The sequence below is a fragment of the Lampris incognitus genome, chromosome 5 (assembly GCF_029633865.1).
Source record: "Lampris incognitus isolate fLamInc1 chromosome 5, fLamInc1.hap2, whole genome shotgun sequence".
Lineage (NCBI taxonomy): Eukaryota > Metazoa > Chordata > Actinopteri > Lampriformes > Lampridae > Lampris > Lampris incognitus.
Genome location: NC_079215.1, coordinates 21016668 through 21087730, shown reverse-complemented (window position 1 = coordinate 21087730; position 71063 = coordinate 21016668). Strand labels below are relative to the sequence as shown.

Genomic DNA, 71063 nt, shown 5'->3' with positions numbered 1-71063 from the left:
GATCCTTCTAGGACGGACAGACATGCAGGAGGTGACAAGTGGGCAAGGTAGAAATGCAGTAGCAGATTTTACAATAACTACTCCATATGGCACTTAATGAATGCACATAATGATAGCAAAACGATGCAAAATACATATGTTGAAACGTCAGGAGTTCTCCCAGCAGCGTTGGAAGGATGCTTGACACACAAAACAATACGGGTAATGCAACACAGCAGCACAAAGGGGAATGTGTATCGTGGTGGACTTCATTTCAGATGGCTCCAAAACTGATCTGACTCATTTGTTGAGCTTGAGGCTCAAACAAGTCCCCATTTTGAAAGGGGCTTTGTGAGATATTCTAGCTTTCTTTCCATCCATCCATCCATTATCTGAACCGCTTATCCTGCTCTCAGGCTCGTGGGGATGCTGGATATTCCAGCAGTCATTGGGCAGCAGGCAGGGAGACACCCTGGACAGGCCGCCAGGCCATCACAGGGTCCACACACACACACACACGCACACGCACACGCACACACACACACACACATACCTAGGGACAATTTAGTATGACCAATTCACGTGACTTACATGTCTTTGGACTGTGGGAGGAAACTGGAGCCCCCAGAGGAAACCCATGCAGACATGGGGAGAACATGCAAACTCCACACAGAGAACAACCTGTGACGACCCACCAAGGTTGGACTACCCCAGGGCTCGAACCCAGGACCGTCTTGCTGTGAGGCGACCGCGCTAACTACTGTGCCACCGTGCCGCATATTCTAGCTTTCCTGAAGCATAATTTGACTAGTAAATATCGGTAGGGTTATTGTTTGGCACATGATCCCCAAACTCCCCAGATTTCTGCATGCAAACACATAGGCGTCAGATAAGGCGTTCAAAAATGGGAGGTGTTGGGGGAAATGCTGGGTATTAGGTATTTGTTTGTCTTATCTATTTTGGCTACGTCCATCCCTGTCACTGTACACAAGAGGTCAGCACTTGGGTACAGGACGGTCCGAGTAGTATAGACTGTCAGGATCCTTGCATAAAACTCATAGTAAGTCTGTTTGTCCTCAACTTCAGTGCAGTGAGAGCTCACAGTGATTAATGTTGCAGATAGCATTCATCTCATTTTCCTGACATGGACCGGAGGTGTAGATAGGATTACGTATAGTACCCGAATATCAATGTTGGCTAGATTTCAGCTAAATATTGGTTGTAGTTATTGCTGAGGGCGGTATGTTGATTTGTAATATGCCCAAGTTTCCTGATCACTGGTGGGAATCTCCTCATACATGAGGCTAACCTGCAACCTATAATTTATGTTACATTAAGATATGAACACATGAAGTGAAGATACCGTTACTCGAGTTGACAACTATGCTCGTAGGAGCAGTAAATGCTTCGCACCACCCCCCAAGCAAATTCTCTGGTGTAACGTTAATGCATGAGCTCAGCAGCAACAACGCACAAAATATAAAATGTTATGCTTCATAACGTACCGTATTCATAACATGAGGCATAGACTGGGTCTGGACTGACTTGCCGTTCGGCCAGGATGTGGACCGAGGTCCGGACTTTTAGAAGCCCTGGTCTAAGGTCTCATTCCTACCTCTCATTGTATGGCCTCTGTTTTTTGGCCTCTTCCTCCTCCTCCTCCTCCTCCTCTGTCTGCAGAATAAAACCAATGGCAGAGTCAGCAGCAGCAGCGGCCCCAGTCACATTTGGGTAGTGCTGCTTACCTGGCAGTAGTTTAAAAATGACCACACGTTAACTGTTTGAGTCAATGGTGTTCAATAACGTACCCACCTGTCTGTTTAACATGTTCAAACTGTATCATTAAAACACTTCACACAGCAAACAGAAAATACAAAGTTATACGAATTTTAACATTAATGACATAGTTGTCCATTCCACAACCTGGTGTCAAGAGACTTTTTTTTTTCTTACCATAGGCACACTTCTGATTAGTGGCAACTACAGAAATGTGTCGTGGCTCCAACTCTCACTGAGTATAAAAAAATACAGTGGCCATCATGATACATTCATTTACCCCCAAATGAATGCCAGCCAGATTAGACGCAGACTGTCCCACATCGAAATGTTAAGATAATGATAATTGTTGATGCTGGTATTCAGCTCAACTCAACTCAAAATTTTATTGCAGACTCAAGGTCCATAACAGACAAAGACATGGTACCAAAAAAAAAAATGAAGACATAAAAGATAAGAACTTTTGGTAAAAGATAAACCCAAGACAATACACAGAGTAAACACAATAAAATGGAATAAATCAGTGTCTTATAAGAAGGCAGCTATATCAGTGGTCCCACTGCCGGGATTGGTGGCGTGTGGCACTGAATCTTATATTAGTTAAACTCATGATGATTACATTATCAGAGTCACTGAGCCCTTGATGATTACATTATCAGAGTCATTGAGCCGGCAAATAAATTTATACATGAGATTTCTTAGAAGAGCCTGAAAGGTATTGACTCCTGCAGCCACACACATTTCACTTGCACTACACCATCTAGGTATTTTTAGTAGTATTCTCACGGTATCATTATAAGCTACTTGAAGCCTCTGTAAGCTTGCTTTTTTTTTGTGTGACCACAGGTGTGCAGTATGAAGTGGTGTACAATATGCTCTGAACAGAGACATCTTCACACAACCAAACTTGCATGAGAGTGTTTGCTCATGCAGACATCATGTGGCATTGCCTATAAATATCATCATCATCTGTCATTTGCTCAGTAATAGAATTGTAACACCTGACCCATGTAGCTATATAAAAATCTACTATGTTTAGTTGTACTGTGGGCGGGCCTGGGTGCGGTTTCAAAATAAATGGTGCTATTACCTGTATGCTCTTAAACTATTTTAATGGTACTCTCTTTTAAACTGAAATAACTGCCGGTGCCTCCAAATAAATTTATGATATATAATAAAGACACTCTTGTCCTAGTTTTTATATATCCTTTTAACAGTTATTAAACCATGAATTACCTATGAGCTATGACACAACAAGGTTTCTTTAAATGTAATACCAAATTATGTTAGGCTATTTATAGCAAACAGAAATTCTTAAAATCACATCATGAATAAACACAAAATAATATCAAATAACATCAATCATAGGCCCACACACACACACACACACACATACACACACTCAACAGCCTATGGTAACCTGTAAACCAAACCCCCATTGCAGGCCTGAGTCGTGGCTTGGGAGTGTAGAGGCCTAGAAACTGTAGTGGCCGCTTCACTTGGTCACACAAGCAAAATAAAAAGTGTGTGCTCAGATCCAGGGAACATTTGGAGGGGGGGAAAATGAAGGGAAACTGGGTGATGGGTGCTCGGCAGAGTGCAGAAAAGCAGCAAAGAAACGGAAGCGACAGTCAAATAGCACTCCAATGGAAAACAGTTCTCCAAAGTGGTCCAACGGAGCTGTCCTCCTTACAGTCACAAATCATCCGTCTCCTCTTGCGGATGACAAAAATCCGAACGCTTTGGATAACTGTTTGTCAACCACTAAGTTAGCAACACATTTTGCTCTCGAACAAGCTGCACTGTTCACTTGACGATGAGACCATTCACTTTCTGCCGTTCTCCTATGTACAAGACCTAACGGCTTACAACCAAGCAGCCCCACCCCTCTACCAGAGAAGGGAATTTGGACTGGCTATCATTTCAGAACATACCAATTAAAACAAAGGAAAACATAGATTGACATAATGCCGCTAATCATGTTAAGCTGTTAGATTGACTACACGTGCTTGGTCCTGTACATATTAAGCAAACTATGCTCATTTGCATAAACTCTAACCCTTGACTTGACTTGACTTGACTTGACTGGGCTTAAAGATTATGACTTCTCTATTTTATCCTTCCATATATATTTTTCACATATTTAAACATTATGAACTTAATTTTTAAAACTATTTATATCCTAAATGAATTTTAACCAAATGCATATGAATTTTAGGTGTCTAACTAAATTTTAGCCAGATGTCTACATTACATTACAGCTATTTAGCCGATGCTTTTATCCAAAGCGACTTACAATAAGTGCATTTAACATAGGAAATCAGGAGAACTACTAGTCATCAGAGGTCATAAGTGCATCTAAACAAGCATCTACGAGCAAAACCAGTGCTAAAGTAAAAGCACAAGAAAGAGTTTTTTTTAAATGAGTGAATACAATAAGTGCTAAGAACAAGTAGCAGGGTAGTAGTTCTTGAAGAGGTGAGTTTTCAACCTGCGCCGAAAGATGGGCAGCGACTCCGCTGTCCTGACATCAGTGGGGAGTTCATTTCACCACTGTGGGACCAGGACAGAAAAGAGCCGTGATCGGGTCGATCGGCAGCAGGGGCCTCTGAGCGACGGGGCAACCAGGCGTCCCGAGGCAGCAGAGCGAAGTGGTCAGGCGGGGGTGTAGGGCTTGACCATGGCCTGGAGATAGGAAGGAGCTGTTCCTTCCACTGCCCTGTAGGCTAGCACCAGAGTCTTAAACCAGATGTGAGCAGCTACTGGGAGCCAGTGTAGGGACATGAGAAGGGGAGTTGTGTGGGAGAACTTAGGGCGGTTGAACACCAGATGAGCTGCAGCTTTCTGAACAAGCTCCAGAGGTCTGATGGTCGATGCCGGGGTGCCAGCAAGGAGGGAGTTGCTGTAGTCCAGCCGGGAGATGACCAGAGCCTGGATGAGCACCTGTGCTGTCTCGTCGGTGAGGAATGGGCAAATCCTTCTGATGTTATAGAGGAGAAATCTGCAGGAGCGAGCAACCCATTCAACGTTTGCAGCAAATGACAGTTGGTCATCCAGGATCACACCCAGATTCCTTGCAGTCCAAGTTGGTGTCTAAATGCATTTTAGCCAAGGCTACATAATGCCCAAGATATTTCACCTTATTACATACCCCAAGATTATTATCAGATAATTTAAAATCAGGAATTATTAGATGATTGACCTCTTCGGTTCTGCAGATCATGACAACACTCTTACTAGTGTTGTATTTGATATCATGCTCCAAACTGTACACAGAACATATATTGAGGAGCTGCATGGTGACCAGAGCTACAGGGACTAAGGATGACAAGGTCTTCCGCATACATAATATGGTTCATCAAGGTATTAACAATCATGCACCCAGTGTTACAGGCTTTCAGCTGCTTGGACAAATCATCAATGTGTTGATTGTAGAGAACTGGAGACCGTTTTTTTCTCTTGTCTGACACCATTGCTAACCCTAAATGGGGCTGAAAGGCGATTACCCCACTTCATTTGCATAGTCTGGTGGGCATAACAATAAGCCAGAATTCTCACAATGTATTTAGGCACCCCTCTTTGACTCAAGTTAACAAACAACTTTCTATGATTAACACGATCAAAGCTTTGGAAGCATCAATAAAAAACATAAGACCGATGAGTTTTGGCCTCTATATTTGTTAATTTCCTTTAAGGCATATGTACATACGTCAGTGCCATGTTTAGCATTAAAACCAATCTGGTTATCCGTGGAGTTGATAAACTCATGCACTCTATCCAGCAGGATTATTTATTTATTTATTCTTTGTTATTTATTAGCTAAAAAAAAAAGAATGTTAGCAGCAGGTAATGCTTCAGGAAAGAAAAACAAAATAACCCCCGGTAAAGTAGGAGATACTTTCCACATTGGTGACGTTGGTTGACTGTTGCTGATGCTTGGTGAGGGAAAGGGGGGAGGGGGGGTCACTGGCCTGAGTTTAGAGGGTTTATGAGATTAGCTGTGTAAAAGAAAGACAAATGGTGTTTTAGGGCAGCGGTCTTCACCCACCCGGCCACGGACCGGCAAAGCATTTGCTGTCAGGCTGCAAGAAAATTATATGGTTCAGCAAAATAAATAAATAATAAATACAACTGAATAATAAACATAACACATAATATTATAGGCCATTTCCCGCTAATTACATTGAACTTGGCACGGTCTGTCTATGCTGTGCTTTTCCTCACCATGCTGTCACACCCACAACTGGATGGGGATGCTGATGTTGAACTTACTAAAGTTCAACATCCTCAGAGCCGGCCCAAGGATTTATGGGGCCCTAAGCAGAATTTGATTTCCCCTCCCCCCCACGCTAAACCCACCTCCCACCACCGACAGTATTATGTCTATGCTTGATCGTTACCATACCATTGTCACGACTTACTCCTGTGCAGGAAAGCCTTAAAATAAACTAGCAGACAATGTGTTTACTGAACAAGTTAACTATTTTAATTGCTTTTGAACTGTGCAAAAGTGCAGAACAGTAACAAAGAAATACATTATTTTCTTACATAAAATGCAAATGCAAAAACAGACAATATTAAATAAATTAAATAGAAAAGTAAATAATGACACACAATGAACAGAGGAACTTCTAACATCTAACAATATAACAATAAAGATTAAAGAATATATAGATGAATAAAAACTTTTTGGAAAACTATGATGTTCAAAGGTGTGCTAATGGTTCAGAAAATATCTCAAAATAAAGTGCTTTAATTTATCATTCTCCTTAAAATCTTTGTTTTTTCTGGAGGCAAAGTCATTTATGACATCATTGTAGGAGATCTCACGGCCAACTGTATTGTTAATGCTTATAAGTGCCAGTCCACTCAATCTCTCTTGAGCCATGGAAGATCTTAAGTATGTTTTTATCAATTTCAGCTTGGAAAAGCTGCGCTCTGCAGAAGCTGCAGTCACAGGAAACATACCTTCATCCCACTGTTTTTTCTCCTCCTCTTTCGCTTCTCTGCGCCAGATGGATAAACCCTTTTAGGTGACATACTGTCGTGATGTACGTAACCCAGCCACTGAGGATGCACAAGCCAGTGCATCCTTAGTGCCGGTCCCAAGCCCAGACAAATGGGGAGGGTTGCATCAGGAAGGGCATCCGGCGTAAAATCTTTGCCAAATCAAATATGTGGATCATAAATAAGACTTACATACCGGATCGGTCGAGGCCCGGGTTACCAACGACCGCCACCGGTACTGTTAACCAGCAGGGTGTCGGTGGAAACTATGCTACTGTTGGGCGAAGGAGAAGGAGAGGGGGAAAGCATGTCCAGAGGCAGCTAGAGAGGAGGAAGGGTAGGCATGTGGAGGTGAGAGTTGGAACTTTGAATGTTGACACTATGATTGGTAAAGGGAGAGAGCTGGCTGATATGATGGAAAGAAGAAAGGTAGGTATACTGTGTGTGCAAGAGACCAGGTGGAAGTGGAGTAAGGCCAGGAGTATCGGAGGTGGCTTCAAACTCTTCTACCATGGTGTGAATGGGAGGAGTAATGGGGTAGGGGTAATTCTGAAGGAAGAGTATGTCAAGAGCGTGTTGGAGGTGAAGAGAGTGTCAGACAGAGTGATGAGTATGAAGCTGGAAATTGAAGGTTTATTGCTGAATGTTATCAGCGCATATGCCCCGCAAGTTGGGTGTGAGATGGATGAAAAAGAAGAATTCTGGAGTGAGTTGGACGACATGGTGGAGAGGGTACCCAAGGAGGAGAGAGTGGTGATTGGAGCGGACTTCAATGGACATGTTGGTGAAGGGAACAGAGGTGATGAGGAGGTGATGGGAAGGTATGGAGTCAAGAAGAGTAATGTGGAAGGACAGATGGTGGTGGATTTTGCGAAAAGGATGGAAATGGCTGTGGTGAATACAGATTTCAAGAAGAGGGAGGAACACAGGGTGACATACAAGAGTGGAGGAAAGTGCACACAGGTGGACTATATCTTATGTAGAAGGCGCCATCTAAAAGGGATTGGAGACTGCAAGGTGGTGACAGGGGAGAACGTAGCTAGGCAGCATCGGATGGTGGTCTGTAGGATGACTTTGGAGACCAAGAAGAGGAAGCGAGTGAAGACATAGCCAAAGATCAAATGGTGGAAGTTGAAGAAGGAAGACTGTTGTGTGGAGTTCAGGCAGGAGTTAAGACAGGCACTGGGTGGTAGTGAAGAGTTGCCAGATGGCTGGACAACCACTGCAGAAATAGTGAGGGAGACAGCTAGGAAGGTACTTGGTGTGTCATCAGGACAGAGGAAGGAAGACAAGGAGACTTGGTGGTGGAATGAGGAAGTACAGCAAATTATACAGAGGAAAAGGTTGGCAAAGAAGAAGTGGGATAGTAAGAGAGATGAAGAAAGTAGACAGGAGTACAAGGAGATGCAGCGTAAAGCAAAGAGAGAGGTGGCAAAGGCAAAGGAAAAGGCGTATGGTGAGTTGTATGACAGATTAGACACTAAGGAAGGAGAAAAGGACTTGTAGCGATTGGCTAGACAGAGGGACCAAGCTGCAAAAGGATGTGCAGCAAGTTAGGGCGATCAAGGATAGAGATGGAAATGTGCTGACAAGTGAGGAGAGTGTGCTAAGAAGGTGGAAGGAATACTTTGAGGGGTTGATGAATGAAGAAAATGAGAGAGAGAGAAGGTTGGATGATGTAGGGATAGTGAATAAGGAAATTCAGCGGATTAGCAAGGAGGAAGTGAGGGCAGCTATGAAGAGGGTGAAGAGTGGAAAGGCAGTTGGTCCTGATGACATACCTGTGGAGGCATGGAGATGTTTAGGAGAGATGGCAGTGGAGTTTTTAACTAGATTGTTTAACACAATCCTGGAAAGTGAGAGGATGCCTGAGGAGTGGAGAAGAAGCATACTGGTACTGATTTTCAAGAACAAGGGCGATGTGCAGAACTGTAACAACTACAGAGGTATAAAGTTGATCAGCCACAGCATGAAGATTTGGGAAAGAGTAATAGAAGCTAGGTTAAGAGGAGAGGTGATGATCAGCAAGCAGCAGTATGGGTTCATGCCACGAAAGAGCCCACAGATGTGATGTTTGCTTTGGCAATGTTGATTGAGAAGTATAGAGAAGGCCAGAAAGAGTTGCATTGTGTCTTTGTAGATTTAGAGAAAGCTTATGACAGAGTGCCGAGAAAGGAGGTGTGGTATTGTATGAGGAAGTCAGGAGTTGCAGAGAAGTATGTAGGAGTGGTGCAGGATACGTATGAGGGCAGTGTGACAGTGGTGAGGTGTGCGGTTGGAATGACAGATGGGTTCAAGGTGGAGGTGGGATTACATCAAGTATCGGCTCTGAGCCCTTTCTTGTTTGCAATGGTGATGGACAGGTTGACGGACAAGATCAGGCAGGAGTCTCCATGGACGATGATGTTCGCGGATGACATTGTGATCTGTAGTGAGAGTAGGGTGCAGGTTGAGGAGAGCCTGGAGAGGTGGAGGTATGCACTGGAGAGAAGAGGAATGAAAGTCAGTAGGAGCAAGACGGAATACCTATGTGTGAATGAGAGAGAGGACAGTGGAATGGTCAGGATGCAAGGAGTGGAGGTGACAAAGGCATTTGAGTTTAAATACTTGGGGTCAACTGTCCAAAGTAACGGGGAGTGCAGTAGAGAGGTGAAAAAGAGAGTGCAGGCAGGTTGGAGTGGGTGGAGAAGTGTGTCAGGAGTGATTTGCGACAGAAGGGTACCAGCAAGAGTTAAAGGGAAAGTTTACAAGATGGTTGTGAGACCAGCTATGTTATATGGTTTGGAGACAGTGGCACTGACGAAAAGACAGGAGGCGGAGCTGGAGGTGGCAGAGTTGAAGATGCTAAGATTTTCACTGGGAGTAACGAAGAAGGACAGGATTAGGAACGATTATATTAGAGGGACCGCTCAGGTTGGACAGTTTGGAGACAAAGCAAGAGAGGCAAGATTGAGATGGCTTGGACATGTGTGGAGGAGAGATGCTGAGTATATTGGGAGAAGGATGCTGAATATGGAGCTGCCAGGGAAGAGGAGAAGAGGAAGGCCAAAGAGGAGGTTTATGGATGTGGTGAGGGAAGACATGCAGGTGGCTGGTGTGACAGAGGAAGATGCAGAAGACAGGAAGAAATGGAAACGGATGATCCGCTGTGGCGACCCCTAACAGGAGCAGCCGAAAGTAGTAGTAGTAGTAGTAGTAGTACTGTCACGATGTACGTGCTTACAGTTATAATGCGCATGAACCTGACCCCAGCTCTGACATAGGCAGCGGAAACGATTAAACCAGTAGCATTAATTTGTCAGTCTGTTAACAACATGATATCAAAATATTTTGTTTTTGTTTTTTGGCGATTATTACTGATATGATATTTCACACACACACACACACACACACACACACACACACACACACACACACACACACCAAAAAAAAAAAAAGATTTATTTATCAACCTGTCGTGTTTGACATTTCAAGCGCTCTGCGCATATGCCTTGGGCCGGCTCTGAGCATCCTCATCGCACCCAGCGCACGCGAGGTCATCAGTCGGTCACCACCCACTCAATGTGCGTGTTGCTACTAGCTCGCTACAATGAGTAAAGAACAAACAGACGTCGCTTGAGAGTTTCTTCGGAAAGGTAGGGGAGATAAAAGGTCTAACGATGAAGATTTCTCGTTAGACCTTTTATCTCAGCAGAGGCCGCAGTCTTGGCCTGCGGAAGAAAAAAAAATGAAGCTTTCTTCAAAAGGAAATACGACGAATCATACTGAAAATATTGCTTTATCAAAGCAGTCCCACACTATAATCGGGATGTCTTATACCTTGTAACAAAGTAATGTAGATATGCACCTTCCTAAACTTTTGGTGAATGGACATGATCTCATCGGTCTAAACTTGCCCAACCTCACGGAATGGAGGACCCAAATGCACGTCTCAGAGACGGACTGGGCCAGAACAACGCTTTATTTAAACAAAGAACTTAAAGACAGCAGGGAAGCCTCGCGGCGCATCCGGCGACCAAGAGTCCGTGTGTGTGTCTCTTGTGAGACGATCCGACAAGGAGCCAGGGCAACCAGGGGGAATACACGTAGGGGAGCCAGTCAGGGAGATTGGGCGCGCGTGCGCAGGACAGGGCACGAACAGAACAGCCAATCGGAGAAAGGGGAACAGATGAGTGAAGCAGGGGCAATCAGGGTCACACAGGCAAATGGGGCGCATGCAGGTGAACCGAAACACCAATCCGTGGACGGGGAAGAGGCCAGACCCGATGACCCAGATCACACAACCATGACAGTTATATCCATTTTCATCAAGCAGAAACTCGGTCTTACAATATTTCTCCAAAGATTAAGCTGAAAATTTGAGAACAAAATTCTTTTAAGTTTCCAATTGCACCAAAAGTAAAGGAAATGCACTTTAAAATTCTCAATAGAATATCCTTCTGGAGAATTTTTAAAACATCGAGTTGGTGTAGACTATAACCACTGTTCATTTTGCAATGAACACATTGAAACCACAGAACATGTGTTTTATGAATATCAGTTTCCTGGTGCCTTTTGGGAAGATCTGCATTACTGGTTGTTTCCTAAAACCTGACAATTTTTCTGAACTAAAAAAAAGAGGATGTGACTTTTGGTAAGCTTGTGAAAGTTAGAACACATGATTTGGCATTTAACGCAATCATTATTCTTGGAAAGTTATTTTGACATAAGAACAGATTTCTGAAAACGCAGCCAAACTTGTGCATATTTCATAGGGAACTGTCATTGTTTCTCATCACCGAGGTTGATGGAGAAGAAGAAAGCTATGGAACTCTCTGACTTGATAGAAGAACTTGAACTTTCAGAGAACCCCCAGGACTTTACTTTTACCCCCCCTCTTTCTTTTGTGTTATGTGTTTGTTGTAAGTAGAATTTAATTGTTTCAATAAAAAAAGGAAAGAAAAAAAGGAAGGAATACTGGGCGTCCGGGTAGCGTGGCGGTCTATTAATACGGGGATCGCCGGCTCGAATCCCCGTGTTAGCTCCGGCTTGGTCGGGCATCCCTACAGACACGATTGGCGGGTCTGCGGGTGGGAAGCCGGATGTGGGTATATGTTCTGGTCGCTGCACTAGCGCCTCCTCTGGTCGGACGCGTTGGTTTAAAAGGGAGGTCCGTTTTCAAAGGGTTAACTTTATTATAAGATGGCGCTTCAGCCTTAAAGGGTGTCTCGAGCATGTCTCTTCCTTTTTATCACGTCAATCTTGGTTTCCGCCGAAGTGTGTGTGTGTGTGTGTGTTTTCCAACCCTACACATGATCATCATAAAGCCATTCAGCCATGCAAACACAGCTTTTACTGGAGGGAAATACTTAATCTAGCTGTAGCTGTTTTTTTTCACGCAGTGTGCCCTTAAATATTTCTTGTTCCCCAGCTGTTTTTCTAATTTATTGCGGATTTTCCCCTTTTCTCCCAATGTAGTGGCCAATCGATCCCTATAGTTCACACACCCACCTTCGTACTGCATGCGTTCGCCAACTGCATCCCTCCGGCCGGCAGTCTCGAAGGAATCCAGGCCGAACCACTCACTGCTTTTTCGGTAGAGGCTAGTTCCCATCGATGCAGAGAACGGAAATGGAGTAGAGAACGGTCAACTGAGCATGCGCGAAATGCCTCTACCATGCCTCCACACGCCCCGCGTAGCATTCAGGCGCTAGAATTCTAGGAAGACCCACCCCTACTCTGCGTCTGATTAGTTAACTTTAACCCTAACCCGCCCTAACCCTAACCTTAACCTACCCAAACAAAGGAGGCAACGAGTACTTGCGCATGCTCAGTTGACCGTTCTCTGCATCGATGGGAACTAGCTTCTACCACTGCTTTTTCCGACACACATAGAGACGCATTCATGTGACCAGGGACGGATTAAACCAATCTGGGGCACAATAATTCACGAGGCCCCCCTATAACAACACCAGAGAGTCTAAATGCAATTTCACCAAGCAGTTTTGATTAGTCATGTGACTTAAAGTAATCACCGGAAACAACGCAACGCATGTGATATTATTAAAGGACCTACAAAACGTTACATTATTATTGTTGTTGTTGTTGTTGTTGTTATTTTACCCGTCACCAGCACTAACTGCTAAGGCGCGCAAACGCCACCATGATTGAGAATTCTAGTGAAATCATGTCTTATATAAACCCTGGTAATCGACATTACCTCTTGTAATGATTTATAGAAGGGGTAATCATTGGGCGGATTTCAGAGGACGTAATTTAGCTAATCTTGGGGGCCCGTCGGCCCGTGCATTAATCCGTCCATGCATGTGACGAACACAAACCGACTCCGCCCCCCTCCCGAAGACAGCGCTGCCAATTATTGCTGCTTCATCGAATCCGGCCATAGTCGGATCTGACGAGACTGGGGCGCGAACCCCGGTCCCCAGTGGGCAACTGCATCGACACAAAGCCGATGCTTAGACCGCTACACCACCGCAGACCCCTTGGCAAACTATTTAGATGTAGATTTGTGCATGAATTAATCGTGAAAAAATATCTTTCTTGCACTTTTACTTCAGCACTGGTTTTGCTCTTAGATGCTTGTTTAGATGCACTTATGACCTCTGATGACTTGTAGTTCTCCTGATTTCCTACGTTAAACGCACTTATTGTAAGTCGCTTTGGATAAAAGCGTCGGCTAAATGATTGTAATGTAATGTAAAATAGATGTGGTTTTGATTGTTAATGGTGTATTAAGAAAAAATACGTAAGTTTAAAAAATATTCATAAAAGATGTCATTTTATTAGGGCATTGCTTACAATTTAGCAACATAGATTCATCCTTATGACATAAATATCGTTTCATTTCATGGGCAAGTGCATGAAATGAAATGAAATGACATAAATATTCCTGATTCCTGAGAAAGAGAGGAGGGTTGCGCCCTCTATCCAGCAAGATACACATCATAAGACTGATAAAAGTGTTTTCTTATTGATAAAACCTTTATAATAACCATTAAATTCTGTTGTAATCTAGCACACGAAGACACTAGTTCATGGTTCTAGGGTGTTATTCATGCTGTAGAGCTGATAGACATTGATAAAGGGGTGGTAATATCATCAACCAGAAGAATCATCAGTGCTGAGTCCAGGTGTGACTGTGGCGTTATCGTCACTATCTTCGGATTTGATTTTAATTGTAGAGTATGTGGCTCCTTCTGTGTGTGGTGGGGCAGCACTACTGTTCACATCTCCATTGTGATTTACAGTGGCGTACAGGGCCTGGTCTTGCAGTTCATCACAGTCTGGTTGCACTTGTGACTCTTTTGACATGGTGACATTTGAGTGAATGGTATTTGTGCACACCCTACGTTCATTTTGGTGCTGTAATGCGACATAGATGAGTTTTGATCCAAATTCTGTTTCTTGGTTGTCATTGCCCACTGAGGAGCAGGTTGTCGTGTTTACATCTTGTTGCTGATTGAGTGGCACAGCACGCATGCTGTCACGGTCCTCACCTGTAATGGAAACGAGGTGGAGTTAATGTGCAAGCTTCGAGGTCAAATCTGAATTTATCATCCCAAGTTAGACACACAAACATTGTCCATTTGATATGTAGCTTTTAACTATATGCATTGTAAATCGTTTGTTCACGTCCTTGTGTCTCCTTCGTACCAGAGGATGTGCTGGTTTTTCGTCTTCGTTTTCTGATGAATATTAAAACGACAGGTGCTGGGACCAGCACAGCAATCCCAAGACCTGCTGCGATGTATACCAGCTGATCTGGTGACAAGATAAGGCATGGGTCAGTTTTGTATGTAACAGTATTTTATTGCCCCCCCACACAGCACAGAGTTGCTTACCATAAGTTGACGCACCTGTAATCACTGCGCCATCTGCAGAAAGGAAGACCGAAAGAAAGGTATTCTTACCCTTGGTCGGTATGACATGTGTTTACATCTCACCTCTATCTACCCAGGCTCGCCAGCTGTCACGATGTCTGTTTGAGTGACAGGAGCGCGTTGATTGGTCTTCAAGGCTTTGTGGTAAGAGTGGGGGCCATGTTTTGGGGATTTAACAGATGTCAACAGATGTGGTTTGGCTGAACAGGTTTTTTTCCCCCTTTTTCTCCCCAATTGTACTACCCATGGAGCAGCGACCGGGACGGCTGTTCTGAGCCGTCCCGGTCGCTGCGGACTACCACATGCCTCCTCCGATACATGTGGCGTCGCCAGCCGCTTCTTTTCACCTGACAGTGAGGAGTTTCGCCAGGGGGACGTAGCGCGTGGGAGGATCACGTAATTGCCCCCCCAACACGCGCCCCGAATGACCAAAGGAGGCGCTAGTGCAGCGGCCACGACACGTACCCACACCCGGCTTCCCATCCGCAGACACGGCCAATTGTGTCTGTAGGGACGCCCGACCAAGCCGGAGGTAACACAGGGATTCGAACCGGTGATCCCTGTGTTGGTAGGCAACGGAATAGACCGCCAAACTACCCGGATACCCCATGACTGAACAGTTTTGACAAGTCCTGTCTGCCTTTTGTTCTTTCATTTCCCAAAAAGTGTGTCGGCTGCCAAAAAAAGGGGGAAGTTTAACCCAAGGCATACGAACGGTTTTATAACCGTACACATTCTGACAGAGGCAAAATCCTTGTTTTTCTGATCAAGCAATGAAAAATAAAAAAATGTAATGTCACAGAGCTGATTTACAGTACTGTATCCACTCACCATCTACAACTGTAAGCTGTATCGTCATGTACGTGTCAAGGCCAATTCTGTCTACTCCACACCAGTAAACACCCGAATCCGTCTTTCTCAGGGCACTGATTTGCACATAGAATGTGTTTCCCTCGTCTTTAATGTGAAATCTTCCTTTTGAAGACTCACGATGTCCTTCGCTTGCTACTAGGACATCCTCGTCAGTGCACCTTCTGTTGCAGAAGTATTTGAAGTTAGAATCTGCATTTGCATGAGAGCATGTAATTGTAATCTGGTGTCCCACGATGCCCACAACTGTATGGCCCTCCGTGTCAACCCCACACAACCCTGTCGAATAAACAAAGACGAGGGGAACAATCACATCTCCATTTGTCTTATCAGTGTACACACAGGCGGTGACACACACAGAAGTAATCGTACCAAAACCTTACTGTACCTCCAAGAAGAAAAGCTGTGATGAGGAAAATCATTTTCGAGATGTCCATGCCTTTTACTTATTTCCAAATCTCTTTCCTCTGTCTTGCATTGCCCCAACTTTTCCCGTTCTTTATACCCATCGACGAATGGCACTTTAGGATGGCAAATTCTAAGTCCCTTAGCATGCTGCAGTTCCTCTTTATCAGTTCCCATTTCGCCTCAGGACCAGAGAGGAAGGTGCACACGGCCGTTTGTGCACTAAGTGATAGCTCACGTGACTGAAGATAGTGAATAGTGAATTAGCGGCACGGTGGTTAGCGTTGTCGCCTCACAGCAAGAAGGTCCTGGGTTCGAACCCCGGGGTTGTCCAACCTTGGGGGTCACCCCAGATCGTCTTCTGTGTGGCGTTTGCATGTTCTCCCCGTGTCTGTGGTGGGTTTTCTCCGGGTGCTCCGGTTTCCCCCACCATCAGAAAGACATACATGTTAGGGTTAATACTCCTGTCTGTGTCCCTGACCGAGGCAGGGCAAGACAAGCTGGAGTTGGTCCGGGGGGCGCTGCACGGCGGCTGCCCACTGCTCCTAGCTACACAGCTAGGATAGCTTAAATGCAGAGAATAATTTGCCTGCAGGGATTAATAAAGTATACCAAAATAATAATAATACTTTGTCTCTCTGTGATGGATCAGAAACTTTGGTGTACGTTTCCGTGGCTTCGTTTGTCATTGCTTCTGTACTGGCTGCGATGACAGTGGGCCTCAGGACACGGAGAAGCTACAACCACGACCCTGTTCACACACCGCCTACGCTGCAAGCCAAGCAAGTGGTACATGAAGGTTGGGTGTGGCAGCATCACATCCAGACATCTCTTTCCAGCTTTATTACATCACTTATGTCACTACATTCCCAGTGAGAGGTACATTACTGAATAAAGAAGGCGATTACAATAAGGAGACCGTTGATATTGATGAGACATGTGCCTCCACATCAGTGGGGTTTGTTCGACTTTAGCCAGGGTTGCCCTGCACGCCAGAAGACTGCGTCGGGTCTTTGCAGTTGGTAAAATGACATGGAGTTCGATTGGTCAGTTTGCTGTCCAAAAGATAAACAGAACAAACTGTAATAACAGATAACATACATTACAAATTCACCAGTAATGTCCATAAACAAGAGAGAGACGGGCCCATTTTTTCAACTAGGTTCGGTTGAGAAGGACACAAAATGCTTATTTTCTAATTTATAAGTCAAATCTTCAATTACATACATAAATATACCTCGATTTGAAATGGTCAAATAAATCACAGGGGCCTTTAGGGTCACGATAACAACATGGACCTACGAGGAGCACATTATTGGACACAGAACATCACAGACACGTTAGTTCTTTGTTTCACCCCTCAGCTCCGACAACACGATCAAGAGGCACTCTGTGTGGCGGTAAAGCTTTTGAGCTCCACAGATACACCGTTAAGGTTTCTGTTTGGATGGAGGGATTCGTAGATGTGCACATCTAGCAGGTTGGGATCCAGGTTCTGGTAATGGCAAGTCTGCATGGATACATCCACATTCACATAATCATCTGGGTCCAGGCTGTCACAAGCGCCGCCGGCGGGTTCCCTAAGCTTTGGGCATGAGCACAGTTCAGGTAGCTCAGGTAGCGGTGGTGGCGGTAATGCTTCTACGTTCGTGCAAGATGGAGGCCCGCGGCAGGTGTAGGGTGCCGGCTCATAGTCGGATGAGATCTGGGAGCAGAGTAGAGATACTTTGCGGATTGACCCCTTTTTGCAGAATATACAACAATTTCTTTCGTACACAAACGAGCCGGACATTTCCATTGATGTTAGACTACACTTGATGATCCCATTCATTAAAAAAAAAAATCAATAAAGATACTGGCAAGTGAACAAACCTCTCTCTTCTGTTCTGTGCCTGAGTTCTGTTGCGCAACAGTCAGCTGCAGAGATATTGTGAATACACATACAAATACCAGGGCTGCCACACACATCACTGTGGTAAGAACCAGAGGCAGTTGAGACTCTGGAATAAGAGAAGGGCAACTTCAGCCAACCTAGCAGCTCATAGTCACACAGAGAAGAGCACATACGTTGATTATATTCAAACACACCCATACATACACACGCATACAGTTGCGCACACACACAAACACAATGCACACAAATGCACATGCACATCCGCACACATATCACTCATTGTTCAGTTTCATGCCTTTTGGAAGGGTTTCCCGAAAAATCTAGCAGGAACAGGATTATTCGGCATACGTATATACACCATTTGGTGTTTATGTACACTATGCATACACACAATGGCACAATGAAAACATCAGCACACAGTGCACAGGTGCATAGACATTGGATGGTACTCACTCCTATATGTTAGGTCCTCTGGCTGTGTTGTGGCTGTAGGTGCTGGAAAGTAATGAAAAGAAAATCAGCTTTTACATGGCTGCACACACAGCAGCTTCCATATGTAAGTATGGGAACTTTAGAAAAGAGGAACAGTAAGGGGAGCAACCCACTTCTCATTTAGGGTAAGCAGTTTTAAAGGAATTAGTCAGACATAATGTAAAATATTGTAACGAAATTGTTTGAATATTCATGTTGTATAAATCAGCCTATGACATTACTTGTCAACCTTGAATGGGAAATAGACTGAACTGTCCTTTGGAGCAGCCTTCTCGTGAGCTACGTACCTACACTTCAGACTGAGCTGAGTCATGTGCCCTAAGACTGCCGTATATCAGGATAAACATATGCTGAAGTCTGCATGGGCCCACTTGAATGACCTCATAAGACTACGTGACCTTTTACATGCTAATTGTGGAAATATCACTGGCAAAATATTCAGCCGTACATGACGGATGGTATTAAGTCAGGCTGGTATCCACCCTAAACCAGTATTGCCCGCCTGCCACCACCCCCGTCACGCTGGGGCGAACCCAACCATGTTCGTGATGAAGACCCTTGACCACTGTCCGTCACCCGGACAGAGCCCTTCATGTCTCACCGAATGGTCAAGTTAATATGTCTTCGTCGGATCCTCAGAGGCTCGACTGTTACTGACACATCGTAAGCGGGCCACTTGGCTTTGTTCGACCGTTTGACTGGGTACTCACATCTGACATCTCGACTATGACCGTGCAGCCCCGCCACAGACGTGGTATTGCTGTCGCTTAGAGCTGCCAATCAAAATGATCAATGTTATTCAACAGATCACCTGGGGGGGAAAAACAGTATTTCCTTTTCCTCAAGTAATTTATTAGCCAGAGCCAACGCTGTCGCACCTGGCTCTCGAAAATCAAATCCCAGTCTAAATCGAAAGACGTTACCTGTGATTTGCAGCACAGCGGTGAGGAGAATCTTGAGCGTTTTCCAGTTTGCTCCCATCACCCCGAGATCACAAACACGGATGCAGCTATAGTTTCCCCACGGCCACAGCCCGAAGAGATAATCATCAGTAAACGGTTTCTCCGAGTCCTACTTGGGTTTTTTTCTGTGCATGCGTTGTTTATTGTGTGTGTATGTGTGGGTGCACGTATGTGCGTGCACACCCGTTGACCTCTTCCTCTTTCATCCACAGCACACACCTAACAACTCAGCACCTGAAAGTAAACTCATGGAAGCTACCATAATTATAACAAAGCCCTTTCCATGTCATTATCCCTCTCTAAACCGGCACATTCCTACATTAAGTGTGATGTCGCTAGTTTGGTGAAGCCCCCAGTGCACTACATTTAATGTCATTCCTAGTATTTGCCCAGACTGATATCTCCCTTGTCTCCCTTCTTTGGTAGATTACGCCCAACTCATTACACACTTTGCTTCTGTACATGACACCGAAAGTGCAAGTAAGTAGGCGAAAGTCGAACAGGCTGTGATGCTTACTGGACAAGACATTTTTTTTTTTTACAAGGTTTTGCTTCCTGAAAAAAAACCATAGAGATTATGGTAGACAATGTCAGGCCGAACACAAACATGGTTTCAGATTGGCTGTATCACGTAGGAATTTGGAGAAACGTTAAAATAAATAATGATGCTGACACATTGTGTTAGTTCAACTGAGCTTAAAATATTTAGCAGCTGATTTTGGTTTGTACTCGGCATCTGGTGCCTCTCGTGTCAGTGTCCAACAGTAGTCGGCCAGCATTGATGGATTCCAGTTGCCCTGATACCTCTTTTCTATGGTCGCAATGTCCCGGTGAAACCTTTCACCATGTTCGTCACTGGCTGCACCAAGATCAGCAGGGAAAAAGTCCAAGTGTGAATGTCGAAATGAATTTTCAATGACATGTTGCACCGCATGGTTTTGTATGCTTTAAGCATGTTGTCAAGCGGTCGATGTAGTTTGGTGCTCTGTAGTTGCCAGGAAGTTCTCAACAACATGCTTAAATGCCTTCCATGCTATTTTCTCTGGCCCCACTAGCAGATCTTCTGTCTCCCTGTCATTGATGACCTGTCTGGTTTGTGGACCAACAAAAACGCCTTCCTTAATCTTGGCATCAGTTATTCTTGGAAACATCTGTCTCAAATAGTGAACTCCGTCACCTTCTTTGTTCATTGCTTTCACAAAATGTTTCATCAATCAAGAGTTTTATATGAAGAGGAGGCAGAAATATATTTGTTGGGTCGTCAAGTGGTTTATGCGCCACACTTTTCTGCCCTGGAATGAAATGCTTATGGAGCGGCCAGTTCTTTTAAATGTAATGTGACTCTTTAGCATGGCTATCCCATTCACTAAGGAAACAACAGTACTTTGTATATCCAAGCTGCATTCCTAGTAGCAGTGCCAATACTTTTAGATCACCACAGATGTTCCAGTTGTAATTGTTGTACTGAATGTGTTTCAACAACAGTTCCATGTTATTGTAGGTTTCTTTCATGTGTACTGCATAGCCAGTGGGTACTGAAGGGTGGACGTTGCCATTGTGTTACAGGACAGTGTTCAGACATAACTTTGACAAATCTATAAAAAGACGCCGTTGTTGTGGGTCATGCACACAACCCAAAGCCATGAAAAATCCATCAGTGTCAGTGCAGAAAGAGGTTGTCAGCATGTGTAAAGAAGTTTGTTAAAAGTTCTTGATGCTTCCGAAAGATAGAAATGTTTGTACCTGGTGGCAGCAAACCCCATCCTTGCAATCTTGAACCAAGTAATTCTGCTTTAGCTTTTGACAAATCTAAGTCCCTGACCAGGTCATGCAATTCTGACTGTGTTATCAGATGAAGATAACCAGGCATAAAGGGTTCAGCATCTGGATCAGTGTCATTTTCCACATCTGGTTCAGGCATTGTGGCATCTTCATCTGCCTTATCTAGGCTCCATGTCTCTGGTGGCTTCAGTACTGGCAAACTGTCATCATGTGGCACTGGTCTCATGGCTGAAGGTACATTTGGGTATTCAGTAGAGTTCTTATTTTTAGTAGAGAAGCCAGATACATTAGTCAGACAGAAGTAACAGTCCGTCACATGATCCTTCTGTTCTCGCCGTTATCATTGGGACTGCAAATGGCAGTACCGCTGAGCCAAGCTCTCAGGTTGACTGCACATGTTGCACAACAAAGAGCCCAGGGTTTCTCTTGGTCACCAATTTTACCTCCCTTGCTTAATAAGTGCAGTCCTCGTGCGTCTTTCAGCTTTACGCGTATGTATACTCGCCACAGTTGTAACAGGATGTATCGCGGCTGTTGCAGCATTGACAAGACATTTCTGCGTATTAAATCTTCCTGAAGACAATAAATCCTTTTGTTCAGTATACTCACTATGCTATTGCCTGAAGAACATGTGCATCAACATGTGTCCAAACAGCATCTGTAAATGTGAGCAGCTTTTATAACCTGTCTGCCAGCATCTAACCTGACTAAGCATGCCCAGGCATGCCTAAGACAACATTTGGACTTACCAAAACAGCTTGCTTTGTGGGCAATATACTAGTACAGTGGTTTTCAAAGTGGGGGCCGCCAGAGGATGCCAAGGGGGCCTCAGCAAATTGGAGGGAAGATGAGGGAAAATGCTAAAAAAAAAAAAAAAATTTAATAAATTTAATTGTTATGTATATTATGATCAAATATATTTTATAACAGAAAATGCTTATAATGGAAAACAGAAATATTCAATATAATGGAAGGATTAAAATCTGAAGTATAAATGTCATTATTATTGCATTAACAAAAGTAAGGAAATATATTCAGGAGATTTTTTCCTTCTTTTTAACATTCCCCGTAGTATTGTCAATGGGTTTTTAAAGACATCTTGCAAAAAGGGGGGCCCCAGCCAGAAGCTACTGCTATTTGGGGGGCCTTGGCATGGAAAAGTTTGGGAACCCCCGTACTAGTAGACTTAAAATGTGATGGGAAATCACAAAAATAGGTTATATCGCCAAAACGGTATGTGGTATGAAAATGTTATGGTGATTTTCGTGATCAGCAGCCCAAAATCCATAAAAAACACCCAAAAGTGTTCAGGAAGCAAAATCTTCATTGTCCAGCGTAACAATCCAGTGAAGACACAACAGTGCATCTGTGTCATGATAATAGATGTTTAATCGATGAAAAATGAAAAGCACATCCATGCATGGAGTTTGGAGCATTACACTACAATCTAACAGAGATGGAGATTTAAAAGCAACTCAAGAGTATTTAAAACGATTTGGCAGGAAGATCATGTCATATTCATGCAGTTAATGATCCGATCCCCTTGACAGCCAATCCCCACTGTAAAGTGTACCAGTTTAAGCTGGCAGCTGGTCATCAAATCCTAAAACCTAACTGGTGAGGTGAGCCCTGTGACCAGTTTCAAACCATGGCTGTCAAAGATATGCTGACGACTGAACTGGTTCAACATGCTCTGCCATGATAACACCAGCGAGATCAGACAGACAAGCTAGTCCACCATCGAGACCAGTTCATGACGAACTGGTCCACCAGCTACACCGGTTTACCACCAGCTTGGCCAGCTCATCTTATCTTTGTTGGGTTTCACAGCAGAGGGTGCAAGTCTTGGATTTGCTCCACCAGTTTAACAATCACAATGCAATACCTTTTGAGTTTTACGAACGTACAGCAGGTTACTATTTATCACCACATTTGCAGGTAACCTTCACATTCTTAATATCTTTGATTTATTCTAATTACAGATGGACCAATGAAGCTGTGCATTGCTGTTTATTCATTATGCTACATGACATAGCACATTTGCTAGCAAATATACAACAACAAACAAAAAAAATCATTGACAGTGTTGAAATGCAGATTAAGTCAGACAGTCCCTGACATACTGCTAGCTATTTTGAATATTCAAACCAAAGCAGACCGACACAGGGCTGGATTCTGTGGAGTGACAACTAGATTTGAACCTTGAGGTGGGAATATGGGTTGTCTTTAAATTGGCCCGCCGCATTTCTACATGAGAGTAATTCGTTCAGTTCGTAGAAGAGTGTTCATTCATTTTAGACACATTTAGAAAGTATGCATTGCCATACACCACGGAGGGGACGCGATGTTTGCTTTTGAAGGGGGCAGTTGAATATCCGGATTTGACAGTATCATGAGGGTCACTTGTATTGGCATAGATATTAGCATCTTTGTCGGATGTATATGAGCATGTTGGTTCAATCCCCTTGGCTTTGATAGTGAGCTTGTTCCGTTGATGGTCTTTTCTTCCAATATTCTCATAATCACAGTCGCTCTATCGAAAAATAGCAGATCAACAACTGTCACTCGGGGTGATTTCTAATTCTGTGACAGTGGTAAATAATTTACATGTGGTCTTTGCCGTGACATCGTGGATTTGACCTTATACAACATACCAAGAGGCAATACCTTGTACTTTATGAAAACGTATTTAATACCATAATTCATTAGGCCCACTCAAAATCTGTATCTTTTTTTTTTCTTCCAAAATATGTTATTACAGTTTATCTTTTGGACTGCAAACTGAACAATCAAACTCCATGTCTGTTTATGAAGTGCAAAGACCTGACGCGGTCTTCTGGCATGAAGGGCAACTCTGACTAAAGGGTCTCATCAATATCAACTGTCTCCTTATTGTAATCGTATTCTTTATTCAATAATGTACCTCTCATTGGGAATGTAGTGACGTAAATGATGTAATAAAGCTGTAAAGAGATGTCTGGGTGTGATGCTGCGACACCCAACCTTCATGTACCTCTTGTTCGGCTGCAGCATGGGTGGTGTGTGAACAAGATTGTGGTTTACAGCTTCCTCTCCATTTCCTGAGGCCTACTATCATTGCAGCCAGTACAGTGGCCATGACAAACGAGGCCACAGAAACATACACCAAAGTTTCTGAGAACAGAGAGAGAGCAATTCACTATCTTCAGTCACATGAGTTTATCACTTGATGCACAAACAGCCGTACGGTTGATATGTATTATAAATCTGACCGTGCTTGGTTTTAGCTGAGCAAGCAGCTTACAATATCAGACATGACAACAACACTAAAACAGTTTTTACTGCTGTTGACGCGCTCTTCATCTCTGTGAGACAAGTTTAATGCTGCATGGCTAGATGAACAGGGACTATAAGTATAGTTTAGATTCCAGTGAAGTGCTTTTTTGGGGGGGGATTTTCCCCCTGTTTTCACCTGGCCAAGTACCCCACTCTTCCGAGCCGTCCCGATCTCTGCTCCACCACCGCTACCCAATCCTGGGAGGGCTGCAGACTACCACACGTCTCCTCCGATACATGTGGCGTCACCAGCCACTTCTTTTCACCTGACGGTGAGAAGTTTCGCTCGGGGGATGTAGCGCATGGGAGGATCATGCTATTCCCCCCAGTCCCCCCCCCCCAAACAGGCGCGCCCTGACCAACCAGAGGAGGCGCTAATGCAGCAACCAGGACACATACCCACATCCAGCTTCCCACCCTCAGACACGGCCAATTGTGTCTGTAGGGACGCCCGACCAAGCCGGAGGTAACATGGGGATTCGAATTGGTGATCCCCGTGTTGGTAGGCAACGGAATAGACCATTATGCCACCCAGATGCCCAAATGGGTTGTTTTGGGGGGTTTTTTATGTATAATTTTTCTATCAATCAGGCTTATTTAGTTGATTGGTCCTCCTACCTTTTGAAACTCTGGTGTTTGTTTCCATCCCTGATATTGTGTCTGTTACATAGGAAACTTCCGGAAATGTCCATGCAACTGAAGTTAATGTTGTAGTAGCTGTTGGCTGAGTCACAGCAGCTGTTTGTGTTTGGGCTTCAGTAGTGTGTGCGGATGTTGTATGACCTGCAAGAGGACCAAAAAAAAAGAGAGAAAAATGCCATTAAAATCACGCTATTCTCAGCATATACTTGTTATTGCTAATACAGTCCATTTCAAAACGTGTTGTGTCCTACATTTACCATCCAGAACTGTAAGCTGCACCTCCTCATATGTGTCTAATCCAACACGGCTCACCCCGCACCAGTATGTCCCTGAGTCTGACCTCTGCAGCCCAGTGATGGTAACGTTGAAGGCTCCATCTCCTTTGTCCACCAGTGAAATCCTCTCAATCTCCCTTTGTCCACCAGGCTGGACAGAAATCAGAACATGTTTGTCTTTGCATGGATCCTTGCATAGGTACTTGGTGTTTGTACTTGCCATCGAGTGCGAGCACTGGAATGACACTGCTCCCCCCTCAAATCCCTCAACGTTTATAGCTGCCTCCACAATGCACATGGCTGCCAAAATAAAATATGTGATGTTGAACGGTTGAGGCACCTTGGGTGTATTTAATAGATGAGTCAATGAAGAGACATGACTTTGAAACCACTTACCGTATACGAGGCAGTAGATGATGGAAATGGCCTTCATTCTTATCGGAATCTCCCCTGTCCAGTTAAGCTTTACACCAATAAGATGGTCTGACACATTTATCTAGGGTTTACAAACATTTATGTAGCTATTTACCAGGTAACAGCTAATCATTACATACACTGATACATTGATATGATAAAAAAAAACGGAATTTAAGACATTCTTAGATACAATGTGGAATATGTTGAGATCAAACATTTCCTTACTGTCATACAATCAGTATCGCACCAAGTCAAGTTGGGTTCTGCAATGACAAACCGCTTGAATTTCTGTTCCCCTCTCACGAAAGAGAAAAAAAAGGAAGGGGGGGTCTGAAGTTAAACTTTTGAGTCTGCAAATGGCGCATTCATACTCAAATAGCGTCCATAGTGTCAGTACCTGTGTGCATTTTCCCCTGTGTCTGCCGTCTCACGTAGTCTCATTATCCAATTTATCTGGATGATTTTTCATCTATTATCTAACTCCTATTTTAAAGCCATTACACTGGCTGCCGGCTAAATTCACAATTGATTTTAAAGGGCTTACTCGTATTGAAATCCTTATTCTTTGTTCGTTCACTGCCTCATTGTATGTAAAGCACATTGAGATGCATTCCTTTGTATGAAATGTGCTATAACGTATGGTGATAATAAAAATAATAATACTAATGATAATAATCACTCAACCATGAAAACTTGGACTGTGTTACTCTTTTAATGGGCTTTACTGCAAAGCAAACAATACTCACAGAGAAGGAAGCTGGAGTCTTTCTTTGTGGTAAGTCTTAAGAGCTTGTTCAGCAAAGTGTCCTCTCATACTCAGAAGAAGAGATGTTGGTAAGTCTTTCTCTGAGCAGACGGGGCTAATCTCCTTCAGCATACCAAACGCCTTTAGGTGAAAAGCTGAGTATGTGTTGAGTCTAAGGCTTTGGCTCCCCCTGGCCTGCAGCAGATTTGTCTGGTGTTTTAGCATTTCATCCTGCCTATCAAGTGGTCAACCAAGTGTTACTGTCCATGGGACATTTCCACAAGGTGAACACAAATCATCGAAACAGCCCAATATCCAGTCCTATTACCAGGATTACCTCTACTCTCACTAGACAGTCTCTAGCTGGTCTGCCGGGGGGGGAAGGAGAATAATCACAGAGAGAGATTGTAACTCATGATTTTCCATTTATTTAAAAAAAATCTGCTTCCTGTGCGGGAAGATGGCGGCACAAACTCATGTTTGCAGCGGCCTCCCTCACCCAGTACCGTCCATGCAGTGTCTTTGTCCATGTCTGTGTCTAGTCTGTGTCTTCATTTGATGGCTGGGAGAGCTGGCGCTGGATCGGTTGAGAGCACTTGGTCTGCTGCGTCCTGTGGACCCGGGGACCACGGCCCTACCCGGAGCTGCGCTAAAGAGGAAACACCGAGGGCCGTGAGACAGGACGCGGAAGTGGGGCAGGCTAAGCTAACTGCTAGCCCATGCAGACCGGCAGTTCTGACAGTCATCCTGGCTGGCATTCTCTTGGGACAGTGTTTTTTTGGTAGTTTGGCTATATGTGTTCTTGTAGTTTTTGGCTATGTGTTTTTGTCTTTGTGTTGCACTGCTGTGAGAAACGATATTTCGTTTCATTTCATGTATGCAAGTATATGAAATAAATGACAAAGTGTTCCTGATTCCTGAAAAAAATATTTCACCCCCATCTTTCTACAGAGTACACCCACTTTCACAGAGGCACACAGTAGGGGTCAAGCATTCAGGTTTTCCTTTTAATTTGTCGCCCTACTGTACGTGTGTGTGTGTGTGTGTGTGTGTGTGTGTGTGTGTGTGTGTGTGTGTGTGTGTGTGTGTGTGTGTGTGTGTGTGTTTTTTAACTATACTACATAAATGCTCCTTATATCACTCATGATTAGCGATGCAGAATATTACTATTGCAGAAGTTAAATGGGTTGTAAGGTGCTGCACTGCTATATCATTATACATTGAGACTTGAATTGTTTGACAGTCACTCATACATGGAGAATACATACAGGGAGGAAATGCACAAAAATTCATCTTTTAAACACTTATACATTGTTATTAACAATTGCAGACATGTGCCTCTCAATATAATTGTCACCAATAAGACAGACATCCCTGTTGTCATATCAACGAGTCAGCTCCATGTGACTCCACATGACACATTCCAACTGTGTACACTACACGAGGTAACTGACTAAAACTGTTATAATTTCATATTCACTATGTGCATTATGTATTTGTATTACATATATACAGTAAACATATCCTGCGACTAAATTATAGCAATGTGCTGTAAACATGGATGCTTCACATGACACATAAATAATTCACCCAAATGAAGTTGTGGTAGTGAGTGGCAGGGGCGTGTTGCTTCATTCCACGGTTTCAGGATCCAGAGCCTTGTAGATGGCAACATACTCGGAGTCGTCTGGCATATGGGACTCTGGCTCGACATGTGACATTTCAGGCTGCTGCCTAACTGCATGTTGAGCGGAGGTTGTGTCTTTCTTTTCGCTGTCCTCAATATAACCAGCCTGCGATTAAACATGCATCATTAAATAATAATCATACCTGAACATTCAAAGTCCATCCACCCATTATCCGAACCGCTTATCCTGCTCTTAGGGTTGCGGGAATGCTGGAGCCTATCCCAGCAGTCACTGGGCGGCAGGCGGGGAGACACCCTGGACAGGCCGCCAGGCCATCACACAGGGCTGACACACACACACACACACACACACACACACACACACACACACACACACACACACACACACACACACACACACATTCATACCTAGGGACAATTTAGTATGGCTGATTCAGCTGACCTACATGTCTTTGGACTGTGGGAGGAAACCGGAGCCCCCGGAGAAAACCCATGCAGACACGGGGAGGACATGCAAACTCCACACAGTGGATGACCCGGGATGACCCCCAAGGTTGGACTACCCCGGGGCTCGAACCCAGGACCTTCTTACTGTCAGGGGACCACGCTAACCACTGCGCCAGTGTGCCGCCAGATTCAAAGTCCATGCTGGGGAATTTTGATTCCTATTACAGCACTCACAGAAGAAGGTTAAATCGGATGAAACCTTTACAGATGATAGATAACTGGCTAAATGGCCACACGCACCTCAACTTTACCGGCTTTGACCGCGTCAAGTCCACTCGAGGCTATGGAGACATAAAAAAAAGGTGTTTGTTTTTTTTTTAGAGTGAGTTTGTGTCAATTTGTTTATACATGTGTGTGTACCTGTGACACATTTGTTTGCTTGTTCTTTGGAATGTGAATAGTGCGTGTTTGCATGTGCACATAAGTGTCCATGTGTCTTGTACATATCGCCACCTGCCACTTTACCTTTATTACTTCTCCAGCGTCCATAGAATATGAGAGGGATAAAAGCCCAGACCAAGAGAGCCAACGTCACAGGAACAATGATGACCACCGTGGTACCTGGAAACACGATACAGGTAAACATCTATTAATACACAGTGTGTGACAATAAGCTGACACTGTCTCCCCAACAGGTAGTTAGTAGAGTTTGGATTCAATCCCAACAAATCTTTGTAAAAAAAAAAAGGAAAAAGAAAAAGAAATAGAAATAGAAATAGCAGTGAGGCGTCCCGGTAGCGTAGCGGTCTCTTCTGTTGCCTACCACTACAGGGATCTCCAGTTCAAATCCTTGTGTTACCTCCTGCTTGGTCGGGTGTCCCTACAGACACAATTGTCCATGTCTGCGGGTGGGAAACAGGATGTGGGTTTTGGTCCTGGTCGTTGCACTAGTGCCATCTTGCCTAATGCCGGAAATGCAGCTGATTATGATGCAGCAATGCAAGCTTTGAATGCTTATTTTGTTTTGCGCGGCAGTCATTTCAAACACTTAAACAAAAACAAGAAGAGACAGTACAACAATTTGCATCTAGACTCAGGCAAGCGGCTAGAGACTGTGCATTTAATGCTGATGCCAACTGGAATGTTCGGTTATGTAATAAATCAAGCTGAAAAGTAAATCTTGTCTGTGTATTTTATCACTTCTTTTCTGCTCCATGGCTGTCACATTTTCTGATCATAGAACGTTCTGCGCATGAACCTGAACCCTCTATAGACCAATACTGCCACCTACTGGCCCGATGGGCACATATCATTACATCCTCCTTCCTTTGAAGTTAGTACAAAAAATAAGAATATAAGGTAAGTATAAAGTCTAGAGACTGTTAAGCTATAGCCAAACTTAGTCATCTAAACATTACACCACATTTTAACACTTTCTTTTTCAGGTGAAATAACAAACGGGTAAGTCACATGAAGCTATTGCCACACCTAGTCATTTAAACATTAAACAATATATTTAACACTTTTCTTTTTAGTACAGGTATACTGTATAACAACAAACAGGTAAGTCACGTGAATTCCTTTTCAGGTATCCCAACTCAGTGTAACTTTCTGATAAGTTCTCAAATAACTCCACTCTCCGATGTCTGATATCTCTAACCAAACTCAAAGTCTCTTGTTTTTGTTTTTTTTTCTTCCTAGAAGTCCATTATAACTTTCTGTTTTCTAGGCCTGCTAGACCTGCGCATGACTGGTGTTTCAGTCGTTGGGGTAGGCAGAGGAAACTCAGTCAGGTGCACGGCAGGAGGATGCACAACAGGAGGTGTCACTTCAGCACCTGCCTGTTCCTGAAATGTCTCCTGAGTCTTAAGCAGACTTTTACGGTTTCTCCAAAGTACCTGTCCATCTTCAGTCCCAATGGTATATGACCTTGGACTTACATCTTTCAGGACCATTGCCTTTCTGTTCCATGCAGAGGGCCCTTCGATTCTGTTCTGTAAGAGATTTCAGACTCCTGGCAGCCTTGTCGTGGTTCTTTTTCTGTTCCCACTTGAGCTGCACGTGTTTCTGTGTCAGCTCCATGTTTTCCCTTTTCACAGGCATGCATGGCAGTGTGTTGCGCAGTTTACGGTTCATGAGGAGCTCCACAGGCGATGCTCCACATGCCAAAGGTGAGGATCGATAGGTCAGCAATGCCAAGTAAAGGTCTGAATGGTTTCAGTGGCCTTTATCAGGAGTCTTTTGACAATTTCCACTCCTTTCTCCGCTTTCACATTTGCCTGTGGATGGAGAGGGCTTGGTGTGGTGTGTTGGAACCCATACTGTTCTGCAAACATCTGAAACTCCCGGCAGCTATACTGGGGGCCACTTTCACTGCACTGTTTGAGGAATTCCGTGTCTGGCAAAGATGCTTTACAGGTGAGTAATAACACTGCTTGCAGATGTGCTGTTTAGCTGTGCGATTTCAGGATAGTTTGAGTAATAGTCTATTAGTAAGAGAAAGTCCTTTCCATTCAGATGGAAGAGATCTGTTCCTACTTTTTGCCATGGCTCAGCTGGCATGTCTTGAGTCAGTATTGGCTCTTTGGTTTGCTTGTAATGGTGTCTTTGACATGTGTCACATTTACAGATCAGTGTCTCAATGTCTCTATTGATACCTGGCCAATAAACAGCTTCCCTAGCCCTTCTTTTGCACTTTTCAATGCCAAGGTGACCCTCGTGCATCCGGCTGAGCATCTCTTGGTGCATAGACTCTAGTGCAATCTTCTTGTACATTGTGTCTGACACTGGGAGGAAGGAAGCAATCAAGTTAACATGCATTTCCACGTCCACCGAGATGGTGCTGACCTGTGTCTTTGTGACTGGTGCAGATGCTCGGGACAGTGCATCAGCCAGAATGATGTATTTACCCGCCGTGTAGACTAGATCCATATCACATCTTTGCAGCCTCATCATCATCCGCTGGATCCGGGGAGACATGTCGTTCAGGTTTTTTCTGAAGATTGAAATGAGCGGTTGGTGATCTGTTTCTGCTGTAAAGGTGGGTAGTCCATAGACATAGCCATGAAACTTCTCACATCCAAATACTAACCCTAGGGTCTCCTTTTCAATTTAAGCATATCATGTTTCAGTTTCTGTCATTGCTCTGGACGCATATGCCACTGGTCTCCAATTGTTGTCATTGTCAGCCTGGAGAGGCATGGCACCCAATCCGTCTTTGGATGCGTCCATGGAGATTTTTGTTCTGCGTGAGGGATCGAAAAAGGTAAGCTACAGCTCTGTGGTGTCTCTTTAAGCTTTTTCCATTCTCTGTCATGTCTCGCAGTCCACTTGAACACTTTGCCTGTGTGCAGCAGATCTCTGATATAGACCGTTTTTGCAGAGACATTCGGGATGAACTTGCCTAGGAAATTTACCACACCCATGGCTCACAGTACTCCCTTCTTGTATGTAGGTGGGGCATGTCCAGAATGGCCTGTACTTTGGAGCGGTCTGGTTCCACTCCTTCTCCAGACAGCTTGTCACCTAAGAAAGTGATCTCTGCTGCCCCGAACTGACATTTGTTTTTGTTCAGTTTCAGACCACTCAACTGGGTTCTCTGTAGGAGGTTCAACAGTCTCTCATTGTGTTGTTGTAGTGTAGAGCCCCACACAACTAAGTCATCAGTGTAAACCTGGGTGCCTTCTAGACCCTCAATGATCGTTTCCATTGCTCTGTGATACATTTTGGGAGCTGATTTGATTCCAAATGGAAGTCTAAGAAAACAGTATCTGCCAAACGGTGTACTGAACATGCAGTACTTGCTGCTCTTATCATCCAATTTCAGTTGCCAGAGACCATGAGATGCATGTAGTTTACTGAAGAATTTGGCCCCTGACATTTCGCTAGTGGTTTCTTCCCATTTCGGTATCTGGTAGTGCTCTCTTCTAATGTTCTCATAAGGTCTTTGGCACACCCTTAACTCAACATTGGGTTTCTTTACACATGTTATGGAGTTCAGCCAGTCTGTCAGTTGTCTGATACATTGTATGACTCCCAGTTTCACCATCTGGTTGAGTTCTTTCTTTAAGCTGGCTCGAAGTGGTGCTGGCACTCTCTGTGGGGTGTGCACGACTGGCTTGGCATCACTTTTCAGCTCTATTCTGTAGGTGAATGGCAACGTCCTTTGGCCTGTGAAGATATCAGGAAACGTTTGTACTATGTCAGTTACTGTGTCGCAGTGAGTCTTAAGAACCATCTTTTCACTGTTGATTTGGTAGACCCTCTTCACCAGCTCAAGGTCATCAAATGCTTTGTCCCCTTGCAGTGACTCATGATCATTAGGAACAACCACGAACATCAGGTTTGGTTGCTTCCCTTTCACATTCACTTTCAGCCTGCACACCCCTTTGTTTCTATTCACTGTCCGTTATATGCCTTCAGTGGGACTGTCTGTTTATGTATTTGTGACTTCTCTTTAAGTGCTTTAATGTCTTTTACACTAATCAGGTTGGTTTTTGCCCCTGTGTCTAATTTGAAGAACACCTTTGTCCCATTAACTAACATTTGTCTGTTCCCACTGCACTGACTTGATGTCCAGTGTCTACACTCTTAGTTGGCTGCACACTTTTTTCAGAGTCACAGGAAACCATGTTCACTAAAAATGAATCACTCAGTGAATCACTGTCCTCATCAGTTTCATCCATTACATGCACCTTGCGTCCTTTCCTGGAGCATGTTTTATCACATGCTGGGCATTGCCTGGGTTTGTGATTATCTCCACAACGTTTGCAGCTAAATGTGTCACTTTGCTTGCTTCCAGCGCCTCGGTATTTTCCGCGCCCATTTTCCTTGAATGAAACGGCGTCTTCAGCCGCACTTGGCAGAGCTAAAGCTAGTCCCTTAGCGGCACCTTCAAACGTTTCCACATGCTGTTTAGCTAACTCGCTGGCCTGGCATGTTTTCACAGCATTGTCCAAACTGAGTTCCGCTTCTCTTAACAATCTTTCTCTGACTTTCTTGTCACATGTGCCGAACACAATGTGATCACGAAATTGATCATGACCCTTTCAGTGAATTGAAGTTACAGGTACTAGCCTTTAGCTTAAGATCTGTCAGAAAACTATCAAAAGCCTCTCCTTCACGTTGCATCCGCCATCTAAACACATCTCTCGTAAGTCTCATTCTTTTAAGACAGGCAGTGTTCGTCGAATTTCTTGATGACTTCGTCCTGCATGTTTTTGTCTCCCTCGTTTGCAAACGTGAATGTGTTGTACACCTCCAGCGCATCAGCTCCAGCGATGGTGAGTAGCATGGCGGTCGTTCGTGTAGCGGTTGACGTCACAAACCTTACCGCGACCATACTGGCAGGAAAAAGTTCCGTGGAGCGCCAGTCTGTCAGCTGTAGTTCAATCCGCTGATTTGTAGCAACACGGTATCATAAACATGGTACAGTTGCTGTGCCCCGGGGTGTAAAAATAAACGTATTGTAGCGCATTCGGGGGGCAACCGCAGGAACCGCCGCAGCCGGGACGCGAACCCGTATCTCCCGACTAAAGGGTCCGACCCGTTAGCCAAGGGCTAACGTGTCTACATATTCGTGTACGTTACAGTACTAAAGGCAACGGGGAGTCGTTTTACCGTCTTCCTAGGCATCCACAAAGAAGTCAATGGACTGCTGCCGTCAAACGGGCGAAGAGTGCGAGTGATAAAAACGAAAGATGGGACCCGACTGCCAATGGAAATCGCTTGTGCAGTGATCATTTTATATCAGGTAAGCTTGCTAGCTTACAGTTAATAATGATAAAAGTAGGCTAAGCTGATGTTTCTTGCTTCGTTGTCATACAGACTTATGAGCGGCTGTGGTAGATCTAATGTAAGGCGTTTCGGCACATAGGATGCTTGCATGTTCTCTGACGGTTGACAACACCACAGGTTGTATGGCCTTTCCGTCTTTTTTACAGCACTTTGCAAGGGTGTCATACAACTGAGCTCTTTCAGCGTTGGTCATGGATTGAAAACCTGAGCTGCTTGCTGCACTGATGGTTTGCTTTTTGCTGTGTTGAGAGTCGTTGTCTGCTGGTAAGGCACTTTTTCCACAGATCCCTCGCTTGGTATTGACCATTTGTATTTTGTGACGTCACTGCTACCTCTTCTGTGGCGTGGTTGCGCTGCCAAAGCCAAAACAGCACAGCTGAAACGTGAGAGCAACTCCCACCTAAACCAGCTGTGCAGTTACAGTGAGCACCCAGCACAACCCCATCCTTATGGATGACAACCCAAGGCTTCAGCTGCGGTTCATTAATCCTCTGCGAATGATTCACCTGTTGTAGGAATTAGACTGAAACATTTATGTAGAATACATTCATTGAAAATAATGATATGGTTTGATCAACACTTTTAAGGGGGTGGGGGGTGAGGGAGGCTGCTTAAATTGTTCGTTACTAACGTGAGCCTGAAGAGCTAATATTTTTAGCCACAATGCTAACCTAACCAAAGTAATCTAACTAAGTGCTTCCCATACCTGCCTAGCTTCTGTGATTCGGCAGAGAATCAGGATCAGAATACTTTATTCATCCCCGAGTGGAAATTGGGTAGAGCCAGGGTACATGTTGGTTATGGATGCCAGCAATAGCTATTTTCAGCAGTTATCTCCCATAGGTTCAGCCAGTCAGCCAATTACCTTTATCATTGTCTGTTTTTCTTCCTGTTTTATTTTGAAGTTTTCATCTGTTTTGTCATGTCAATTCCTGTCCCCGGTTTGGTCCTCAATCAATCCCGTGTATTCCCCAACTGCTGCCACTCACCTCACTTTAAGAGCCACAGCTCTTAAGCTGTGCCCAGATCAACGCTCCTTGCCAGATTATCTTGCCAACATGTCTTTTCATAGTGAAGCTTATCTTGTTTAGTATTTTGCTCTTTGACCTAAGCCTTTCTTCTGCCACGTGAGTTCTGTCAGACCCATGGTTACCTTTGCCTGATATTTGCCTCTCTGTGCCTTGGTCTCTACCTGTTGTGATGGCTGGTTTTACCTGAGGCCTGCCTGTACCTTTGCTGTGATTTTTTTCCTTTATGTAATTATTCAGCTGGACTGAATCTCGCCCTTTGTTTTTGTTGCCTACATTTTGTGAAATAATTTGCAGTGACTTCTAATTTTATTCAACATCCACAAAGTCATCCCCTTTTGTCGTCTGATTCTGCTTTTTAGGTCCTCAGCTCCTGCTACTAGGCCTACTGACCCTAACAATGGCATTTGTCTTGTGTTTGTGTTGTATTTACGTTTTGGACTGTTGATTTTACACTTTCTATTGTGTAACCTGTTTGATTATGTATTTGCAGGGCACCATTGTGAAGGAAAGCTTTGCTCTCAATTGGTCTTCCCTGATTACATAGATCAAATAAAGGCTATTACTATTAATATGTGTATCTTACGATGACATGCCTGACTTACTTGCATTTACTGAGGTCTGACAGACATGTTTTTTCACATCTCCAAGAAGGATGTAAAATGGCTCTGATCATATGAAAATGAATACTGTCCACATGAATTTGTTCATATGAAATCAAAGCAACCCATTATTCCATTGAAAGTTCATCCCTTACAAAGTGGCAACATTTTTAATGCTTCATAATCCCCAAAGGGGGTTTGGTGGCAGTTATGACCACTGTGGTTAAATTTCAAAATAGCAGAATATGATGAATGTCAAGCAACGTTTTATAGTAGTTTTGATCCGATGATACATCCTACGATGGCACTGGGACACATCATCAGTGATGTTTCCTGAGGTCCTTAGGTGTTTCAGGTCTTTCAACATCATACGCCCTCGCACAGGCGACCCAGCCAGGGTTGATCAGGTCTTGGCTTGTGTCCCAGCAGCATTGGCCCACAGATCACGCCTCCTGAACCAAAGCCATCTGGAGGCCCTCTCTATAGCCTCCATGGTAGACATGAAGGCTTTCCTTTTTGCAGCCCCAGTGATGCAAAGTAGAGTGTACACCTTGCACAGTGAGTGGCCAGCAAAGCCTCTACACCCCACTTCATTATGGGCTCACAACGCATCTTCCAGCCTCTCCTCTGGCACTGATCCACCAGATCCTGGTACTTGGACCGCTTCCACTCACTTGCATCTTCCATCCAATCCTCCCAGGCAACTGTCTGTTCTATAAGGAGCACCTGCTTTGAAGAGGCTGATGATAGCACTATGTCTGGCCTCAATAAAGTTGTCATAATGTGGTCCGGGAACCTAAGTTGCCCCCCCCCCCAAGTCGAGTCACAGCTCCCAGTCTGATGCAGAGGTGAGGAGACCGGCTGCTGATCTAAGAGTTTAGAAGTATCTTCCAGTGTTTGTTAATTTGGTGCAGCCTTTGCCTGATTTACCTGAGTGAACTCACTGCAGTGTTTGTTTGTTTTTTAGGTGCCGCATCAAGTTGGTAGTATTAAATACAGTAGATTTATTATCTTTCAGGACCAAGCCCCTCGATTATAATGACCATCAATAGCCCACTGATACAGGGTTTGAAAGCTTTTTTGGAACACCCACTGAGAAGAAAAAAATGCTCTTCGTTTGTTTATCTGTTATAAAGATATCTCTAAAGCAGATGGATGGATTCTCATCAAAAAAAATATTAGCAAGTGGACCTCAGGTAGCAGAAACAAAATAGATTTTGGTAGCGAAATCTCTATTTCGTTCAAATTATCTCTTTAATTTGTTAAAACAAACAAAAGCTCACCATAAAGGCTACAGTGTGTTCACTATGGGTTAGGGGTGTTATTGGGGGCAACTGTTAAGTCTCCAAGTGTTCTTGCTTTACTTTCTTCTTACTTTTCAGAGAAATTTGTATTAGAGACCAATAAGTTTGCCTGCTTTTGTGTAAATGGGGCTCTTGTCATTGCTTTTCTTTTACCTCTGAGATAAGTTGCCGTTGGCCGGTCAGTCTCATTAGCTGGTAATGATCTGTTGGCCAGTGGGTAGATGTCTTGAGGTGGGGCCTCCGTCATGATTTCCAGAGTTGTATTGGAGGAAGAAGGCCCGGGATAATCTGGGAATGTTTTGACAGAACAGGATTGAGAATGACTGGTGAAGAAATCAATGGCACATATATTTCCACAGAGACGTAGAGGGATGGAAAGAGAGAGAGAGAGAGAGAGAGAGAGAGAGAGAGAGAGAGAGAGAGAGAGAGAGAGAGAGAGAGAGAGAGAGAGAGAGAGAGAGAGAGAGAGAGAGAGAGAGAGAGAGAGAGAGAGAGAGAGAGAGAGAGAGAGAGAACGAGAACTGGCAGAAGTAGAAATAAAAGCCTCATTCAGGAGCAGGAGCATGTGTCCCCATGTGTGTCTCTGTAAAAAAGAGAGATATTGTTACTCGGTTAGTTTGTGTAGGATAGGGACCACATCACATTTCATAATAATCACAGTGTGATTGTGTGTTTATGCTGAGGGGGATCTTTAGCATTTTGCGCAACGTTGGTTTGCGGGGAAAAAATGATTTGTTTACAGGACAAATGAACTATTATTTTCTAAAACAAATTAAACAATACTCCAACTTATTACCTTGAAAATGTCAAGTTATTGTTATTATTTAAATAAATTAATAGTGTTGAATAGTACATAATTAAGTAGTTAATTATTATTTGAATTTCCCAACTCAGCTGCATTTCCAAAGCCACGTAACCAAAGTTTCTCCTACCATGACTAAGGTCAGTCTTCATGGATGTAATAAGACCTACCAGCAAGGACTTTCAGATGGACTTCCTGGTGGAAGACTTTGAGGTTTCCCTCCAGTCCACAGTCGTATCTCCCTGCATCGGTCTTGTGCAGTCTCTGTATCGTCACAGTGAATTTTCCATTTCCACTTGGCTCCTCCATCCTATATCTACCGTGACGTTTAACGCTGGACTCCCCGTCAGCCCGAATGAGGACGTTATGACCGGCACAGGGTCCCTTACAGAAGTACTTTTTGTAGCTGTTGGGGCCGCTGTCTTTGGTCCGTTCAGCAGAGCACTGGATGGTGACCTCCCCTCCAACGTACCCACTCACCTCAATGACCACGGAGGCCCTCGCATGCACAGCTGTCGAGCAAAATGCTGGGTTGCACAACTTAGTGAGATGGACCAAAGTAAAAAATGTCATCATCGTGTGATGATTCACTGCTTCTCGGAACAGATAATTCCCATAAGCTCTGGCTCAAAGGTGTATAGCATCATTAGTATGCTACACAAAGTAGTTTCGTGATGCTTTAACAAATGCTTTACATTTATATTTAAACCGTACTATTAACCACTCAAATATCTCATCAAGAAAATGTTACGATGTTCCTGTGAAAGAAAATAAAGCATTCAAAAGTATCAATAATAATTAAAAAAACAAAAAACATCAATGGTTTGCAAAATGAAAAAACAAAACAAAACTCACTTGAGAGAATGCAAAAGATGGTAAAATTAAGGATATTCATTCTTAATCCAAATCAACCCAGCGCGCTTGTAATGGATGAGAAAAATGACTTCATTGAGGGAGGGACTCCAGGAAAAAGCACCCAATGACCTGATCAAAATAGATAGTCATGTGATTAAAGAGAGGTGCAGGGGAACAGAATTGCTCTCAAGAAAGCACACAACGATCTGATTGTGCAAGCAGATGAAATAGATTGTTTCCCCTCTTGTGTGCAGGTTGACTATCAATTGGAAATTATATAGTTTTCCCTTGGTCATTTTGGAGAACCTCTTTTTTGGTAGTTTTTGGACTGTTTCCACACAGCTATCTCTTACCCTCACCTCTATTAATGCTGTAAATGTCAGCTTACAACAATTTCATGAACTACATTACACTGCAAATCTTTGACCGTGCCTTGAGGCTTACTGTTAAGTGTGTGCATGCCTCTGTGAATTTGTATGGATCTGGGCAACATGTGGATGAGGGGTCAGTCTGCTGACACAAATTATGGGTGTTGAGGGGTCAACTGGTTATGTGGAAAGCATGCTCATCATTTCAGCTGACAAAACAAACTGCTAACTTCACATCGAGCTCCACTGCTGTCATACTGTCTTTACGCATGCTCAATAATCCAGGTAAGGAAATCACATAAGGTGAATCAGATCATCTGGACACATTTATTGAAACATTTCATCATTCATCTAAGTGACCTCTTCATTCTAAACTGACCGCAGGCATCCCCAAACATTATAAACAATACAGTGGCATAACAACCAAAACCAACAATCGGTTTCGTATGCAAATAGGCGTGAGCATTAACTGGAGTTTCAATGGCCATGTGTACTATTCATAGAGGATTGGGTAATCATTGCAATCATAGCATTGTAAAATGGCAACAGATGTACGCTTAGCCCCCCCCCCCCCCCCCAGTGAAGGTCGTTCCCTCTTCACATAGAAGGCCTCTTTGAATAGTACACAACTCTTAGTTAATATACACAGGATTAGTGTATTCTTTAGCAGTATTTCAAACCTCCAGTGAAAATCTTTACAATACACTTATCAGAACAAACCTCATAACACATCTTAGTGATGGAGTACTTTTATTCCAACAGTGCAAGAAGAAATTCATAGTTCACAGCGGTATTTTTTTTTACATCCTTTGCATGAACAAAAGTAAACTGTATTTTGATAAAAATATAATCTTGCTCAGCAAAAACAACCCACAACTAATGTGCTGATATTTGACATTTGGTCATATATCCTCTGAAACACTGCAGTTCGAGGGAAAGGGGTGGCATTTTCCCCAGGTACTGTTAACACTGACTGGGAAGACACAGCTCTTCGATTTTTGAAAAGGAGGAAGCCAAGAAGGCAAACAAATGGGTAACGATGACTGAAGCCAAGCCATGAGTAGGTATTTTACTAGCAATACCACAGGAGCATGTAATAGAAGGTAAACTAGGCAATTTTGGTGTGCGGAAGTCAGTATAACAGGTCACTGCATAGACAGTATTCATGTATATATCTATAATTTTTCCTCTTTGAAAAACAAAAACAGGCAATAATCTTTATGCTCTTCCAAAAATATATCAAGTGCTTTGATATTGCAAATATTTCTTTTATGGTATCTACACTGAAATATCTTATATGGACTAATGAGCAATTTGACCAGAACAAGGTGTAATATGGTGATATTACAACTTATCCTGACCTTTCCGATCAATACATATCTTTAAAGAACATCCCACAAAGGAATGAAGGATAAAGACCAGCCAACAGTCATTTTCCTCAGCCAGTCTTAACAGCCCAGCTGCCTGAAATGCTCAGTCAGTTGGATAATTTGCTTCTAACTAACAAAATAAGCTGGTGAATGTGTTCTAAGAAAAACAAAGGTCATTTTTAGCTCTATGTCTGACCCTGACACATATCCCCACTAATTTGGAGTCCTGAGATAAAATAAACACCCTACAGTACATTCAAACTATAACCATTCACCTACAATGAGAAATTCCAGCAGGAAAAGCACAGTGTGCTAAGTTAATTTATCAATGACCCTAGCAAAGAGAAGATGCAACAGGAATACAGAGCAGAGAACTCAACACTGACTGACATGTGCAAAGTGGGCAAACTGTTAAAATCTGTCTCTTATTGTCCACTGCAATTTTATAGTCCATATGGGCTTCCCTTTCATCTTTAGTGAAGTCCATCTCACTTGGCAGCTTTGAAACAGAGAAGAAACCTTAAAAAGGAAGCCCGCGGAGTTTCTGTCCTTTGCTTCAAGATGATGGCAGCACCTGAGCAACCACCTCACGGGCACTCTGGCTTAGCCTTTCTGGAAACTTGACCTCATACTCCACTACCAAGTCTCCACGGCGTCCAGGGGATTTCGGCAAAGGCAACCCCTCCCTGGGCAAGCGTCGTTTCATCCCTGGCCGCACTATATCTGCAGACTTCACTGCGACGGTCCTGCCGTCCAATTTGGGTACGTTGACTGTGCTTCCACACAAGGCCTGAGGAAGAAAGAGAGAAGGAATTGGGAATTAATGGTTGGGGATGAGGGGTAAATACAGCCACATCATAAAGGCACAAACTAGAAGCTTTTTTTTCTACTAATGATTTTCCTGCTGGTATTTGACTAAATGATATTTAGGCCCAAAAAATAAATAAATAAACACTTTACTAGACCTTTCAAGTGGCTTAAAATTCAACTGTCATTAACAGCTATTATATACATGATATTCTTTATTGATGCTGAATTCTCATACTAGTTCTGAAATAAACTCATTTTGCTACTGCCGACGTATCTCAGCACTTCCAGTATGCATACTTAAACTAATTTTTGTTCACACTGAGGTCCAGAAATATACATATATACATACATACATATATACATACATACATATATACATATATATATATATATATATATATATATCCTACACAGGGTCTCAGGAACCCTGTGTAGGATAAGCAGCTTGTGCTGTCTCATAAAGAATTTACTTGACTCACTGGATTTTATATATATATATATATATATATATATATATAGATAGATAGATAGATAGATAGATAGATAGATAGATAGATAGATAGATAGATAGATAGATAGATAGATGGATATGTGTGCACACGTTTATAAAATAGCTTTGACATTTTCCATTTATTTTACCATACCATTTTATAATTATATTAATATAAATTCAACACTGATATGATTCTCACGTACATCTCTGAGGGTAACCTTGGCTGGGTAAATAATGTCAGAGCCATCGCGTCGGAAAACCGGATGTGGCTTGTCCTTCAAAACAAAGACAACATCAGCTGGAATGTTGGTGGGGGTCTCATCCCCCTCCTTGGGAAAGGTGATTTTGGTCCCCTCCTTCCATCCTTTCTTGATCTCCACCTCTAAGATCTTATCCTCAGTTCTTGATGTTCGCCCATCAGGGTTTAGCCTTTTGTGTGAGATCTTCATCTTCTTGGTACAACCAGTAAATACTTCTTCCAAGGACACCTGGAGGTCATGGACCACAGGGGGGTCTTGACGTTTCATCAAGCTATTGTTGGGACCCCCAAACCCTCCCATACCGGTGCTGAAGGAGCGCGGGAACCCCCCGATTCCACTGCCTCCCATCCCAAAGCGATGAAAAGGGTCCCCTGTGTCCATGTCGTTGTCCATGGCTCCATTACGACCACCAAAGAACTGCTCAAAGGGGTTACGCCCCCCAAAGAACTCTGCAAAGATGGCATGAGGATCCCCCTGGAAAGTGTAGCTGAATGTATTGGGACCACCACCACCACCACCACCACCGCCACCACCTGCGGGACCACCACCCTTTAGACCTGGGGGAGAGAGAGCAACGTGTCAAACAATTACAGATATGTAGGCTAGATCAGTTTACAATGTGCATCGCCAGGTATGGCTCTCAATACTGTCAAGAAGTGTTCCGGGCCCGTTGCAACGATTGCGATTAAAAACAAAAACACATTGTGTCAGTCAAAATGACAACACCACTTCTACGTCATTTCAGCTCATTTACAAGGCATCTACTCAAGATTGCACAAATAAACAGATAAACAAAACATTGTTAAGTTTTCATACTCACAATAGCGCCCTCTGGCGGCGCACAGCAACGAACCTTCTAGTATGAGCACGCCATGAAACTTTTCCACCGTAGGTCAATAACAGGCTTTGACGTTTCTTACATTCGTATCAGTTTTAACTATATCTAAATATGCAACCTATGCCCCCCCCAATCAAAACTCGTATTTTAATTTGATCTTAAGACTGGACTTTAACCAATCTTGGAGTGCAATAGGCGCATAAATTTGTTTGGGTCCGTAAATAGCTTCCGTCTCTAAGGGCGTATAAAACCTAGATGCATTACATAACATTAAAAATAATCCGCTGTTAGAAAAAAAAATCACATTTGTCGACTATTTCTAGAAAAGTCTTACCTTCTTCGCCGAAACGATCGTATATGTCCTTCTTCTTGGGGTCACTCAACACGTCGTAGGCTTCTGCAATTTCTTTAAATTTCTCCTCGGCTCCCGGAGACTTGTTCTTATCCGGATGGAAGCGCAGAGCCTGTTTACGATAGGCTTTCTTTATGTCGTCTTCCGAGGCTCCCTTCTTAATGCCCAACACGTCGTAGTAATCCTTGCCCATTTTGACCACAAAAGGTATTTCGCTGTCGAATAGGCTGATCCGGGTAGAGAGGAAACTTCAGGCTCTCGCCTCCTTACGCGACATCAAAGCAAGGCACACGGAGGCTGTCTGGTCTCGTCCTCCTTGGCCGGAACACTAGACGCTACTCTTCTGATTCCGACTCGGCCATTTTATTTAAACGGACAACGGAATGTTCCAGAATATTCCATCATCCTCCCGAACAGTCGGCTGCAGACCCGTCAGAGCTACCTCACACCCATGGCACGCCTATGTGGTGACAGGCAGACACACGCCCGACGCAAACGAAACGCGTCTGTGTGTCGGCAGTGCTGCGCAGTTTTGCAATCTTCCAGAGCTGCGCGGAGGAAAAGTTTGAAAACCTCATTCGGGTCCCGTTGTACGGTATGCGTACACGGGGGGGACACATTGCATACACACCAGGAAGTAATGTTCGCTACTCTTGAAGTTTCGTCAGAGTTCGATCTATAGCTGATGTGTGGAATTTTCCACATACAGGCAGATCTCAACAGTCTCCTACTACGAGCACCCGTATGTACTGACAGTCTGGTGCGTACTGGTTTCTGACACTGACCCGGGTCATTTGCTATGTACTTGAGACCTATCGGTCACTCCATTTTAACACAGAACCCATTCTAGCCAAACCACTGCTATAGAGATCACACTGACAGGACTCACCACCGAACGTGGTCTTTATTCTCGGCTGTTGTCCGCCACAGCCACGCAGTACAGACCGCCATTAATTGAACAACTCGCTGCCCGTCTCCCCACAAACGCGCGCGCGCAAAGAAAAACCAAACAAACCCGAAAACAACAAGTAACCAGCGGGCCAGCGCAACCGCACCCCCCCCACACACACACACACACACACACACCACCGACCACAGGCACGCACACACCGACCGACATAACATGCATTCCCGTGATTGGCAACGAGATGATAGACTGACTCCATTAATCAGCACTACCACAGTACAGGGTTACTACAATGCATATCGGATAAACATCTGAGCAGGATAAGTGGTTCAGATAATGGATGGATGGATGGTCTGAGGATATTTAATCTAGATCTAAGATTATTATCAGCGAAATGTGGTTGATCCGAATGATCATGCAGGGTTATTGAGGTCGACGATTAAAATGAATCTAACATGGAAACTAAAAATACCCCGCCACCGCTTCTCCGTAGATGAGCGAAGATGAATACAATTACAGACGTTTCTGTTTCTCCCATTTTATTTTATTTTGTTTGCGAACATGGGCCATACGGTGTGATTACCTTAACGAACTCGCACACATTACTGTACATCCCCCACTCGTACCATAAAAACACCTCAAGGATTTAAAACTGCGGCTAGGGCGTTGGTTTTGTAACAGCCATGCTTTGAGGGCGTCTCTGAAAGCGGGTGGTAAAAATAAACACAATTTCATTAATCTCTGTCTGGTTTCCCAACATGGTTTCAAGTGCTGCAGTTTGAATTTTTTCTAGAATAGGTGTCTAATTGGTGTTCAAAATACTCCCCCCCCCCCAATACAGTCTGCAAAAAATCAGCACACATGATAAAGTCACCGCCCCAAATGAAAATAAAGCGTGCCTTTTTCGAAATAACGAGGGCGTGTTGCTGGTCTGTGCAAAGGTGGGAAAACTTTCCTTTTTTTTTCTTTTTTTGTTGCAATTTTGGAGAGAGTATTATACAGATTTTTATAGGACCTTCCCTTAAGTGATCGAAACGTTATTATTAAATCACGACAACTAAGCCTGTCGGCCAGGCCAACCCCCCTTAAAGACTAAAGGCTATCGGGCCAGGTTATCTGCGGTGAAGAGTCGGACCAGTAAATCGTTGACGACGGGTACATCCGATAATCTTAAACCTATCACCAAGCGCTTAATTTCCTTAAACTCTATTGGCTGAAACATTACTATTTGGGCGTATTACTCGAAAACCACGAGTTTGATTGGTTGTGGTGCTAGGGGGGGCGCACATTGCCCGTTTGTGATTGGACACTCCTACTGTCACGCTGGTCGGATGTAGGGAAGGGAGACGCAAACTGCCAAGATGAAGCACTACGAGGTGAGCACAATGCTTGTAACTCTATACCGTCAATGGAGATAGTTGGTTTTATTTTTTATTTTTATTTTTATTTTTTTTGTCCAGCGATTTCTAAACAAAATCACTCCCCCTCCCCCCCCGATAACGTTCAAATGCGAAATTTACGAAAACGAGCCGTCCTCTTTGCGCGGATTCCATTCTGCTTGTCATTGATTTGGATGCTATGGCCGGCTTTGTGGCCTCACGCGTGGCTTTTCACTGTTTTCTTCGTAGTGGGAAGATATTGACGAGAATCAGTATCAAGTCGTAACATAACTACACATAACTGTCTATGGATTGGGTTATTTGTGGATTTTTTGCGCTATGGTTTCAGACGATAAATAACCATCTTGTTTAGGGATAATGTAAATGTCATCGTCGCTGCCGCTGGTTAGAATGAACATTTCCTCAGTGGGGTCTTGTTATTGCCCAATACTGCGCGTGAACGGTCCAGTCCACCAGAGTTCAGGATTTTGGTTTAATTCCTCTCATCGACCTTTGAAGCCTGTGAGACATTCGACGTGCCAAATGATGTGACATGTACGAATTTAAAATTTAAACAGGCCGGTTGCAGCCTTGTTGTTTTCTTATTGTTGTCTTCTTTTACTTGATCTTTTCATTAACTCAAAATCTCTCCTGTTACTTATTAAACCGCATGCACAGAAGATTTATCTGAATCTGACCTTGTGCATAGTTTCAGAAACGCCTTAAACCTACCAGACAGGATCTGAAGCAGTCAGTCTGCACTGACAGAAACTGCCCCAACCAGTGGTAATGAGAGCATGGTGCTATAACATGACTGGCCTAGTTCTTTCACTCTTTGGGACAAGTATGTCGTAAGTGGCTCAACGTTGCACAAGCCTACATCTGGAGAGAAAAGGAGGACGCTTATCACTGAAACTAAAGTAACGTCTTGTAACTTTTGAATACCTGAAATTGTGCTGTTGCTCATGCATAAATTAAGTTAATAAGTTTTTTCTTCTTCTTCATTTGTTCACATTATGCAACTATTTTTATGTTTTCACCACATATACACCAGGTAGCACCAGAGAGCTGCATCACTTTCATAGTATCATCCTCTGCTGTCTAGCCAACAATTTCATTGAGCCTTAAGATTAATTACACAATCGGGATTTGAACTATATATATATATATATATATATATATATATATATATATATATAAACTTTGTTAAAAGAAACACTCAACGGTAGGGAAAGTGCTCAACAAATAAGGAGCAGAATAATCCAGCGAGTCGAGTAAATTCTTTATGAGACAGTACAAGCCTGTTTCATGCCCTAAGCAATCATCAGTTTATGGCATGAAACAGGCTTGTACTGTCTCATAAAGATTTTACTTGACTCGCTGGATTATTTTTGCTCCTATTTGTTTGAGCACTTTCCCTACCGTTGTGTTTCTTTTAATAAAGTTATATATATAAACACATGCGCGCGCGCACACACACACACACACACACACACACACACACACACACACACACACACAACATAGCTGCATTTCAATGGAAGACATTCCTACACTCAACATTAAGACTATGTGTAAATGTGATAATGTCTGCATTTGCTGTACTAAAACTGATTATTACACCCCTGCTGGTCTGAACTATGCCATAGCCCAAGTGCAGTCCTGAATGCTCACATAGAAAGTGCTTGTATACACACATGTTACACATGCAACAGCATAAAGCGTCAACGTTAAAACCCTCGCCAATCAGAAATCGGATAAGTGTGCTGTGTTAAGGCGCTCTTTGTCAATTTGTTAACATGTTTTTGGGTTCACCCATACCGCGAGAAGAGAGAGCACTTGAACAATGATCACATGATAAATTTACAACTTGATCAGTTTGGCCCGAATGTACTATCCTAACTAATCACTCCCACTTTTCTTGTCTATGGAAGAGGCGCAGACACTACTCCCAACAAAAATCCTATTTCTGAGAATTTCTTGAAGATGGAATAAGGGATGGTGCACAGCTCATACTGTTAACTAAAAAAAAAAAATCTTTCCAGTTTATTGTCATATTGTCATCAGACCTATCGGGAAGCGCAAGATGCTTTCACGCAAATTTCACGTGCCCTCTTACCTTGGATGCAGACAGAAAGCATGGCTTAAACCTAATAATATGGCTTTAAGATACTGTTGAGGCCCATTGGTCCAATACAAAGTTGTGTTTCTCAACTTCACTCTGGCCCCAGTGTGCTTTAACTAAGACAGACTGTCACTGGTTACCATGCCAGACAGGCACTTTATATGGTTATATATGAGCCAGGGACACTGGTAATGGGCAGGACTAAGACGGCTACCTCTCTGTCTAAAGTCATGGCTGTCATTATGCTCAAAGTAGTTTTAGTCACATGATAATGGAGCAGAGGTGAAGGCGAATTGAAATTATTAGAAATACAGAAAGAGATGCAAATCCATACCCTGAGTGTCAAAAGAATAAAAAGCTCATGAAATAATCCTCAAAAAAACCCAACAACACACACACAAAGTCATAAAAAATAAAACGTGTGCGTACCTCTGTGCATCCCGGCCAGAGCTGCAGATCCACTCGATAACATGGCCCATAATTTTTTTTGTAAATGATTGAAAACCATGTAATGAAGCTGTTCCAAGTGTTTTCATGGCGATGACCACTTGTTTCTAGGGAGGGGTGTGGAGTCTGGCAAGAAATTGGGTTGTGGGGTTGTAGTAGACTGAGAGAAATACCCCGACTAAGCTGTTAGAGACTGGAGTATTATCACCCTTGTGTGTGTGTGTGTGTGTGTGTGTGTGTGTGTGTGTGTGTGTGTGTGTGTGTGTGTGAGAGAGAGAGTGAGATTGATATGGCTCTTACATGTTGTCTCAGGGTATTACAAATTGAAAAGATGAGTATTTTGCACACTTATCCAACGTAGGCCGACTGTATCAGTATTCGGAACCGTGGACAGTGGTGAATACGGAGGACATGGGGTTGGAGAGGGGAGAGGCACAGTATTTAGAAAGCCGAGGGACACGTTCACTGGCAGAGTGATGGCATTTCAAAGTCTAATCAGCTGTGCACATATGACATCACTAGCACAGGGGGCTAAAGGTGGTGGTGGGGGGGCTGTCGCGAGCAAGCTGGTCATGCAGAGCTACCAGTGGAGGTTTATATTTAGCTGGGGAGGGAAGCAGAGGGGGTCATATTCAGATGGGAGTTCTCTGTTTGTCAGGATACCCCACCCCCCACCCCCTCCTGGTTGGGCTTGTAGGGTAGCAGGACTCCTACGTGTCTTTTTTTGGCAGGTGGGGGGGTTCATATTTTACAACCGGTTCAGTGTTCTGCAAAATTTCTTCATCTGACACAATCGAGTAACTGATTTATGATGGATTTATTCAATTGATCTACATTTGTATTGTGTGTGTGTGTGTGTGTGCACGTGCACACGTGTGTGTGTGTGCACGTGCACACGTGTGTGTCGCATGTCTCCACGGCTGACAGTAATTTGGCGGTTGAATAAAGTGTTATGCCAGAAGTGAAGGAATGAGAGACGAAAAGAGTGAGGGCGGGTGAGAGAATAAGGAAAGAGAGGGAGGGGCAGAGAGAGAGAGAGAGATTTATTTCCACAGCTGAGTGCACCCCCCTCTCCCCTGGCTTTGCGTGGATCTGTGCGAGACGGTGGAGGTGGAGTGAGAAAAGAACAGAGGGAAGGGTGAAAGGAAGAAGGGAATAAAGGGAGTAGAGGCGGAGGAGTGTGGAAATGGATGCCCTAGCTCTAGAAGCAACCAGCCCCAAGAAGACGGCCAACGGGTCAGCGGCGGCCGCAGTGGCGCCACCCGCAGTCCCGGTGAAACGTAAGCCTGCGAAAAAAGCTAAAAAAGCTGTTGTTTTCTTTGAGGTGGAGATACTGGATGCCAAGACTAAGGACAAACTCTGCTTCCTGGACAAGGTAAGAACCCATGTCTTTTGTGTGTGTGTGTGTGTGTGTGTGTGTCTGGGGGGGTGGGGGGTGGAGGGGGGCATTCACATGTAGGTTAAACACACTCCATGGCTTAACTCTTTAACCTTTAGCCTTGCCCAAAATCCTTTTCTTGATGATGGGTGTGTATTGGTCTGCCCTTGTGCCTGTGCTGTGTGTCTGTAGGTTTACTAATGTTTACTAAAGTCAACAGGTGCAAGTTGGGTGTGCCTTGTAGTTGCTGTAAAAGCGTCTCCCAGGACCTTGTGTATGGGAGGGAGACCTTTTCTGGAACATGCATGTCGCTCGGTGTATAGCCTTACTTCTCTACGGAAAGTGTAGCTGTTCATCGTAAATTAACGTATGAAGATATTAAGAGATCTAGGGAAAAAAAACCTTTTTTTTAAATTCGTCGGACCCCTGGTATATCCTAGATAGCATGCTGAGGTGTGATTTGATGTCGCTGTCAAGGCGTTTCTCTCTTCACTCTTTATTTATTTATACTGCTATTTGGTGTCACTATTTTTTCCAAAACTAACAACAACAATACACATAGTTATTTGCTTCACCTTTTTAAAATAGCTTAAGGTCAGTTGTGAATCTAACATGTCCATAGACATGTTACGTCGGGTTTTATGACCATTGCCGATTTGGAAAATCCACCTGTTTCTCAGACTTAGGGTCGATAGCCTTTCATTGGAGCGCTTCCATTCCTAGCAAAAGGAATTAATTGTTACAATTTAGATTGTAATTGTAACATTCAGTGTAGAAAAACAACATCATCAGCAGTAGACCTGGAAGTCAGTCCTGTTGTATTAGCCAAATTTATCTAATATTATTGTACAAATGTTTTGCTTTGAAGTTGTTGTGCTAGGAATATTGAGTTAGTCAGTGCTTGGGCTGTAAGTTATTACACTTGTATTAGGTTGATTTTAGTTTGTTGGTGGAGCTAGACTTATTTGTTTATAGCATTGCATTAGCCAGGTTTACAGCTTTTTATAGTGGCGTTATCAGTGGCATCTCAGGACTGTTGGATATCAGGTGCTATCCTCTCTGGTTTACTGTTGTTGTTTTTTTTTTTTACCCTTTTATGAGTTTAGCAGAGTTTAAAGAAACTATTTTGGGGTGTCTGGGTAGCATAGCGGTCTATTCCGTTGCCTACCAACATGGAGATCGCCGGTTCGAATCCCCGTGTTACTTCCAGCTTGGTCAGGCATCCCTAAAGACACAATTGGTCGTGTCTGCGGGTGGGACGCCGGGTGTGGGTATGTGTCCTGGTCACTGCACCGGCGCCTCCTCTGGTCGGTTGGGGCACCTGTTTGGGGGGGGGGAACTGTGGGGAATAGCATGATCCTCCCATGCGCTACGTCCCCCTGGTGAAACTCCTCACTGTCAGGTGAAAAGAAGCGGCTGGTGACTCCACATGTATCGGAGGAGGCATGTGGTAGTCTGCAGCCCTCCCCGGATTGGCAGAGGGGGTGGAGCAGCGACCGGGACAGCTCAGAAAAATGGGGTAATTGGCAGGATACAATTGGGGAGAAAAGGGGGGGGGTCCAAAAAAAGAAATTGTTTAAATGGATTAAATTTTACACATAATGTCACATAAATAGAACTGCTAGCACTTTGTGATATAGGTTCCTGTTGGTAAAGTTAAATGTAAAAGTGGCTCAGGGCTGGTTCATTGAAAAAAAGCGTCATTGACATGCTGCTGGTGTCCGTTAGCAGCCAGACATGATGAAAATCAAGAACGATTGCAGTTAATCAAGTTATAAATGACACAAGTTGTCAAATACTGAAGAAGAACAATTGAAAGAACACACAGTTACAAAATATCTATCACCATGCATAGGTAAAAGTACTTCACAATTATCAACTATTTGGCAGAAAAGTGGAATAGTGTAAATCGACTTGTATCATAAGTGGCCTCTACCAATGCTGTGGCTGAATGGAGATAGCCAGCTCTACCACAATTTACTGGTCTGTGCAGTAATCGTGTCTAAATTCATTGTAATCAACTGTCCATTCACAGTCCAGGAACAGGTTGATTAAGGCCATCAGCTGAGAACATCTAGGCCAGATGAATTTCTATGCAAGTGAACCACACAACCATCCCTCAGCAAAAGATAAATTCTCTGCTTCAAAAAACTGAGAATGATGCTGCAAGTCAGTGGTACTCAACCACATGCCATGAAGGGCCGAGAGCGTGCAGGTTTTCATATTAGCCGGACTACCACAGGTGATTTTGCCCTTTTCGTCTTCTTTGGCTGAAGGTTTGCTAATCGGTGAAATTGGCTGGTATGGAGTCTGGTTAGGATGAAGACCTTCATACTCTCAGCCCCTCCGTGGCACATGATTGAGTACCACCTCTGCAAGTGATGGCTGTGTCTTGGAGTGGAGTGGTTGTTGGAGAGAATGGGACATTTGGTGGCTGTCACAGGCAAAGGATCCAGTGCAGCTTCCTGCACTGGTCTTGAGATCCATTCAAGAATGGATTCAATTGTCAGCAAGCCAAGGTGTAGGCCGACTGAAAATGCCTATCCCAATTTCCTAGAGGGGAAAAAAATGTGTATCTGCAATGAGGCTGAACAGTATATCATTTCACAATCAATATTGAAATATACACACATGCAGTACTCACATTTCAAAGGATGCAGTGTCAGTTAATTTGGGCCCATCCAGTCATGTTAGGTTAAAACTCTTTTATCACTTGATAGAAAATGAAATCCAGGTAAAGATTCACTTTTTTGTTTTTTTGAGTGCTCCTTGAAAAATATTCTGGTGCATCTGCCAAATATAATTTAGTCTGATTTAAAGACTTCCTGGATGCCTACCTGCTTTTCCCCTCTAAAATCATGCTAGAGTGATCTGTTCACAGATGTTGTTGACTGTTTTTAGCGATACATATTGCAAAGAAAAAAACTATACAATGTTGTTTTTCCCCACTATTGTTCAGCCCAAACTTGCAGTTATCAAAATATTTCATGTGTCACTGTGCCTGATCCACAGACACATGGAGGGGAGTGTACTGTGTTGTAGGATGTCTGTACTTGTGATATAGATGCATACTCTTACCGGGGCCATGAATAAGCTACAATATCCATGTCTGAGAACTCAAGATTGAAATAGTCCAGAGGCCAGTAATGCTATTTGATGCGGAAGTACAAGAAAAAATACCTGTCAAGGAAATATTACTAAAAATGGATCCTACTATGAATTTAAGCTTAATATAATATGACCAAATACATAAGAGCACTCAAATAAATAGGGCCTGAACAAGTAATGGGAACATGGTGAGAATTTTAAACATGACTCACTCTCATTTCTTGGGGTGACACTGCTTTATTACCATTGTTGGTAGCAGCCACGAGTGTGTGCAAATTTGCCTTGCATGTGCCTATTTATGAGTCTGCCTGGTTCTGTATTGTTATTGTGTTTGTAATTGATGGTTGTTATGGTAGTTTATGCCCCCTCTGGCAGCCTGGCACAATGTTGCGTATTTTGGCTTTGTGTGGGCATGCGTTGACCAGAGCTTGTGCACTTTGAAACCATAATGCCAGCTGTTAAATGCCCCCATTCTCAGGCTGTGTGTGGGTACAGCCAGAGCTAAATTTACCACTGCAGACATGAAAGGAAAATGGAAATGTTATCTATTATACAGTGTGTGTGTGTGTGTGTGTGTGTGTGTGTGTGTGTGTGTGTGTGTGTGTGTGTGTGTGTGTGTGTGTGTGTGTGTGTTTCATAGACAGGCACACAAACACACACACACACACACATTCTCATTCACTCTTGCCGTCTTGTTATTTGTAGGTTGAGCCAAATGCCACTATAGGGGAGATTAAGTCTATGTTCCACAAGACCCGTAAGTATCATGGCCTCATAAATCAGATTGTTGATCAAGGAAATCCCTTAACCAGCAATCAACATGGAAAAAATCCTTGATTGTATATCTTGTCTCTTTCTGCGTCCATCCCTTTCCATTCAGATCCACAGTGGTACCCAGCCAGACAGTCCATTCGGCTTGACCCCAGTAAGACAAATATAGTTCGTTTTTTGTATCTTCTAGTAAGTGTAGCACTGGCTGTCTGTACTGTACAACAGTTAAGTACTGTAAATATGAGTGTGTGTGTGTGTGTGTGTGTGTGTGTGTGTGTGTGTGTGTGTGTGTGTGTGTGTGTGTGTGTGTCTGTGTGTGTGTGTGTGTCTGTGTATGTGTTTTAAGTCAATAAGTGTCTGTATTTTTCAGAGGGGAAGTCACTTAAAGATGAGGATGTTCTCCAGCATCTCCCAGTGGGAACAACTGCAACCTTTTACTTCAGAGACCTTGGAGCACAGATTAGCTGGGTCACCGTGAGTATATACACACACACACACACACACTTATATATATATATATATATATATATATATATATATATTCCAAAGTCAGAAACAGTCAAATGAGTTGCAAGGTAGGTTGAGAAATGTGAACCTTTATAAGGTTGTACAGTTCTGAGTGTATCAAAGATCAAATGGAGATATCAAGTCAAATTCATTAAGATATGCAGAGATTTCCCACTAAACGAGAGGCATCTAGAGAGAAAGTTATTTGGCTTAAGAGAGGGTCACTATCAAAATTCCTGTCATATGAACCCATTTAGGAACTGGAGGATGCAGGAGAAATCAGGGGAAAGATGGCATGAAGAGAGGGAAGATGGCCAATGGCAGAAGGAAAAGATAGCATGCATGACTGTGGGGTCAGAGCAGGTGTTTGTCGGAGAGAGAGGGACGTTCCAACAGGGAGATATATTTATCTTTCTTCCATGTTGGCCAGTCGGGGCTTATTAACAGTGTGGCAGGGTGGGTGGTTGGTGTGGGGGGGAGGCGATGAAAAGTGCAAAATAAATATAGCTTTGTTGTTCAGAATTTATCTCTGTAATAGCTCTGCCTCTTTTCCATCCTTCCTTTCCACTTTTTCCCAGGTCTTCCTGACAGAGTACACTGGTCCACTGCTCATCTACTTGCTGTTTTACTTCCGAGTTCCCTTCATCTACCCACCTAAATATGACTTCACCACCAGTAAACACTGGGTCGTTCAGTGAGTGGTCCCCAGTCCACTATCATTATTTTTGACATTCATGTCAGTTACAAGAGCATATAAGTATTCTGGTCCAATACTATTACCAGCTATGTTCATGCAGGTTTTCATTCCAACTCAACACTACACCAGCTGATTTCACTAGTTTATGCTCCTCTGTCTGGCTGAAGGTATGGTCATCAATAGAGATGGGTACTGAAACCAGGAATTAAATGGGCACAGGTGCTAAATTATTAATGACTGTAGTATTGATAAGCTCCGACGTTAACGGTTCTGCTATCTGTATTTTAGAAATTATAAAAATCTCATCTCATCATCAGCCGCTTCTCTGGGGTGGGGTCGCAGTGGCAGCAAGCTAAGTAGGGCACTCCAGATGCCCCTCTCCCCAGCAATGCCCTCCAGCTCCTCTTGCAAGATCCCAAGGCGTTCCCTGGCCAGATTTGACATGTTGTCCCTCCAATGAGTTTTGGGTCTCCTCCCAGTTGGACGTGCCCGGAAAACCTCCAAAGGAAGGCGCCCAGGAGGCATCCTAATCAGATGCCCGAACCACTTCAACTGGCTCCTTTTGAAGTGAAGGAGCAGCGACTCTACTCTGAGCTCCCTCCGGATGTCCAAGCTTCTCACCCTATCTCTAAGGCTGAGCCCAGACACCCTATGGACGAAACTCATTTCAGCCGCTTGTATCCGCGATCTCACCCTTTCGGTCACTACCCAAAGCTCATGACCATAGGTGAGGGTTGGAATGAAGATTGATTGGTAAATTGAGAGCTTTGCCTTCCGGCTCAGCTCCCGCTTCACCACAACGGTCCGGTACAATGTCCAAATTACTATTGATGCTGCACCAGTCTGCTTGTCAATCTCTCGCTCCATCCTACCCTCACTCGTGAACAAGACCCCGAGATACTTGAACTCCTTCACTTGAGGCAACAACTCATCCCCAACCCAGAGGGAGCAGTCCACCATTTCCCAGTAGAGAACCATGGCCTCAGACTTGAAAGTGCTGACTCTCATCGCGACCATTTCATACTCAGCTGCAAACCGCCCCAGTGTGCATTGCAGGTCACGTTGTGATGAAGCCAACAAAACCACATAATCTACGAAGAGCAGAGATGCAATTCTGACATTCCCAAAACGGGGACACTCCTCACTTTGGCTGCGCCTTGAGATCCTGTCTATGAATATCACAAACAGAATCGGAGACGAGGGACAACCTTGGCAGAGTCCGACACCAACCGAAAACGTGTTTGACTTTGTGCCGAGAATGCGGACACAGTTCTCACTTTGGTTATACAAGGACCAGATGGCTTGTAGCAACTGCCCCAGTACCCCATACTCCTGCTGTACTCCCCACAGAATGCCATGGGGTACACAGTCGTAAGCCTTCTCCAAGTCCACAAAACACATGTAGACTGGCTGGTCAAACTCCCATGCCTCCCTCAGCACTTCTGCGATTGTAAAGAGTTGGTCCATTGTTCCATGGCCAGGATGTAATCTGCATTGTTCCTCCTGGATCTGAGGTTTGACAGTCGATTGGAGCCTCCTTTCCAGCACCCTAGAGTAGACTTCCCCAGGGAGGCTGAGCAGTGTGATGCCCTGATAATTGGAGCATATCCTCCGGTCCCCTTTTTTAAATATGGGAACCATCACCCCAGTCTACCACTCCACAGGTACTGTCCCTGACTTCCATGCGACACTGAAGAGGCGTGTCAGCCAAGACAGCCATACAATGTCCAAAGCCTTCAGCATCTCAGGGCAAATTTCATCCACACCCAGCACCTTGCCACCGAGGAGCATCTTAACTACCTCAGAGACCTCTGCCAGAGATATGAGTGGGGCTTCCCCCAAGTCTTCAGAGTCTACCTCCTCCACTGAGGACATGGGCTCCTGAGGACCACAGCTCCTACCTGCCGCATCTGCAATAGAGGCTTTGAACATGGCCCACTCGGACTCCATGTCCCCAGCCTGCCTTAGGATACACGAGAACTTCTTCCGGAGGTGGGAGTTGAAGACCTCATGGACAGAGGCTTCCGCCAGACATTCCCAGTTTACTCTCACTGCATGTTTGGGTTTGCCAGGTCTGTCCAGCAGCCTTCCCTGCCGTCTGATCCAACTCACCAGCAGGTGATGATCAGTTGACAGCTCTGCTCCTCTCTTTACCCGAGTGTCCAAAGCATACGGCCGCAGATCTGATGATATAACCACAAAGTCTATCATCGATCTTTGGCTTAAGGTGTTCTGGTACCAAATACCTTATGTTCGAACGTGGTGTTTGTTATGGCAAATCCATGACTTGCACAGAAGTCCAATAACAAGGCACCCTTTGGGTTCCGATCGGGGAGGCCATCCCTCCCAATTACGCCCCCCCCCAGGTTTTTCCATCGTTGCCCACGTGAGTGTCGAAGGCCCCCAGCAGAACTATAGAGTCCTCAGGTGGAACCCTATCCAGGACACCACTCAGAGACTCCAAGAAGGCTGGATACTCCAAACTGCTATTCGGTGCATAAGCACACACAACAGTCAAAGCCTTACCTCCAGTGACTCACAGTTGTATAGATTTGACCCTCTCATTCCAACATGGCAGCGCTCAACCGGGGACTTGTGAGTATCCCCACACCTGCCCGGCACCTGTCACCCTGGCCAACTCCGGAAAAGTAAAGAGTCCAGCCCCTCTCCAGGAATTTGGTACCAGAGCCCATGCTATGTGTGGAGGTGAGCCCAACTATATATCTAGTTGGTACTGCTCCAGCTCCCGCTCCAGCTCAGGCTCCTTCCCTGCCAGAGAGGTGACATTCCATGTCCCTAGGACCAATCTGCAATGCCGGAAGTCGGCACGCCCCAGTACCCACCTTTGCCTGCCGCTCAGCCTGCATTGCACCCTACCCTAATGCTCATCTCCGCGTGTGGTGGGTCCACGGGGTGATGGGTCCATGTTGTTTTTTCAGGCTGGGCCCAACCGAGCCTGAACCGATGCTTACCGATGAGCTCCCTTCCCTGGTTTGGCTTCAGGAGGGGGCTCCGGTTTCCCTTTTCCGGGCAAGGTGCTGTAGCTCCGCTGGTGTACTTTCATTGGGTTTCTTGGGAATCGCTCTTAGTCTGGCCTCTCCCCTGGGACCAATTTGCCTTGGAAGACCCTACCAGGAGCTATTGCCCCCGGCAACACAGCTCCCAGGATCACTGGGCCACCCAAACCCCTCCGCCACATGAAGGTGGCGATTCTTGGAGGGGAGAAATTAAGAAAATAAATGTCTTATTTATTTAAGCTACATAAACATTATCTTGCGCCTTTTATCTCACCAACTCCATTTCTGATTTACAATAAGATTAAGACATTCGTCTATGATGCAGAGAGATAGCTCTCTCTTTCTTGGAGCCTGTCGTATGTGTGAGCTGAGGGGTGGGACCAGCTGTCTGCCTCTCTGACGCATGCGCATGTGCGCACACACCCACACACACACACACACACACACACACACAGACCTACAGAGTCTGCTCTTAGTGAGAATGGCGGAGAGAGAACTAAGCGGTCATAAGTCTGGTTATACGTCACTAGAGTCAATGCTCATTGCCAAAAGTGCAACAAGTCTTTTGCATGTAAGGGCGGAAACACAAGCAATCTTTTGAAACATCTAGCGAAAGTGCACCAAACAGAGGTGGAGAAATGCAGTTTTGACTGCCTAGCTTGTAGTTCATCTCTCGTTGCCTCATCCACCTCAGGTATGTTATGTATGCTTGCAGCCTAGAGCCCCCACAGTTAACTAAATTATACAAACATGGGTTGATGATTAAAAGTAATTTCCTGTCAAAACATGAGAAAATAAAGCAATGTTAATTCTGTTTTGTTTTTTCTCTTAAAAAAAGCAAAAAGAACCGTTAAAGTACCGGATCAATAAGCAGTATCGGTAAGACTAGTAGTACCATTAAAGTCTTAACAGTGTCCGTCCCTACTCATCAGTGAAATCAGCAGGTGTAGTGTTGGGTTGGAAAGGAAACCACGTGCACGTGATCCTCCGTGGCACACAGTTGGGTATCACTGATGTTGTATCCTCTGCTTTCCTCAGTCTCGCCTGTATGTGTCACTCCTTCCACTATGTAAAGAGACTGCTTGAGACTCTCTTCGTCCATCGCTTCTCTCATGGAACCATGCCATTACGTAACATCTTCAAGGTGAGATACAAGTCTTTATTTCTCACTCACTCATTCACTCGCTCACTCACTCACTCACATACTCAATGTTTGGCTTGAACTTTACTTCCTTGGCCGCAACTTCAGCCTGACATCACTCTAAAGACTGATGAATTTCTGGTATCCGCTGATGTGGCTTGTATTGTCCTTTTACCACTGAACCATCTTATGCTATCCTAGCCCCCTCCCCTGAATCAGTTCTGACTTTTCTTGATCCACTGGAACATAACCCAATCCTCCCTTATCAATGGTGCCCTACTCTGAAGATGCTCTAATGGGTGCAAGGCTGTTATGTAGATGGTTTGGGATCGCTTAATGAAGTTTGGCTAATGTGAGATGACAGTGATGAAAGTGATCCTCCTGTAAGGCTGACAGTTGTACATTTTGTAGAACAACTCAAACTTCTCTGTTTCAGAACTGTACGTACTACTGGGGCTTTGCTGCATGGATGGCTTATTATATCAACCACCCATTGTACACGCCACCCGGTGAGTGTGGTATTGGAATTGTGTATTTTATCAACTTTTTCATGAATACATAGCATATGTTATCATACATTTGCATCTGTGCAACCCCACCTTGTGCAAAACACCATAACATTAATACTAAGCATGTGAATATTATTAGCTAAGCCTGTACACAGAAATTACCTGACAAGGAAATGTGCTGACAAGCGAGGAGAGTGTGTTGTGTATGAGGATGTGTTGAGAAGGTGGAAGGACTATTTTGAGGGGCTGATGAATAAAGAAAATGAGAGAGAGAGAGAGAGAGAGAGAGAGAGAGAGAGAGAGAGAGAGAGAGAGAGAGAGAGAGAGAGAGAGAGAGAGAGAGAGAGAGAGAGAGAGAGAGAGAGAGAGAGAGAGAGAAGACATGCAGTGGTGAGGGAAGAAATGCAGGTGGCTGGTGTGACAGAGGAAGATGCAGAAGACAGGAAGAAATGGAAATGAATGATCTGCTGTGGCGACCCGTAACGGGAGCAGCTGAAAGTAGTAGTAGTAGTAGTAGTAGTAGTAGTAGAGAGAGAGAAGGTTAGATGATGTGGGGATAGTGAATCAGGAAGTGTGGTGGATTAACAAGGAGGAAGTAAGGGCAGCTATAAAGAGGATGAAGAGTGGAAAGGTCCAGATGACATACCTGTGGAGGCATGGAGATGTTTAGGAGAGATGGCAGTGGAGTTTTTAACTAGATTGTTTAACACAATCTTGGAAAGTGAGGGGATACCCAAGGAGTGGAGAAGAAGCATACTGGTACCGATTTTCAAGAATAAGGGTGATATGCAGAGCTGTAGTAACTACAGAGGTATAAAGTTGATCAGACACAGCATGAAGATATGGTAAAGAGTAACAGAAGCTAGGTTAAGAGGAGAGGTGATAATTAGTGAGCAGCAGTATGGTTTCATGCCACAAAAGAGCACCACAGATGTGATGTTTGCTTTGAGAATGTTGATGGAGAAGTGTAGAGAAGGTCAGAAGTTACATTATGTCTTTGTGGCTTTAGAGAAAGCATATAACAGGTCCTGGGTACGATGTTAAACTGCAACCGTCAGGTTGTCGGCGACTAAACCGGCACCCCCACTTCAACCCTTGGGTTGTTATGAGGAGGGTGTGTGGACACCCAGCAGGACTAAAAACAAAACATGTCAAAGGGCGGATTAGTTCCTCTTTGAACCATCCATACCTGGAGAGGAGATAGGGACCACCAGGTACTCCCCCTACTGAAACACAATGATGACTCAGCCAAACTCAATCACTGTAAACGGTGGAAGAGACTTGTTGAGGCATCAGCTGTGCCCCTACGACCTCCATAGGTTATGGAACTGATGATGATGATATGACAGGATGCTGAGAGAGGAGGTGTGGTATTGTATGAGGAAGTCGGGAGTGGCAGAGAAGTATGTAGGAGTGGTGCAGGATATGTATGAGGGCAGTGTGACAGCAGTGAAGTGTGCAGTTGGAATGACTGATGCGTTAAAGGTGGAGGTGGGATTGCAATGGTGATGGACAGGTTGACAGACGAGATCAGGCAGGAGTCTCCGTGAACTATGATGTTCGCGGATGACATTGTGATCTGTAGCGAGAGTAGGGAGCAGGTTGGTTGAGGAGAGCCTGGAGAGGTGGAGGTATGCACTGGAGAGAAGAGGAATGAAAGTCAGTAGGAGCAAGATGGAATACATATGTGTGATCGAGAGGAAGGACAGCAGAATGGTGAGGATGCAACAAGTAGAGATGATGAAGATTGATGAGTTTAAATACTTGGGGTCAACTGTTCAAAGTAACGGGGAGTGTGGAAGAGAGGTGAAGAAGAGAGTGCAGACAGGGTGGAGTGGGTGGAGAAGAGTGTCAGGAGTGATTTGTGACAGAAGAGTACCAGCAAGAGTTAAAGGGAAGGTTTACAAGATGGTAGTGAGACCAGCTACGTATGTTGTATGGTTTGGAGACAGTGACACTGATGAAAAGACAGGCAGTGGAACTGGAGGTGGCAGAGTTGAAGATGCTAAGATGTTCATTGAGAGTGACGAAGAAGGACAGGATTAGGAACAAGTATATTAGAGGGACAGCTCAAGTTAGATGGTTTCGAGACAAAGCAAGAGAGGCAAGACTGAGATGGCTTGGACATGTGTGGAGGAGAGATGCTGGGTATATTGAGAGAAAGATGCTGAATATGGAGCTGCCAGGGAAGAGGAAAAGAGGAAGGCCAAAGAGGAGGTTTATGGATGTGGTGAGAGAGGACATGCAGGTGGCTGGCGTGACAGAGGAAGATGCAGAGGACAGGAAGAGATGGAAACGGATGATCCGCTGTGGCAACCCCTAATGACAGCAGCCAGTAATAGTAGCAGTAGTAGTAGTAGTAGTAGTAGTAGTAGTACACAGAAATTACCTATGTATGACCATTAGTTCTCTCCTTTTCTATTTTGCACAATGCGCACGAAGATACCTACCAACCCACACTTGGCTGCAAATTAGTTTTTTAAATATCTCTGTGTCCTTTTTATTTGGAAGTGGTCTATAGTTTCTCTACATTAAAAATGTTGTGTTCATATCCAGTGTCGTTATATGAAGCATTTTGCCAAGGTAAATTACAATTATGTATAAAGTTCTGTCACTAAATCTGTTGACTGTGTGTGTCTTTCTGTAGTCTATGGTGAACAACAAATCAGACTGGCCCTCATTATATTCCTGGTAAGAGTCTGTCTGTCATGGCACAGGCTTTGATATATCTTTGACACCTTTTATAGCGTATCAAATGTTGCTGGTTTTCAGTATTTCTGTCATTACATGGTGGGATTTTGTGTCCAATGAGTAGTAGATAGTTAAAGAAAACCTGTTTCCCCAATTGCAAGCCCTTGGTATTTATCCCCTGACTGATGCCCCACAGTAACAGTGTTTTCATCCTCAGTTTTGTCAGATCGGCAACTTCTCCATTCACATTGCGCTTCGGAACCTCCGCCCTCCAGGTACACACAACACCCATCACAAAAATACACTTTTTTTGAACAGACATTGCATTTCAAACATTTTCTGCCACTCATTGAAATCCAGCTGTACGCAAATGTTTCTGGGATTTCTGGTCAAATAGCATGTTTTGCTGAATGTCGAATTAAAAATTGGCGGCACGGTGGCGCAGTGGTTAGCGCTGTCGCCTCACAGCAAGAAGGTCCTGGGTTCGAACCCCAGGGTTGTCCAACCTTGAGGGTCATCCCAGGTTGTCCTCTGTGTGGAGTTTGCATGTTCTCCCCATGTCTGCGATGGGTTTTCTTCGGGTGCTCCGGTTTCTTCCAACCATCAAAAAGACATGCATGTTAGGGTTAATACTTCTGTATGTGTCCCTGACCAAGGCGTGGCAGGACGAACTGGAGTTGGTCCCTGGGTGCTGCACGGCGGCTGCCCACTGCCCCTAGCTACACAGCTAGGATGGGTTAAATGCAGAGCATAATTTCCCTACGGGAATCATTAAAGTATACCAAAATCAAAAGAAAAAAAGAAATTAACATAGACGTTGCAGCTTAAAATCTTAAATGTGATATTTTTCTGCACATTTTAATGTACAATCAGTATTTTTTTATGCTTGATTTAAGATATTTAAAAAAAAAGTGTGTGCAAAAGTAATGGGACCCTGTCAGACCGCATGTGGTAACACCACCTTTGGCAGAAATCACAGTTCCCGAATGTTTTCATGTTGCCAGCTGAGAATCTATTTTTTACTTGCTTTAAGATTTATTGTGCTATGCATCCCTACAGAGCTCTTCTAGCTCTCGCCTGGGTCTCCTTGCATGTAATGCAGGTATTAGATGTCTCCACAGGTTGTCAATGATATCCAAGTCTAGGGTCTGTGAGGGTCATTTCAAAACCTTAATCTTTAATTCCTTAAAGTTCTTCATATTGATTTTGAGTCATTGTCCTCCTGAGATAATCCAATCTCTTTTCCGTGTCAGTTACATCACTGACTTTGGGACACTACCTGCTAGGACATGTCGATATTTAGCTGAAACCACTCTTCCCTCCACCCACACAATATTGCCTGTGCCACTGACTACCTATACAACAGCAAATCAAAATATATCCACCCCAGTGCGAGGTGTTCTCTTTCTTTAACGGCTTCCCCCATTTTTCTCCAAATGTATCTTATTTCTTTGTGGCATCAACATACATATATGATATATTGGGGGTGGAACACAGCTTTGTTTTAATTTTTGTGTATGCCTACAAGTGCATGATGACTCTTCCTATTTTTTTCTTCCTGTTAAAGGTTTTTTTAGGGAGTTGTTCCTTATCCGATGCGAGGGTCTAGGGACAGGATGTTGTGTTGCTGTAAAGCCCCTTGAGGCAAATTTGTAATTTGTGATATTGGGCTATACAAATGAAATTGACTTGACTCAAGCAACAAAAGAAAAAAACAAACCTTAAACCTGTTATCTGGGAAGAAGAAACGTGTGTATAGAAATACAAGCGTGTACACATTTTATTTCTTTTGGAATACATTGTTAGAAGTACATTAGGGCATGGATAGTTGGCTTAATGTACTTCAAATTATGTACAAAAAAGACATTATTCATTTGGCCCGATTTTAACAGAGAAAAATGATTGTGTTTCTGTCTTTTGGTCACACATCCACAAAGTGTAGAGTTAGACTCAGACATGCTCTACCTTCTTTTACAACTCAGTTTCTGTCCTTTCCTCTGGTTTCTTTTTTTTTCCCATTTTTTCCATCAGGGTCCAAGACCAGGAAGATACCATACCCGACAAAAAATCCCTTCACCTGGATCTTCCTGCTGGTCTCTTGCCCCAACTACACATATGAGGTAATAACTGTTTTCTTGATTATTAACTTCATTAATGTTTATAATCAAATATCTTTGGGGAAAGCACATGCTTTGGATTTCTAACAATGTATGAGGAGGAGGTTGGAGTCTAGAGGGATAAAAGTATGATGGACTATTGTTAGCGAGCCTACAATGAGGACACGAACATCACAGTTCCATATTTTACCCAATTAAAATGATATGCATGCTTGTTGTTCATTTTTTTTTAACTGTGTTCTGTAAGGTGTCCTTGAGTGCTCTGAAAGGCGCCCACAAATAAAATGTATTATTATTATTAATACTCCTGGCTCTCTGACAACACCAGCTGCACTTTGTTTGACAATTATGCCCAGTTCATTCAGTATTCAATGAAACGTTCTGCATTGAAAGTTTCATCGTCCACCAGAGGACAGCACCAGCATACATATGCTGGTGCTGTCCTCTGGTGGCAAAAAGGTTGTGTACAACATCTGTCCTGTCTGCCTCCATTAGCTGGGATCATGGCTGGGCTTCACAGTGATGACCCAGTGTCTGCCTGTGGCCTTCTTCACCCTGGTGGGCTTCATTCAGATGACTGTTTGGGCCAAGGGGAAGCATCGCAGCTACCTCAAGGAGTTCCGCGACTACCCGCCTCTCCGTTCACCCATCCTGCCCTTTATTTTGTAGAGGACTTTGCAGCAACCCTCCCCCCCCGCCCATAATAGGAGCCAAGTACCAATATTCCCTTTTCTTTTAATCCTGTACCAAAATGATGTTTTGCCCCTCAGTCCTTGTAATGTTTAAGGGAAACGATCATTATTGCTCTGGCTTTACTGTTAACAACCCATTCTGATCGCTGTTGTGGCTTATATGTGTAGTCTCATTTTGAGCAAGTCACATGTAGAGAGACAGGTCTAACCACTCATCTCATCATTTCTAACTCGGCGTTGTCATTTTGGCTGAGTGTGCATTTAGTGAAGATATGGTACAAGAATAATTTTTTTCATTCTGAGGTAATTTATTAAAAAAAAGTTGAAACAAATTGTTGTCTCGGACTTGTGTAAAAGGGATTGCCTGCATCAGCTTTACAGTAAATGACTGGCTTCACCTCAAAGCCAGTCTGTCCTGTCCCAAGCCAGAACATGTCTTAAGAACATGTTGCACTATCTAACAGTTATAAAGGTGTGTTCCATCTTCAGTTCAGTTTTTCTCATCAATTTGTCTTCTGGAAATGTCAGAAATGTTATCATTAGTACCAATAATGGTCTTCTAGTACCCCCCCGTATTGTTTTCAATGGGAGATTTTCACTATAAATTTAAATAAATCATTGGAAACAACTGAAATAAGTTCTCTGAAAGAAAACAAAACCCTGATTTGTGTTAATTTCATCAGGGTATTGTGTCTATCATTGTAAAATAGACAACTAAACCACACATTAATAAAAGTCGAAGGCCAACCTCAAACAAGACTGTTTATTGTTGACAGACGCAGATATATACAGAGAAGGAGAAGGTTCAGAGTTGGTCATGATCATGCAGCCTGAGCCTCGATTCTCTTCTTCCTCAGCTGGAGCCTCCTCTCCCTCTCATATTCTTTCATACGCATTACATAGCTGTAGACAAATCAAAGAGACAAAGGGATACAGTTAACATTTAATGTTGATGGTGAAAGCAGATTAAATTTTGAACCATACGTATTTAGCACACACACGTCAAAAACAATTGCTCCTTTGAAAGTAACATACATTTTAGGGCCAAAAGAATGTGTGTGCGTGTTGGGGGTGGGGGTGAGTATGTGTTGAGGTTGAAGACAATTCATTTGTCCATCCATTATCTATACCTGCTTAATCCAATTCAAGGTTGTGGGGTGCTGGAACCTATCCCAGCAAGCAATGGGCAGAAGAAAGGGAAACCCCCTCGACAGATCACTAGTCCACTGAAGATGCCACAGACAGTAACTCTCACACAATTTATTCAGGCAGTTTTAAGAGTATCCAATTCACTAGATGTATATCTTTGGACTGTGAAGAACCCCCCCCCCCCCCCAAAAAAAAACCACACACACAGAGGACATGCAAACTCCACACACATGGGCTGAAATTGACTCCAGTACCCTTTTACTGTGAGACAACTGTGCCAATCACTGAACCACTGTGCTGCAGGGACTGAAATACAGGTGAGAATCATCTTTGGGAAAAGAAAGTTTGCTGTGCTATCTGATGAATAGCCATGACACTCACCATCTGCTAGGTAATTTCAATTTAGGGTAGAAGCACTTTCAATTAAAAGTGAGTGCCTGATCTCGGGGTAGATTTGACATGGTCAAGCCATCCCCTATATGCCTAAACAGCAGTCCACTCACTTTAGATGAAAAATAACTTTTTAAACATTGGCACACTATTGTTGTGGAAACAAAAGCTATAAAAGTTGTTAAATTGCAGTGGGTCTGCTGAAATGGTTGTCGTCAAGTCAAGAAGATGAGACACGGACATGGGAGACTCAAAAACTAAATCTTGCTATACAAATAAAATTGACTTGACTCGCTATTAATCTTAATTTAAAGAGCTCCAACCAACTTACTCCTGGTGCTCGCAGTAATCCCAGTCGTGCTTCTCATGACTGCAAGCCACGAAGTTGGGCCAGTTGTCCCTCTTGCACTTCATGAACTTGAGGAGGTAGTGGGCACAGTAGTCCCTCTGCTCCAATGGCAGCTGGGCCAGGTTCATCTGCTCCTGGGTGGCAACCATTTCTAGTGAAGGAAGACATGTTTTTTCAAGCATTTACCAAAAACAATGACTGATGCAACTATTTTCTTTATGCATTCTCAATAACCCAGGTAAGGAAATCATAGAAAAGTGAATCAGTCCATCTGGACACAACGTTTATTGAGAGAAACGTTTCATCACTCACCTACGTGACCTCTATGGTCATCTATGTCAAGAGGGAATTACCATCCCTGAACTGAAGAGGGGGGCTAAGAGTACATCTGTCGCCATCTTACAATGCTGTGATTTCAACTATTCCCCAGTCCTTTGTGAATAATACACATTGCCATTGTAACTCTAGTTAATGGTCAAGGTAATTTCCATGGTGTGCGTGCATGTGTGAAGAGGACAGGATGTGGTGATGGTTCAGGTTTTCTTAGATGTGTGTGTGGGGGGGGGCTCCAAGGAAAAAGGTTGGGAACTACTGGTTTAGTCAAATTGCATTATAATACATATATGCAATGCTACTGATGAAAAACAGCATACAAGAATTCTCATGTTTTCGGTGTACGAAGCAATTACTGTTTGATTTGTTTTCTGTCCTTTCCATGTCTCTAAGAGTCACCTACATCTGACTGAGCCTGGATTAAAAAGAAAGTGGATAAAACAGACAAAGTGGATACACTAGCATCAGTAGAAAAGAGCTAATGAATAAGTACATCACTGGATTTCAGTATACAAACATTATTTCACCCTAGAGTAGTTAAATTTATATTTGTGAACATACACTATTGCTAGAAAATAAAGAACAGGGATTTGGCTTGCCCTGCAGTCTCTGATTACAAAGAAATGTAGAGCTTGGGCGTCCGGGTAGCATAGCGGTCTATTCCGTTGCCTACCAACACAGGGATCATCGGTTCGAATTCCCTGTACCTCCGGCATGGTCGGGCGTCCCTACAGACACAACTGGCCGTGTCTGTGGGTGGAAAGCCGGATGCGGTTGTGTCCTGGTCGCTGCACTAGCGCCTCCTCTGGTCGGTCGGGGCACCTGTTCGGGGGGAGGGGGGAACGGGGGGGGGGGACTAGCATGATCCTCCCACATGCTACGTCCCCCTGGCGAAACTCCTCACTGTCAGGTGAAAAGAAGCGACTGGTGACTCCATATGTATTGGAGGAGGCATGTGGTAGTCTGCAGCCCTCCCCGGATCGATAGAGGGGGTGAAGCAGTGACTGGGATGGCTCAGAGAGTTGGGTAATTGGCCAAGTGCAATTGGGGAGAAAAAAGGGGGGAAAAAATGTACAGCTCTACAGAAAATTTATCAGAAATATTTGGGAGACTTTGAGAACATTCTGGGTGCATTTTTTGGCAAGAAGGCATATTTTCCCAATTGAGAATGATGTTTGAAGCTGGAAAATAAAAGATTCAGGTTATGACATCACAGTTTCAAGTCAAACTTATCTGGAATCAAAACCCATAAGAGATGGGATCGTTCCCACAAACTGGATATAATAGTCCCTTCAAGCCATTCAAGTACTCGTGAAAATCTGTAGTGAACCACTGAAAAAGTTAGTTTAAACTGAATTATATTTCCCCCCCAATCCTGGCTTTTATTTAGTTTTACCCCAGTTCTCTATTACAGTCAAAAAGGGGTCGCAGAAATTGATAAGCGCGCAATATTTCATTTGGGGTGGCAGTGACTCAGGAGGTTGTCTGGTAACTGGAGAGTTGCTGGTTTGATGCTCTGCTCCTCCTGGCAAAAATGTCAAGGCGTCCCTGAGCAAGACACTTAACTCCCCCCATGAGCTGGTTGTAACCCTTCATGGTTGACACCGCCATCAGTGTGAGTGTGTGTGTGTGTGTGTGTGTGTGTGTTGAATGTGAGGGTGATGGTAAAGTGTTATGAGTAGCTGTTGCGGCTATAAACGTGTTAATTGAAATGCAATCCATTTACCATATTACCATTGGCCATAACATTCAGAAAGATAGTTATTTTCACAGAGCAAATGTGGAATGGATCAGAGGTTGACAGGGTTCACCGCTGCTTACGGAATTACAGAATATTTTATAGCATATTATTGAATTTTCTGACTTCTCCACACAATCTGATTCCCCTTGGCGTGAAAGGGTTACGGTTAGGGTTGGGAGGGGGGAAGGGTTATGGGGACGTTAGGGTTAGTCTAACCTAACCTCATGCCAAGGGGAGTCATTCTGCGGAGGAGTCGGAAAATTCTATTACACCGGCAGGAGTGCATTTATTTATCTAAATTGTCATTTCCATGGACAAACCTTGTTGACCATCAGGATGATTTTTAATGTTTAATGCAATAAAATGGGCTGGAGCAATTAATGTAGCCCTGAATTTAATTTATGAATTGGTTGTACAGATTGGCCTAGCCATGTCTGCATACAAACTGCATGTAGCAAACATGCAAGTTACTGTCTTTATGCATGCTCAATAATCCAGGTAAGACAGTCAAAAAATTCCCAACTCCTCTGTGAATAGTACACATGACCATTTTAACTCTAGTTGATGGTCACGCCCATATTTGCATATGAAACAGATCGTCGGTTTCGGTCGTTATGCATGTATATTGTTTATAAGGGTAGGGATACCTGTAATCAGTTTAGACTTAAGAGCTCACTTAGATGAGTGATGAAACGTATCTGTCAGTAAACGATGTGTCCAGATGAACTGATTCAACTCTCTAAATTCGGCCGTGCACATTTAAGTGACTATACGCCACTAAGAAATAGACTCGGGCTTAACTGGTCGAACAATAGCTCGCTTCTCTTCAACAGACGCAACTTAAGAAAATATAAATTACATGGTGAAACGGAAAATCTGTTATGAGAGGCAGAAAACCCACCGTCACCCTTTCGGTCAAATCAAACTAGCTTAGCTCTTAAAATGTTCTATGACCACTATGGATTGCCGCTATACTTCTAACGTTAACCGGCTAGCGCGTCTTGCCATACGGGTATGGGTAGTGTGGTAAAACGTTAAACTAATTCGGTAGAGTTTATAGTTAATCGTCTGTCAAACTGCCCCAAAAACATCAAAACCTTTGAAATGATAACGTGTGTTAGGCGACTATTTACAGACCTCTCTCCTTCCTTTCAGGGAAGCCAAGTTGGGGGTCAAATTCGTATTTCTTGGCTGGATCTGGCTCGGTGTCCCTCTCGGTGATATATCGGCGAACGAGATGAGCTCCCATTTTGTCTATGAAATATAGTCACTACTAACTAAGACAACTAATGTGTACGTGTACACTTGACCAATTCAACGTTTTGACAATATTCTGCTATCTGCCATTCGGTCACCTCCAGATTCCCTGGTTTACTTCCGTCGTGGAACGGAAATAAACAAGTCGGACAGCGCCTCTGTGAAACACTTCCCACACCTACCATCCACATGACCATAGTTCCGCTAGCCATTTTTTCCCTTATTCGGTATGTAACCAAGTATCTATTTGTTTTGTCCCTCTTTAAACAGAAATAAATCAAGATGAGACCAGATTTAAATTGTACTGTAACAGGAAATGTATTCCAGGGTCTGGTTGTAGTATGTTACCTAAATCAAAATAATTAACTAATGGACTGGAATGTATCCTCCCTCAAATAAATGTCAACCCTTTGTTCTAAGAAAACGCACAAAATAAATAAAATAAATTATTTTCTGCTGTAATTTGTAAGTTATGACTTATAAATGAACGAGACATAAAGTGCAGCACGCTTTCGTTGAGTCACCGCTGACGGGCTTAACCCACGTCTTTGTTATATGTACTTCCCATTGCTTATTGTAGCTGCACAGCCTTTTCTTTTTTTGCAGGTTTATCCATATTTGCAGGTTGATTAATTTTTCCACATGCCAAACCGACTGAACAGCACCAAACATTGCCGCAACCTTTCCTGTTTTTGAAGGAATTGGCGCGTTTACTGTACACGTAAGACTGATGCGCGTGAGGGGGGCTGTGATTGGAGGATGACAGGGTCAGCACTGCTGCTACTGCTGTTGTATCAGATTTGACTGGGAGAGTGCTTTCTAGTGGTTAAGAGTAGAGTAGCAGTCAATAAACGGGACAAGGAAGGTCACGTATGGACAAATTAATTTGGCCCAATATAAGGGACATCCCGGCTAATACGGGACAGTTGACAACCCTGGACTAA

The 71063-nt window shown here is 43.8% G+C and overlaps 4 protein-coding genes and 1 long non-coding RNA gene across 8 annotated transcripts; 1 reads left to right on the top strand and 4 right to left on the bottom strand.

The window, feature by feature from the left end:
* Positions 1-13531: 13531 nt before the first annotated feature.
* Positions 13532-16085, bottom strand: LOC130113504 (uncharacterized). 3 transcript variants are annotated; one of them, XM_056281122.1, is made up of 5 exons: positions 15901-16085; positions 15474-15791; positions 14604-14636; positions 14416-14523; positions 13532-14258 (listed from the first exon to the last, which is right to left on the bottom strand). In XM_056281122.1, exons 1-5 carry the CDS (start codon positions 15947-15949, stop codon positions 13861-13863), a joined length of 906 nt encoding a protein of 301 aa, XP_056137097.1. In that variant the 5' UTR covers positions 15950-16085; the 3' UTR covers positions 13532-13860. The 3 variants fall into 3 exon arrangements, with proteins under 3 accessions (XP_056137097.1, XP_056137098.1, XP_056137099.1); XM_056281123.1 differs by having other exon boundaries at positions 14619-14636; XM_056281124.1 differs by lacking the exon at positions 14604-14636.
* Positions 16086-16758: 673 nt separating this feature from the next.
* On the bottom strand, positions 16759-18339 carry LOC130113505 (uncharacterized). The gene is made up of 3 exons (XR_008810302.1): positions 18265-18339; positions 17790-17917; positions 16759-17622 (listed from the first exon to the last, which is right to left on the bottom strand). It is a non-coding gene; the product is annotated as an uncharacterized LOC130113505 (long non-coding RNA).
* Positions 18340-40024: 21685 nt separating this feature from the next.
* dnajb1b (DnaJ heat shock protein family (Hsp40) member B1b) lies at positions 40025-44014 on the bottom strand. The gene is made up of 3 exons (XM_056279958.1): positions 43397-44014; positions 42168-42781; positions 40025-41451 (listed from the first exon to the last, which is right to left on the bottom strand). Exons 1-3 carry the CDS (start codon positions 43605-43607, stop codon positions 41218-41220), a joined length of 1059 nt encoding a protein of 352 aa, XP_056135933.1. The 5' UTR covers positions 43608-44014; the 3' UTR covers positions 40025-41217.
* A 1630-nt stretch (positions 44015-45644) lies between these two features.
* tecrb (trans-2,3-enoyl-CoA reductase b) lies at positions 45645-65521 on the top strand. Of its 2 annotated transcripts, XM_056279809.1 has the most exons (12): positions 45645-45697; positions 49597-49647; positions 53464-53515; positions 53639-53683; positions 53900-54003; positions 54615-54730; positions 58789-58894; positions 59328-59400; positions 62048-62091; positions 62309-62366; positions 64123-64211; positions 64704-65521. In XM_056279809.1, the coding sequence occupies exons 1-12, from the start codon at positions 45683-45685 to the stop codon at positions 64875-64877; spliced, it is 927 nt and encodes a 308-aa protein (XP_056135784.1). In that variant the 5' UTR covers positions 45645-45682; the 3' UTR covers positions 64878-65521. The 2 variants fall into 2 exon arrangements, with proteins under 2 accessions (XP_056135784.1, XP_056135783.1); XM_056279808.1 differs by lacking the exon at positions 45645-45697 and having other exon boundaries at positions 49292-49647.
* A 128-nt stretch (positions 65522-65649) lies between these two features.
* On the bottom strand, positions 65650-70238 carry ndufb7 (NADH:ubiquinone oxidoreductase subunit B7). Its single transcript, XM_056279810.1, has 3 exons — positions 70000-70238; positions 66771-66939; positions 65650-65803 (listed from the first exon to the last, which is right to left on the bottom strand). The coding sequence occupies exons 1-3, from the start codon at positions 70109-70111 to the stop codon at positions 65722-65724; spliced, it is 363 nt and encodes a 120-aa protein (XP_056135785.1). The 5' UTR covers positions 70112-70238; the 3' UTR covers positions 65650-65721.
* Positions 70239-71063: the final 825 nt, after the last annotated feature.

Bases quoted from the DNA above. Each gene is read 5' to 3' on its own strand.
- tecrb (XM_056279808.1), top strand. From the start codon at position 49,459: ATGGATGCCCTAGCTCTAGAAGCAACCAGCCCCAAGAAGACGGCCAAC. The intron at 49,648-53,463 runs GTAAGAACCCAT...TGTTATTTGTAG, and splicing joins AACTCTGCTTCCTGGACAAG to GTTGAGCCAAATGCCACTAT. The intron at 58,895-59,327 runs GTGAGATACAAG...TCTCTGTTTCAG, and splicing joins CATTACGTAACATCTTCAAG to AACTGTACGTACTACTGGGG.
- ndufb7 (XM_056279810.1), bottom strand. From the start codon at position 70,111: ATGGGAGCTCATCTCGTTCGCCGATATATCACCGAGAGGGACACCGAG. The intron at 66,940-69,999 runs GTCTGTAAATAG...TTCCTTCACTAG, and splicing joins CCCTGAAAGGAAGGAGAGAG to AAATGGTTGCCACCCAGGAG. The intron at 65,804-66,770 runs GTAAGTTGGTTG...ATTTGTCTACAG, and splicing joins GATTACTGCGAGCACCAGGA to CTATGTAATGCGTATGAAAG.
- LOC130113504 (XM_056281122.1), bottom strand. From the start codon at position 15,949: ATGGACATCTCGAAAATGATTTTCCTCATCACAGCTTTTCTTCTTGGA. The intron at 15,792-15,900 runs GTACAGTAAGGT...TTTATTCGACAG, and splicing joins CACAGCTTTTCTTCTTGGAG to GGTTGTGTGGGGTTGACACG. The intron at 14,637-15,473 runs GTGAGTGGATAC...TCCTTTCTGCAG, and splicing joins ACAGCTTACAGTTGTAGATG to ATGGCGCAGTGATTACAGGT.
- dnajb1b (XM_056279958.1), bottom strand. From the start codon at position 43,607: ATGGGCAAGGATTACTACGACGTGTTGGGCATTAAGAAGGGAGCCTCG. The intron at 42,782-43,396 runs GTAAGACTTTTC...TCTCTCCCCCAG, and splicing joins CGATCGTTTCGGCGAAGAAG to GTCTAAAGGGTGGTGGTCCC. The intron at 41,452-42,167 runs GTACGTGAGAAT...TTTCTTCCTCAG, and splicing joins CCAAGGTTACCCTCAGAGAT to GCCTTGTGTGGAAGCACAGT.